At 42.0% G+C, this 72,089-nt stretch overlaps 1 protein-coding gene across 1 annotated transcript; it reads left to right on the top strand.

The window, feature by feature from the left end:
- The first annotated feature begins 14,045 nt into the window (after nucleotides 1-14,045).
- gch2 (GTP cyclohydrolase 2) lies at nucleotides 14,046-66,459 on the top strand. Its single transcript, XM_043695669.2, has 6 exons — nucleotides 14,046-14,635; nucleotides 46,746-46,855; nucleotides 48,803-48,858; nucleotides 55,580-55,611; nucleotides 58,854-58,938; nucleotides 61,728-66,459. Exons 1-6 carry the CDS (start codon nucleotides 14,332-14,334, stop codon nucleotides 61,852-61,854), a joined length of 714 nt encoding a protein of 237 aa, XP_043551604.1. The 5' UTR covers nucleotides 14,046-14,331; the 3' UTR covers nucleotides 61,855-66,459.
- Nucleotides 66,460-72,089: the final 5,630 nt, after the last annotated feature.

Genomic DNA, 72,089 nt, shown 5'->3' with positions numbered 1-72,089 from the left:
TGGTGGCCATGGTTTCAGTGACCTAGGGCCATAAACTCTGACATTTGTTCTTGAACCCTCACCACCTTTCTCCCTCATTTTTTCCTTTTAAATACTCTTTAAAACCGACCTCTGTGACTGATGTCCAGTCACTTGATCTTCGTAGATGGCTAAATGATATATTTTGATTTATAGGATTCTGAGAAGTTCGGTGAGACCATCTGTATGCCAAAATTATGACATATATGCAAGTTGCTGTCAAATGTCAGATGCAGTAATAGTGCTTCTTCCTCAGAGGGGCTGGTGCATTTTTTTCTCTTCCTCCTGGGGCTGCCATGAATATCAAGGAGGCAGCTCTTGGGTATCTGAAAGCACAAAATAAGAAGAAGGTTGGAATGAGGTGGGATGATGGTGAGATGTAAAACTAGAAGCCCATAGCTACATCATCTGCAGCTTGCACGTCATAGCAAGCTGAGGATGTGGTAGGAATTGAGAAGAGGGATAAAATGCAGGAACATACCATTACCTTGAGTGTTGTTGGTAACACTGGCCACTAAGGGCTCAGTCACAGTTTGTATCATGATATAGAGCACCAACTCCCGTGTTAGGCTTTTCCCATGTTCCTGAAAATCTTAGGAAATATCTGTTTAATTGAGCTTACTGATTTCTGTTCGTTGACACTTTATTTCCACTTTAAGAATGAGCTTGATGCATACACAGCCAGTCAATGTGCCTGATGGTCAATAGCAGATAATGTACCTGAGGTTTCCCTGCCTATGTGGCCTGAATGTTGTTTGCAGCTGACTATTGACTTTGAGGCTGGTTCCTCTTGGCTCTTGAAGATAAAGACTACAGAGTAACTTGTTTTTAACCAATTGAGTCCATCAGAAAAAAAAAACAATGCCTATTTAAGTTCACGTGATGTCCTTTGCCTTTAACATTAGCACTCCACTATTGAGTTTCACTCCCTGTGACTACCCTAGGAAAAGTGACTACTTGTATAAGGTTGCCTTAAAGGCAGTTTTCTAGTTCTTCTATAAATAAAGGTTTTGTTTAGTGCTTGTTCACACTATTGTGGGAAACCTGTATAATAGTGTTTGACACCTTTGCACACCCATTGCTGCCATGGCAAGTTTTAGGTTCTTCACACTTTTCAAGAATCATCTGCTTCGGAAATTTCTTGAGCAGGGTGGGTAGGCAGAATTCATTGCTCACCACTCTGTGCCTCTCCTATGATGCTGTCTGTGTTTAGTTTTTGGACTGTTTTGGCAGTATTCCCCACTTTGGCATGATTGATGAGCTAACCACTAAGTCCTTCACCCACTGCCCTGTGATGTTTATATTAGATGCTGATTGTTCCAAATCTTCAAACCTTCAGTGCAGCAGGTATCAGAAATGGGACACCGCAGAACTGAGGGGAAAAATTTGCATGAAATTTGAGAACCAGAGGAGCAACAGTTTCAGATTTCAGTTAAATGTGTGTGGAGTAATTCTTACGTGAAACCAAATGTTACAATGGCATTTAACCTCTGCTGAGGAACTGAGTACACAGTTTGACTCCAAAAACTGAGGCAGCTGCAGTAAAAGATGTGTTGGTGATGATGGAGTAAGGTGGGGATGATGCATCCATCTTTGATAGCCTACCTATGAAGTTCAGGAGAGTAAGATTAATTTAGGAGCAGCCCAAACAAACTGGCCTACACTGTCTTTTTGTGTCACTTACATCTGCATAAAAAACACAAAGAGGCAAGTGAATGAGATATAAGATGGAAAGTAAACGTGGCGCTCACTTACAATGAGGACAGGAGATATGATGAGACACATTATAAAAAGAAGCAGATAGAATAAGTATGGAATAAAACAATGAAAATGCCACACTGTTGAGAGAACAAGAGGATGAAAGGGGTGAGTGAAAGAGGTAATTCACCTACAAAGTGATCTCTCCCCTGAAGCAGGTAGAGAGCAAATGCTGACCCCTCCTATCCTGAGAGCTTGACCAACGCATCTCATCCACGTCCCGCACCTCTGCCCTCAAAACTCACCCGTCCAACTACAACAAGGACAGAACCCCCTGGTCTTCACCTTCCACCCCACCAACCTCCACATAAATCGCATCATCCGCCGACATTTCCGACACCTACAAATGGACCCCACTACTGGGGATATATTTCCCTCCCCACCCCTATCTGCATTCTGCAAAGACTGTTCCCTCTGTGACTACTGGGTCAGGTACATGCCCCCTAACAATCCACCCTCCCCTCCTTGCACCTTCCCCTGTCATCACAGGAATTGCAAAACCTGCGCCCACACCTCCCCTCTCACCTCCACCCAAGACCCCAAAGGAGCCTTCCACATCCATCAAAGTTTCACCTGCACATGTCATTTATTGTATCCGTTGCTCCCGATGCGGTCTCTTCTACACTGAGGAGACTGGACGCTTTCTCGTAGAGTGCTTTAGAGAACATCTCCGGGACACCCACACCAATCAACCCCACTGCCCCATGGCTGAACATTTCAACTCCCCCTCCCACTCCGCCGAGGACATGCAGGTCCTGAGCCTCCTCCATCACCACTCCCTCACATCCGACGCCTGGAGGAAGAACGGCTCCTCTTCTGCCTCGGGCCCCTCCAACCCTAGAGCATCAATATGGATTTCACCAGTTTCCTCATTTCCCCTCCCCTCACCTTACCCCAGTTCCAACCTTCCAGCTCAGCACTACCCTCATGACCTTCCCATCTGTCAATCTTCCTTCCCACCTGTCCACTCCACCCTCCTCTCCAACCTATCACCTTTATACCCACCTCCATCCACTTATTGCACTCTCAGCTACCTTCTCCCCAGCCCCACCCACCTCCCATCTATCTCTCCAACGAGGGGCTCCCAGCCACATTCCTGATGAAGGGCTCCTGCCCGAAACATAGATTTTCCTGCTCCTTGGATGCTGCCTGACCTGCTGTGCTTTTCCAGCACCACACTCTCAACATTGGACTCATGCCAGCCTCACGACAAACTCATGGCACTTTCTCAGCTCACTTAGAATACTGTCCTCCACTTCAATACTGTACTTTGGAGCACACACACAATTTTGATTACAATGCTGCTGCCAGGCCATTTTGTGTAAAAGAAACCCATGGATTGGATCTCAGTGCATCTCAGGGCTAGTCACTTGGTTCTTACCACCTGCTCACTTACAGCCCACCCAGATGTTCACAGCATTTCAGCCTTGCAACCTCCCACACTGCTACTTTGTTTAGAACTTACAGGCTCACTGCACTTCTGTCTTACTTTTCAGCATGTGCCAGCAATGTATACGGTATAGAGAACACAATGAATGTGTTTCAGACAAAGACACTATGTCTGAATGCATAAATAAATTAGTCCTTATCCAAGGTGCCAGGAACTATCTTCAGTCAGGGTCCCAAGGTCATCACTCGATCTCAGTCCAGGGATTTGGCATGATCAGTCATCCACTTGGGATAATCAGAGTCAGGGAGTCCATATCAATACAGTTAGGAGAGTGGGCCATACTCAGTCCTGCAGCTCCAGTTTAATCAGTCCAGGGACTGGCAGTAAGTCAGATGGAAACCCACACAGAGATCAGCCAGGTCTCGCACCAGATACAGCGTGGGAGAGCATGGGATATTGTGTGGAGGGAGCAGTGTTCATTGATGGTCACCAATACTCTGGCTTCATTGTGGGGCAAGACACTGTGTCCTCTTGGGGGAAGGAGGGGAGAAGTAAGAAGACATGCAATTAAAGAAACAGTTTGGGTGGGGTAGATCTGAGGTTGACAGGAAGGACAAGGTAGAAAGGAACATGAAGGTCTGGGGCTCACCTAGACTGAGCGGCTGAGTTGATGACTCACTTTATGAAGAGTGGTCTACTGCTGCCCTTCCCCCCACACAAATTGAAATTGGGCAATGGAAGTGAAAATGGCTGCCACCATGTGGAGGACATTTTTTTTTATTTCTGAGGGAAGGGGTTCCACTTTTGTATAATGAGAGAATGCTCTAAGGACAATAGAGTTAAACATATACCTGCAAAGTACAGGCAAAAGACTACTGTTACCACTTCATGTTATGTGTGGACCTCATTCATTAGCTATCAGTGTTGACTAAAAATCCTGGCCACAAGCAATCAGGACCACTTCACTTACCATTACAAATCAATCCTACTAATGGCTGTGATGCACAAGTAATGTCATGCAGACTGGAAAGACTCATCTTAGTCACCAAAGTATATCATAATTTGGCCCTGTCCATCCCTCTTTCACACATACACTTAGAATACAATGATCAGTTTTGGCTCATACATCTAAGGAGAAATATATTGGTATTGGAGGCAGTCCAAAGACAGTCTGGTTCTGTACTTGTTGGGGGGTTTAGAAGAATGAGAAGTGACCTTATTCACACATACAAGATTCTTTGGAGGCTTCACAGGGTAGGTGTGGAGAGACTGTCTCCTTTTTTGGACAGTCCAAAAGCAGAGGGCATAATCTCACAGTAAAGAGTCACCCATTTAAGACAGAGATAGTGGGATTCTATTCTTTCAGAGGGTAATCAATCCATGGAATTATTTAGTACAGAAGGTTGTGTTGTTAAATATGTTCAAGATTGAAACAAACAGCTTCATAATCAATAAGAGAATCAAAGATAATGAGGAAAAAGCAAGAAAAAGCGAGAAAACTAAGCAGCTCATCACCACCTCCTTCAGGGTGAGAAATGCTGGCCGAGCATGAAGTGCACACATCTTGTGAACAAAACTTTTTAAAAATGTTTGTGTGTACACTTGAAGTGCCATAATCGACAAGGTTATGGATCAACAGCTAGAATGTGAGGCTAGACTAGAACCAAATAGCTAAAGGGCTTTCACTGTGCTGTCATGATAGGACCATCCTATCTCTGATGAGCTTGTCCTTCAGTTCCTCAAAGTCATTGTGTGAAGGTGCCATTGTTGGACTGGGGTGAACAAAGTCAGAGGTCACACAACACCAGGTTATAGTCCAATAGGTATATTTGAAACCACCAGCTTTTGGAGCACTGCTCGTTCGTCAGGTGTCATGTGACTTCTGACTTTGTCAAGATCATAGGATTCAACACATAGGCACCAACACATGCTAATCAATAGTCTCCCTCTCCCCCTGCTTTCTGATGTTGAACACATACCATTCAGAAGTAACATTGATCTGGGGTTCAAAATATAAAGTCAATGTTTCAAATGTGTTCCTGTATGGGTTCTATGTTCCTCACTCAGCCTACATGCCAGTACAATTCAGCTTCTAGTATTCTTTCCTCAGCCCTGATCACTGCTTGATCCTGTCCCTGATTGTGTATTGTTTCCTTGGGATACCTGGGTATGCCATCTTCTTCCTCAATTGAAATTAGGATGCAAAAATAATTATTTAACAAGTCTACTACTTCCTTATTTGCATTTATAATATTGCTACTCTCTGTAAGGAGCTCCTGGCCACCTTCATTCATTTAATATAATTAGATGAAAAAAAATGTTTGTAGATTTTGATGTCGCTTGTCAGTTTTTTTTTCTCATAATTCCCTTTAATTAGCTCTTACTATTTGTTTTTGCATCCTCTATATTTTTCCCATTCATCAAGATCTTTGCAATTTGCTCTCACCCATGTATGGTTTTCTAGTAGGTTTGAGGGAAGTGATGCCAATGCTAGACTATTAATGTAGGGAGAACGTGAGGACTGCAGATGCTGGGAATTAGAATCGAGAGTGTGGGGCTGGAAAAGCACCCGAGGAGCAGGAAAATCGGCGTTTCAGGCAAAAGCCGTGCCCGAAACATCAATTTTCCTGCTCTTCGGATGCTGTCTGACCTGCTGTGCTTTTCCAGCACCACATTATCGATTATTAATGTATGTACCCAGGTAATGCTCTGAGTTCAAATCCCACCTTGGCAAATAGTGAAACTTGTATTCAGTAGAAGAATGGAATTAAAAGTCTACTGATATCAATTGTCCAGGACAAAATAATGTCTTTGAGGGAAGGAAATTGCTGCCCTTACCTGGCCTGGCTGACATGTGTCTCCAGACTTGAAGCATTATAATTGGCTCTGAACTATCTTCCAAGCAATTAGGAATAACCCACAGATGTCGGTCTGGCCAGTGATGTCCCTTGCCTGTGAATAGACGTTTTAAAAATGTTGCCTCTTACAAAGACCATTTATGTTGGCAAACAGAAACTTGCCTTTCAGGATATAAATAATCTTTTAAAATCACATTTAATATTTATTTTAAAATCCTTGTGTCATTTCCTCCACTGTTGTTTTATTATGTGTCATTTCCTCCACTGTCTTTTTATTATGTGTCCTGAAGTCATCCTTAAGTAAATCTAGAAACCTGGCAGCTGTTTTGTATTTCATGCTTTCAAACCTTGCCAGTGAAATTCTCCCCAAGTGGCTTGGGCCACAGGGGAAATTTGGGAGAATGGGGGAAATGGAAAAATAAGATTCTAAACTAGAAAAAAAGTCTGATTTTGCCATTAAGGTTTCAACTGTTAGACAATTAATAAGTGATGAGAAACCTATTTGAATGTATTAGCATATCATATTTAGCTGATCTTCGTTTATTTCTATGCAGTTTGTGATTTCTCAGATTTCAGTGAGAAAATTAGATGGTCCAATTTCCAACTTGAAAGTCTGAATAGTTACCTGGCAGGTGCAGTTTTCCAATGTTTTCTCCAAGTCTCCATGTCTCTATTTCCCAATTTCTCAGGACATGTTCCATGGGTGGTGACTGCCAACGCCCTCCACAGATTTTGCATTGGCAAAATACCAGCCTCTCCACATCACCATGATACATCTTAGATTACTTCAGAAGACATTAGCACTTCACTGTTGCAATTTGGAACTGACACATTACATTGCAATCGTTCTGCCAAGTTACTCTGCATGCAGGGATATACACTCATCTCATACATCTGCATGTCAGTGCTGTTAGCTTGCTTTCTTGAGCTCACTCACTTTGCATTTGCTCGGATGCTCACAGCATCTCTGTGTAGTCTTGCCTTTTAATGCATTGCTGCTTCATTCGTAACTGACAGGTTCAATGCATCTCTGTCTTGCCTTTCATTTTAGCATACAAAGAAAACCAGGCAACTTCTAATGCTTGCACTGAAGGAGATGCACATGTTGAAGGCGCCATGCTACAAATGAAATAGAGGCAGAATAGACTATTCGGTCTCTGACACTTTGTAAGATCATGGCTAATAGGTTTCAGTTTGGTATTCCATATTCCAGTATACCCTCAATAACCCTTGATTACTCTGATTAACGTGAATCTATCCACCTCTATCGTAAACATGCTCTGTGATTCCACTTGAGCGCTGTCTTCTGAGCCTGAGAATTCCAAGACACACAACTTTCTGAGAGAAAAAACTTCTATCTCTATCTTGAAAAGGTAGCCCCTAATTTTAAAAGTTCTGGACTGACCCACAAATGGAATCATCCTTTTATATGCCCACCTCATCGCTACCATTCAGAACCTAATACAGTTCAATCAAGTCAGCCATCACTCTTCTAATGCCCAGCTTTTCAATCTATCAATTTACCGCAGGTATTAATTTGGTAAATCTCTCCTGTACTGCTTCCAATGCATTTACAGCCTTCGTTAAATTAGGAGACTAAAACTGCACAAAGTGGAGTTCAAGGTGTAATGCCACCAAAGCACTTAATTGAAGAATAATGTTCTTACTTTAATATTCAGTTACTCACAGGATCAAGGATAGCACTCCATTGCCCCTTTCATTGTGTGCTGCAACTGCATATCAACTTTTTGTGACTTATGCATCTGCAATCCCTCTGCACTTCAGAGTTTTACTGTCATTCTCTCTTTAAGCAATACCCTGCTTTTAATATCCCTTTTGCCAAAGTGAGAACTTTACATTCTTCCACATTAAACTCCAATGCCAGATTTTTTGCCCACACTCTCAACCATCCATATCTATCTGCAATTTCCAAATATCTCCTATACAACTACTTTTAAACCTATCTTGGTGTCATTTGCAAATTGAGCTGCCATGCATTTGCTCCCCTCAGTTAGGTCATTAATGTAAATTATGCTGACATGAGGACCCAGCACAGACCCTGTGTAAGTGCACCTTTTACAACTTGCCAATCACCCAAAGTCCAATGTGTGCAATATGTTTGGTTTCTGCCAGTCAGCTAATTTTCTATCCTTTGTTACCATATGTCATACGTTACCCCTTACATTATGAGCGTTTATTTTCGCCAATAATCTTTGATGTTACACCTTATCACATGCATTCTGGAAATTCAAGGACCTCTAAAACCCTAACTTTATTCATAATGCAAATTACACCTTCAAAGAACTTTAAATATATTGCTTAAACATAATTTCTCTTTTGCAAAGCCATGTTGACTCTTCCTGATTACCTTATATTTTTCTAAGTTTGCAGTTAAAAATTTTTGAACAATTGATAACACTTTCCCACACAACCATCAAGCTAACAGACCCATGGTTTCCTGTCTTCCCCCTCCATTTCTTGAATAGAGGGGTCTCGAAAGGGCCAATCTGATGGAACCTTTCCTCATTACAGTGCATTCAGAGAAATTAACACCAACGCTTCTACCCCCTCATTAACACCTTCTTTAAAACCCTGGGATCAAACTCACCAGGACCCAAAGATTTGTCAGCCCATAACACTTTCCTCATGCAAATTCTTGTGATTTGCTGCCAAGAATGGTTTCAATCCCCCTCAGTATACAATCACCTCCTACAATTCTTGTTACTTCTCCCACTTTAATGGTTAGTTTGCATGCCACCCTGCTGCCCCACTCTCATTTAGACAGGCTGAGAAAACTTCAAATCTATTGGACAATTGCAGACACTGAAAATCCTGCCCTTCATATCCCCCTACCTGTCTCATCAACAGTCACTTCTTAAATTTCAAGATTGATGGTAAAGTTAATAAAATATATAAAAGGATACATGAGCAAGCAAATATAATTAAATTATTAAAACTCAGTCAAGACAGCAATTCCAGTAATGTTTCAAGCATGTTGCAAATGGGAGCTCCTGGATGCCATTGTGTTCCAGGGCAAGCATGTCTGTTATAAATGTTTGATGTTTGAGCAACTTCCGCTCAGAGTCTTTGAGTGGGAGGCTGAAGTACAGACACATTAATACGTCAGACAGGAGGTGAGCTAGCTGAATCGGTTATTCAAGGAGTCAGTCTCACAACTTAGAATGGTCAGGGACAGGTGGGCGTGACTGTTGATGAGCTGAAAATGTGTTGCTGGAAAAGCGCAGCAGGTCGGGCAGCATCCAGGGAACAGGAGAATCGACCTTTTGGGCATAAGCCCTTCTTCAGGAAACTGTCTTAATAGTATTTGCTGCTTGATCGCATTTGTAATGTGGCATGTTCATAGTCACCCATATTTGTTACATGTGAATTTTGTGTATTAGAAATAAGCCATTTGTGTATTGTAGATTAGATTAGATTAGATCACCTACAGTGCAGAAACAGGCCCTTCGGCCCAACAAGTCCACACTGACCCTCCAAAGAGTAACCCACCCACCTGCCTACTACCACTATGGGCAATTTAGCATGGCCAATTCACCTAACCTGCACATCTTTGGACTGCGGGAGGAAACCGGAGCACCCGGAGGAAACCCACACAGACATGTGGAGAATGTGCAAACTCCACATTGACAGTCGCCCAAGGCTGGAATCGGACCTGGGTCCCTGGCACTGCGAGGCAGCAGTGCTACCCACTGAGCCACTGTGCCACCCTAACTGTTCTAACATAGTGTAATGGCATTTATTTGATTAATGCAAAACTGTAAGATCTCAAGTCCTTATTTTCTTAATCGTCTGGATCACAAATTTTGCCTAATTTAAAAATAACTTACTGGCATTGAGAGTGTGGAACTGGAAAAGCACAGCCGATCAGGTAGCATCTGAGGAGCCAGAGAATTGACATTTCGAGCATAAGCTCTACATCAGGAACGAGGCATCACTTTCTCCCAATAAAGTACTGATGGCCAGGGATCTGGGATCTTAACACTGCAAACAAGTGATGTGTGACATTACAATGGAGATGAATGAAATTTAGTGAAATTCTCTGTTTTGACCTTATCTCTGTAGATTTAGTTAGGAATAGCCAGCAGGTAAAGCTGATATTTAGAAAAGCAGCTAAGAGACTGTGTCAGCTTTGAGTCTTATGCAGCATGCAGCTCTTTGGAAATCAAGAGATAAAACTGACCTACTCCTGAATTAAAGTAAATGCTAAATCCGTCATCAATGACGCAGCCTGAGGTTGGAAGTGGGTATTCAGCATATGACAAGATTGGTAAGGAGAGAAATAACTTAAAGTATTTTTTTAACTGGAAGCTAATGGAAGGTATCTACAGTAAACCTATCAGTGAAAATAAGTTAACAGTGTAGCTGTTGTTGTTCTGGAAGTAATCAGCTTGGGTGCAGTTTGAAAGTGTAGCAATTGGCTATTGGAAACCAAAGTTACTTTCTGATGCTTTAAGGCACTTTCTGGTGTTCACAAGGAGGCGTGGATTCCAGAGTGGTGAGCTCTTAAAGGAAAGTTGGAAGGCCACTTAAATAAAAGCAAATGAAAGGTCCCTCATGAAAAGTGAAAAATCCTTCAAGATTCTGTCATGTAACAGAACCTTGGAGGGAAGTAAATAAAATTGTGTTTGCAGCCGAAATCTTATAGAGTCATATAGAGTCATACAGCACGGATACAAACCCTTCAGTCCAACCAGTCTATGCCAAACATAATCCCAAACTAGACTAGTCCCACCTGCCTGCTCCTGGCCCATATCCCTCCAAACCATTCTTCTTCTTGTACTTACCCAAGTTTCAAATGGTGTAATTGTACCCACGTCCACCACTTCCTCAGGAAGTTCATTCCACATGCAAACCACCCTCTGTTAAAAATTAGCCTCTCATATCTTCATTAAATCTCTCTCCTCTCACAATAAAATTGTGCCCCCTAGTCTTGAACTTCCCCATCCTAGGGAAAAGGCACCTACCGTTAACCCTATGATTTTATAAACTTCACCTCTCAACTTCCTATTCTCCAGTGTAAAAACCCCCAGTGTGTCCGTCCTTTCTTTATAACTCAAATCTTCCATACCCAGCAACATTCTGGTAAATTTCCTTTGAAACTCTCCAGTTTAATAATATCCTTTTGATGACCAGAACTGGACACAGTACTCCAGAAGAGGCCTCACTAATATTCTGGACAACCCCAACATGACATTCCAAATGCTACACTCAAAGGACTAAGCAATGAGTACAGAGGGATCTGGGTCTCTTCATTCTTGAGTCACAAAAAACTAGCATGCAGGTATAGCAGATAATAAAGAAAGCGAATGGAATGATGGCTTTTATAGCTAAAGCAATAGAATATAAAAGTAAGGAATTATTGTTGCAACTATACAAGGCATTGGTGAGATGGCACTTGGAGTATTGTGTACAGTTTTGGTCCCCTTATTTGAGGAATGATATAGTGGCATTGGAGGTAGTTCAGAGGAGATTCACTAGATTGATCCCAGAGCTGAGGATCTTGTCGTATGAAGAGAAATTGAACCGTTTAGGCCTATACTCTCTGGAATTTAAAAGAATGAGGGGAGATCAAGTTGAGGTATTCAAGATGATAAAAGGTATGGGTAAAATAGATGAGAGATTGTAGTCATAGGATAAGGGGTAGCAAATTTAAAACAGAGTTGAGGAGAAACGACTTCTCCCAAAGGGTTGTAAATTTTATGGAATTTGCTACTCCAAAGTGCGGTGGATGCTGGAACAGTGAATAAATTTAAGGAGGAGTTAGACAGATATTTAACTGGTAATGGGTTGAAGGGTTATGGGGAGAAGGCAGGAAAAGGGGGGTGCAGAGCATATCGGCCATGATTGAATGGCAGAGCAGACCCAATGGGCCAAATGGCCTAATTCTGCTCCTCTTTCTTACAAACTTGTGAACTATGCAAAATGCCGTTTTAACCACCCTGTCTATATTCTTAAGCAATAGCGTTAAGTTAGTAGTGCTTCCTTTGTTTAATTTATTTTTACAAATGCAATAAAGATTGTTTTGTTGTGACATCTTGTGGGTCAGTGCTCACAATTAATTCCTGAATGTCCAGAATGTTCCTTTTCATGCCAGTAGTCCCTAAGAGGATTGTAACTCCATGGATGACCAACTATCTCCACATATCCATCCCGGAAGGCTGTTTGTCTATGAATGGGACTCTCTTTGGCAATCAGTTTATTGTTTTGAGGATGTTTGTTTTAAAGTCATGGCAATGACAGAAACTTGCCCAAGAGGTGATAACACCTTTGATCTAACTGAAGTCTTGTATCTGGCGACACTGTTCTACGACCTCCTGGAATAGATATAACGATGAGCTTCAGATTCTTTCCCTTACTGCATGCTAATTTCTTTAAGTCCTTCTCCCTTGTTTCTTCTGCTATCACTTCTGACAATAAAATATGGGTTTATCACCAGGATCGAAGCTGCCTCTACCACCTCTGTCCCTACCTCTATTCTTCCAGCCAAACTTCCTTGAAACTTACCCTACTCCTGAACTTGCATCTTTCTCCAGTAATTCATTTTTCTAATATTCCAAAGGCCTTCCTGAGTAGCCGCTTGAAAGCCACAATCTACCCTCTGTAAACTTGAGGTCAGCTAGAGTTTGTGTCTTACCTAACACTGTCTTTTTCTGCAATCACTCCTTTTCTTGTTAATCTATGTTGGAACTCCGTTAAGCAACCTTGATTTTAAAAATCTTGTCCTTGTTTTCAAATACTTCAATGGTGTCACCACTCCCTACCTTTGTCATCTGGTCCAACAACCTAGAATCATAGACCTTTTAGCACTGAAGGAGGCCGTGTGAGCCATCGTATCTGTACTGGCTCCTGAAAGAGCTACCCAGCTAGTCCCACTCTTCAGCCCAACTTTTAATGGTCTATTTTGGAGGATTCTAAATGCAAGGAAATTGCCCATTGGAAGTTTCAAATTGTTGAACAATTCTCTTTGATTCTGCTGCATTAGGGACTTCTCGTGGCGCAGAGGCACAATTCCAGTTGCAATTATAGAGTCATAGAGATGTATAGCACGGAAACAGACCCTTCAGTCCAACTCATCCATGTGGGCCAGATATCCTAAATAAATCTAGTCCCATTTACCAGCATGTGGCCCATATAGCGCTAAACCTTTCCTATTCATATACCCATCCAGATGCCTTTTAAATGTTGATCTTGTAGTAGCCTCCACCATTTCCTCTGGCAGCTCATTCCATACATCACCCTCTGTGTGAAAAAGGTCCATTTTCAATCTTTCCCCTCTCACCTTAAACTTATGCCCTTTAGTTTTGGACTCCCTCATCCCAGGGAAAAGACTTTGTCTATTACCCTCTCCATGGCAAAAGTGAGGACTGCAGATTCTGGAAACCAGAGTTCAGATCAGAGTGGTGCTGGAAAAGCACAGCAGGTCAGGCAGAATCCAAGGTGCAGGGAAATCGAAGTTTTGGGCAAAAGATACCCTCTCCATGTTCCGCATGATTTTATAAACCTCCATAAGGTCAACCCTCAGCCACCAGTTGCTCCAGGGAAAACAGTCACAGCCTATTCAGCCTCTCCCTGCAGCTCAAACCCTCTATCCCTGACAACATCCTTGTAAATCTTTTCTGAATCCTTCCAAGTTTCACAATATCTTTCTTATAGAAGGGAGACCTGAACTTGTCAGTATTGCTGACAACTGTCTAGCCATGGGGTATCTCATATTTCCACGTGGTTCAGTGTCACAAGTTGGTTTGTCGCAGCCCCGTTAAGCACAGCGATTGTTTTATAACATCAAAGACGCACACGTTATTCCTGTTGCATTCATTAAGATCCATGTTTCTGACATTTCTACACCCTCATCCCACAATGTGCTATCATGAAATCTACTTCGAACATTGCCAGATCATATATTTGGCTTTGACGTGTGTCATCGTATTTATAGTTAGTTGGCTGGATACTTTATGGCCGGTTGCGATAAGGTCCACTTGCTGCTTTCCACAGAGTTCCAACAATTGTTGTCAATTTTAAAATTAGTCACGGACTTTAATAGCAGTGCTGCACTGAGCACTGGGAGTGTGAACCGTGGAAACATCCTTATCTGTCTGAAGACAATTGCCTTTCGCTCCAGCCTTCCCCTGCCTCCGGGGCCAAGCGTTTTAATATAGGGCTCTGACGTGTGAGCAACGCAGAGAAGGCTCCTGTAATCTCTTGAGGTATAAATAGAAGCGCAAGTTGGGAGTGGGCAGTGTCAGCACGGCGCCACTGGACACATCCGTGTACTGCAGCCTGGGCAGCATGGAATACGCCAAACAGATAGTCACTCCGGAAACCAACAGGCTCTGCTGCACCAAGAAGTTTGTGGCCAGTTGGTTTGAGGGCTACAGCGACTTGCCTGCAGATTCCAAGAAAGCCACGGTGCAGTGGAAGGACGAGAAGAAGCGAGGAGGGGAAGATGCCCTGGCTGTTCTGGAGGAAGCCTACACCAGCATCCTGAGGGGGTTAGGGGAGGACCCAGAGAGGCAGGGTCTGCGAAAGACTCCCAGAAGAGCCGCTAGAGCAATGCAGTTCTTCACCAAAGGTTACCAAGAAAACATTCCCGGTAAAGTTTGCAATTCCAATCGACCGCTCATTTTGTTTGTTGCCTTTCACGTGCTGCCTTTGCCAAGTTGAGCCGGCAACTGCAGGGCATGGTTAAAGTTTATTTCACATCTAGCATTTATAGCAGACCGTTAGCTGTGACCGTCTTCAAGATTGGCGCGCAAGAGAAAAATCATCATTCACTCCACTGTCGATGAAAAGTTTAAGTCAGAACCGGGTAGAAACAGCTTGTGTGGAGATTAATAGTATGATGATCCATTGGTTTTGATTGACCGCCCAACATTTGTGAGCAGCAGGAGACCCCCCTGCGGGGCTGATGCCATTCAATCACTGAGTTAGAAGTTGTCACACGTTCTCATGACCCAAATACTGACTGGGTCAACACTGCCTGGTCAGAGGGCGTTTTGTTAAACACTGATAGCCAGGGGTTGGGGAAGGATTAAATGCTCCTTCTATAGTGCCAGCTACCAGTGTCTGCTGTGACTCAAAACGTTGTGGATTTGAATCCCACTCCAGAGACTGGAGCACAGAGACTTGAGGGCACTCATCACAGCTCCAGGATATCTCTGCAGGAGTTCGACAGGGCAGTACCCTGTCCAAAACATCATCTTCCATCTTCAATGAATTTCCCTTCATGGTGAGGTGGGAAGTTGGATGTTCACTGGTGATTGCACAACATTCAGCATCACTTACACTTCTCAGATGCTGAAACAGCTGATACCCAAATGCAGCAAAACCTGGACAACATGCAGGGGTTGGTTCATTAAGTAACGAGTAAAATACACTAAACATGTGGCAGGCAATGACCCATCTCCACTTACATAAGTTCTTAGTGAGATCACAACTTGAATATTGTTTGCAGTTTTGGTTTCCTGATTTAGCAGGAATGTAAATGCATTGGAAATAGTTTGGAGGAGATTTACTAGATTGGTACAGGAATGTGTGGGTTATCTTATGAGGATAGGTTGGACAAAATGGGTTGTTTCTATTGGTGTTTAGAAGTATATTGAATTACTTGATTGGAATGTCTGAATGATCCTGAAAGGATGTTTCCTCTCCTGAGTCAGTCCATAAATAGAGGGAACTGTTTTAACATTTGCCGGTTTCCTGACACCATCAATTGCAGACAACCATGCAGGTGTGCTAATGCAGCAACATGGATTTGCGTGGTATCAGACATTACAGACATTATTAGATTGTATGTGTTGTCATACATAAGTACTGCACTATGCATGTACAATGAAGTGTACATGCTCTCAAAACAGGGTTCAGTGGTGGGAGGTGGGAATGGAAGGGAGAGAATCGGAACGGGACAAAGTAAGGAAGTGCTCTACCCCTTGAGGCATAACAATAATCAATTACCTTAAAATATCTAATCTCCTCACCATCAAGCTTCTTACATTATCTTTATTCATGGTTCCCAATAGTTCAAGAAGATTACTAAACATTATTGTATTGTACTTTTATTGCCTTCACCTGAGTTGGCACTTTTGTTAGAAACTATTACCTATGGGTTTGAAGGGATTAATACTTAATTTAACTGCAGTAAGCACCACCACCAGTGATAAGATCATGACGACCAATGAAAGAGTAAAGTAGGACCTTAGGTGACAGATTTAAGGTGAGGTGTTTCAAACAATCTTTGTAGTAGTATAGAGCTTATTCTTGGGTTGAGTTTTAAAACTGGAATAAATTATATCTCATTTACCTGATAAAATTCTTTCTTCTATACTGTGAATTCTCCTTGTGCACTACCAATACAGTACCGAGGGATCATTCCATTGTTGGAGGTGCTATCTTTCAATTTAACAGCTCTGTAATTCATCATTATTAACCTTGTTTACTTTTTATATGTACTTATCTCTACATTGCAATGTCCTCCATTCTGAAATTTATCCTGCTGCAATATTATCAGCAGCAATGAGGATGAAGACAGGCTTTGAGAGCACAACTTAAATCAGTTCTGTCCATATTACTGCTCTATTTTTGATAAAAACAGAAGTAATGTTAAAAATATATGTTCTTCTGCTTTTACTGAGGGTTTACTCCATCTAGCCTACTAATATCTGAAAACCACAATGGTCAATACATTTGACAATGTCCATAGGGCTACAATGGCAAAGTCTCTGCACTTGTTATGTGCTTCATAATGGATTGTAACACTATATACTTTCCCCATCTCTATACAATTGTGGCTGATTAATTCCTCTGTGATGCCTTTCATTTGTTACTTCTTTGACAAAGCTTTAGTTCAGCTATCCATATCTACCATTATTTAGTTGATGTCAAATTCTGTTTAATAATGTTCCTGTAAAGTCCATTGGAATGTTTTGCTACCTAATGGCACTCAATAAATGCTATTTGACATTGTTATAGGTTCATGGGAACAGTGACAACCATGTGTTCCTCACCCTTTTTTTGTAAGTTAAAGCATATTTTATGCAAGTAGTAAAATGTTAATCAAATGGCAGGGAAATTTTAAGATATAAATCATCTTGTGGAGGCAGAGGTTGAGGCTGTCATATTAAGTAAGTGCTATGCATCATAGAGTCATAGAGGTGTACAGCATGGAAACAGACCCTTAGGTCCAACCTGTCCATGCCGACCAGATATCACAACTCACTCTAGTCCCACCTGCCAGCACCTGGCCCACATCCCTCCAAACCCTTCCTATTCATACACCCATCCAAATGCCTCTTAAATGTTGCAATTGTACCAACCTCCACCAGTTCCTCTGGCAGCTCATTCCATACATGTACCACCCCCTGCATGAAAAAGTTGCCTCTTTCTTATGTCTCTCTGGTGGGCGGCACGGTAGCACAGTGGTTAGCACTCCTGCTTCACAGCGCCAGAGACCCGGGTTCAATTCCCGCCTCAGGCGACTCTCTGTGTGGAGTTTGCACATTCTCCCCGTGTCTGCGTGGGTTTCCTCCGGGTGCTCCGGTTTCCTCCCACAATCCAAAAATGTGCAGGTCAGGTGAATTGGCCATGCTAAATTGCCCGTAGTGTTAGGTGAAGGGGTAAATGTAGGAGAATGGGTCTGGGTGAGTTACGCTTCGGCGGGTCGGTGTGGACTTGTTGGGCCGAAGGGCCTGTTTCCACACTGTAAGTAATCTAATCTAATCTCTTATATCTTTCCCCTCTCCCCCTAAACCTATGCCCTCTCGTTCTGGACTCCCACACCCCAAGGAAAAGACTTTGCCTATTTACCCTATCCATGCCCCTCATAATTTTGTAAACCTCTACAAGGTCATCCCTCAGCCTCTGACACTCCAGGGAAAACAGTCCCAGCATGTTCAGCCTCACCCGATAGCTTGGCAACATCCTTGTAAATCTTTTCTGAACCTTTTCAAGATTCACAACATCGTTCCGATAGGAAGGAGACGAGAATTGCACACAATATTCCAACAGTGGCCTAACCAATGTCCTGTACAGCCACAACATGACCTCCCAACTCCTGTGCGCAATACTTTGACCAATAAAGGAAAGCATACCAAATGCCTTCTTCACTATTCTATCTACCTGCGACTCCACTTTCAAGGAGCTATGAACCTACACTCCAAGGTCGCTTTGTTCAGCAACACTCCCTAGGACCTTACCATTAAGTGTATAAGTCCTACTAAGGTTTGCTTTCCCAAAATGCAGCACCTCGAATTTATCTGAATTAAACTCCATCTGCCACTTCTCAGCCCATTGGCCCATCTGGTCCAGATCCTGTTGGATTCTGAGGTAACTCTCTTCGCTGTCCAATACACCTCCAATTTTGGTGTCATCTGCAAACTTACTAACTGTACCTCTTATGCTCGCATCCAAATCATTTATGTAAATGACAAAACGTAGGGGACCCAGCACTAATCATTGTGGCACTCCACTGGTCACAGGCCCCAGTCTGAAAAACAACCCTCCACCACCACCCTCTGTCTTCTATCTTTGAGCCAGTTCTATATGGCTAGTTCTCCCTGTATTCCATGCGATCTAACCTTGCTAATCAGTTTCCCATGGGGAACCTTGTTGAATGCCTTATTGAAGTCCATATGAATCACATTTACTACTCTGCCCTCATCAATCCTCTTTGTTACTTGCTCAAAAAACTAAATCAAGTTTGTGAGACATGATTTCCCACGCACAAAACCATGTTGACTATCCCTAATCAGTCCTTGCCGTTCCAAATACATGGATATCCTGTCCCTCAGGATTCCCTCCAACAACTTGCCCACCACTGATGTCAGGCTCACTGCTGTTTAGCTCCCTGGCTTGTCCTTACCACCCTTCTTAAACAGTGGCACCACGTTAGCCAACCTCCAGTCTTCCGGCACCTCACCTGTGACTATCAATGATACAAATATCTCAGCAAGAGGCCCAGAAATCACTTCTCTAGCTTTCCACAGAGTTCTCGGGTACACCTGATCAGGTCCTGGGGATTTATCCACCTTTACCCGTTTCAAGACTTCCAGCACAGCCTCCTCTGTAATCTGGACATTTTGCAAGATATCACCATTTATTTCTCTACAGTCTGTATCTTCCATATCCTTTTCCACAGTAAATACTGATGCAAAATACTCATTTAGTATCTCCCCCATTTTCTGCGGCTCCACACAAAGGTCGCTTTGCTGATCTTTGAGGGGCCTTATTCTCTCCCTCGTTACCTTTTTGTCCTTAATGTATTTGTGAAAACTTTTTGGACTCTTCTTAATTTTATTTGCCAAAGCTATCTCATGTCCCCTTTTTGCCCTCCTGATTTCCCTCTTAAGTATACTCCTACTTCCTTTATACTCTTCTAAGGATTCACTCGATCTATCTTGTCTATACCTGACATATGCTTCCTTCTTTTTAACCAAACCCTCAATTTCTTGAATCATCCAGCATTCCCTATACCTACCAGCCTTTCCTTTCACCCTGACAGGAATATACTTTCTCTGGTTTCTCGTTATCTCATTTCTGAAGGCATCCCATTTTCTAACCGTCCCTTTACCTGTGAACATCTGCCCCCAATCAGCTTTTGAAAGTTCTTGCCTAATACGGTCAAAATTGGCCTTTCTCAAATTTAGAACTTCAACTTTAAGATCTGGTCTATCCTTTTCCATCATTATTTTAAATCTAATAGAATTATGGTCGCTGGCCCTAAAGTGCTCCCCCACTGACACCTCAGTCGCCTGTCCTGCCTTATTTCCCAAGTTTTGCACCTTCTCCAGTAGGTACTGAATCAGAAAATTGTCTTGCATACACTTTACAAATCCCTCTCCATCTCAACCCTTAACACTATGGCAGTCCCAGTCGATGTTTGGAAAGTTAAAATCCCCAACCATAACCACCCTATTCTTACAGATAGCTGAAATCTCCTTACAAGTTTGTTTTTCAATTTCCCTCTGACTATTAGGGGGTCTATAATACAATCCCAATAAGGTTATCATCCCTTTCTTATTTCTCAGTTCCACCCAAATAACTTCCCTGGATGTATTTCCAAGAATGTCCTCCTTCAGCACAGCTGTAATGCTATCCCTTATCAAAAAGGCCACCCTCCCTTCCTCTCTTGCCTCCCTTTCTATCCTTCCTGTCGCATTTGTATCCTGGAACATTAAGCTACCAGTCCTACCCATCCCTGAGCCATGTTTCTGTAATTGCTATGATATCCCAGTCCCATGTTTTTAACCATGCCCTGAGTTCATCTGCCTTTCCTGTTAGGCCCCTTGCATTGAAATAAATGTGGTTTAATTTATTAGTCCTACCTTGTCCCCTGATTCCTGATGAAGGGCTTTTGCCCGAAACGTTGATTTCGCTTCTCCTTGGATGCTGCCTGAACTGCTGTGCTCTTCCAGCACCACTAATCCAGAAACTGCCTTGTCCCTGCCTGCCCTGATTGTTTGACTCGCTTCTGTTCTCAACTGTACCAGTCTCAGATTGATCTCTTTCCTCACTATCTTCCTGAGTCCCACCCCCCACCTTACTAGTTTAAATCCTCCCGAGCAACTCGAGCAAATTTCCCTGCCAGTATATTAGTCCCCTTCCAATTTAGGTGCAATTCATCCTTCTTGTACAGGTCACTTCTACCCCAAAAGAGATTCCAATGATCCAAAAATGTGAATCCTTCCTCCATACACCAGCTCCTCAGCCATGCATTCATCTGCTCTATCCTCCTATTCCTGCCCTCACGAGCTCGTACCACCGGGAGTAATCCAGATATTACTACACTCAAGGACCTCCTTTTTAAATTCCTGCCTAACTCTCTGTAATCTCCCTTCAGAATCTCAACCTTTTCCCTTCCTATGTCATTGGTTCCAATGTGGACAATGACCTCTTGCTGGCCCCTCTCCCCTTGAGAACATTCTGCACCCTCTCTGAGACATCCTTGATCCTGGCACCAGGGAAACAACACACCATTCTGCTTTTTCTCTGCTGGCCACAGAAACGTCTGTCTGTACCTCGCACTAGAGAATCCCCTAACACAATTGATCTCTTGGAACCTGACATACCCCTTGTTTCATTAGAGCCAGTCTCAATACCAGAAATTTGGCTGTTTGTGCTACATTCCCCTGAGAATCCATCACCCCCTACATTTTCTGAAACAGCATACCTGTTTGAAATGGGTATATCCACAAAAGATTCCTGCACTAGCTGCCTACCTCTCTTACCCTTCCTGGAGTTAACCCATCTATGTGACTGTATCTGAGACTTCTTCCCCCCCCTTCCTATAATTGCCATCCATCACATACTGTTGCTGTTGCAAATTCCTCATTGCTTCCAACTGTCTGTCCAACTGATCCATTCAATCTGATAAGATTCATAGCCAGCAGCATTTATGGCAGATATAATCTGCAGTAACCCTTAAACTCTCTTTAAACTCCCACATCTGACAAGAAGCGCATATCACTCTATTAAAGGCCATTTTTGCTCCTTCACAATGTCCAGACCCAGAAAATAACACCGTCTTATTCCTATGCACACACTGCCCCAGGTTAAATTAATAGTTATGGCTTATATTTTAAGTTTAATCGAGAGACCTATCTCCAAAAAACATATAATCAAGAAAGAACCTACTCTACTCACTACCGCAGATTCTCTGTCGGCCACATTTAAAACAACAATTAACTTATCTAATTCTGTACTGTAAACTTCGCCCAACAGTTCCTCCAAGATCAATAGTGAATTTCACTGTTTGATAATTTTCCCAGATGCAGTCGATGTCCAGGGATACACTAATTCAAACAGCAAAGGCAGTAACTGTGCAGATTTTCTCTCTCTCTCTCTCCTGCACTGACCTCACCATGTGCTTCCTTTGTCTGTTCTTCTCCCTTTTAAAACTGCTGTTGTTTTGACCTTTTTTTTTCCAAAGTTCAAAACAATGCAACAGCATATTGTTGCTCCTGGAATTTGAGGAAATCACCTCCAGCACCTAAAATACCTCAAAAAAGGAGCAGCTCATGAAATGTCACCAATTTCATTATCAGTAACTTGAGGAATTGAAATGGATAAAAGTAAAGAGGAGGGAAAATGAATGTTAGCAGTGTTCAAACTAGAACTAAATCGCCCAGACTGGATGCTAAGGGAAGTAACAGCAGATACTGGAAGATTCAGTTAAAAAGTTTCAGCCCTTCTTAGACATCAGTGGTGTTGGAGGTCTAGTGTCATCTCCAGTTTTCAGTGCTCCACAATTGATGACCGTGCATTCCGTTGACTATGGCATAAGCTTAGGAATTCGTTCCTTATACCTCTGCAGCTCCCTCCCTCATTTTCCTCCTTTTAAGACAATCCTCAAAACCTGCCTTTTTGACCAAGCTCAGCTCTCTGAATAGAACTGAAATATCTCGTGTGCTGGCTTGATTAACATTTACCAACCAAAAAATTGTGCTGAAATACTTTTGTTGGTTATTTATGATGTTCCTGTTTCTGTGTTTCTCTATGTTGCATTAAGGTTGGCACTATTATTGTAATACTATTTCTTTGGCTTTGAAGTACTTTGGATTCTTCGGAGATTATGAAAGGCCCTATATAAACCCATTCTTGTTTTTTGTGTGGGGGGTGGGGAATTCAAACTTGTAAAATTGAGCCTACTATGGAGGGTTTGGCCTATCCCAGACTCTCCAGTGGGCAGGGGCTCGGCAGAAGACCATTGCAAAAGGTTTTTTGAGCACACGGCTGCTGAGTCTACCAGCAGACATTGAAAATGAGGTGAAAAATCCCCTCATTTCATTACCATGGCTTTTACAGGCCTGTATTTACTGTAGATAACCCTCACTCTGGGGTGTCTGACCTGCAATAAAACCACACAAATCCCAGAGATATTTATAAAGACTGTGCAAACTGGTAACTGCTTTCTTTTTGACTATAGTGCTGAGTCAATGGGTAGTTCTAGAAATGTTTTCAGTTCTCATGCTATTAATGTTTCTTGTGAAATTTTATTACTTTTTTCACTTGTTTCTGTATGCATTTATCAAACAAGTGCACAGAACAGGAACAGGCCCTTCAGCCCATCAAGACTGTGCAGACACATGATGCCTTTCTAAACTGTAAACCTTTTTGCCTCTATATGGTCCATAATCCCTCTATTCCCTGCCCATTCAGGATGCCTCTTAAACATCACTACTGTATCCGCCTCCACCAACTCCCATAGCAGCACATTCCAGGCACTTAGCATCATCTGTGTAAAAAAAAACTTGCTTCTCACATCTCTTAAACTTAGCCCCTTTTACCTTTAACCTCCCATAGTCATGGATATTTCTACTCTGGGAAAAAGACTCCAAATATCCATTCTATCTATGTCACTCATAATTTTGTGAACTTCTATCAGGTCATCCCTCATATTTTGACATTCAAGTGAAAATAAACCAAGTTTGTTCAGTCTCTCCTCATAGCTAGTAACCAGGCAACATCTGGTAAACCATTTTCTGTACTGTCTCCAAAGCTTCCACATCCTTCTGGTAGTATGGCAACTAGAACTGTACATAAGGGATGGCACAGTGGCTCAGTGGTTAGTACTGCTGTCTCACGGCACGGATCCAAGTTTGACTCCACCCTCAGGCAGCTGTCTGTGTCTGCATGGGTTTCCTTTGGGTACTCCAGTTTTCTGCCATAGTCCAATGATGTGCAGGCGAGGTGGATTAACCATTGGAAATGGAGGATTGCCAAGGTAGAGTCATAGAGGTGTACAGCATGGAAACGGACCCTTCGGTCCAACCCGTCCATGCCGACCAGATATCCCAACCCAATCTAGTCCCACCTGCCAGCACCCAGCCCATATCCTTCCAAACCCTTCCTATTCATATACCCATCCAAATGCCTTTTAAGTGTTGCAATTGTACCAGCCTCCACCACTTCCTCTGGCAGCCCATTCCATACACGTACCACCCTCTGTGTGAAACAGTTGCCCTTTAGTCTCTTTTATATCTTTCCCCTCTCACCCTAAACCTATACCCTCTAGTTCTGGACTCCCCGACCCCAGGGAAAAGACTTTTCCTATTTACCCTATCCATGCCCCTCATAATTTTGTAAACCTCTGTAAGGTTGCTCCTAAGACTCCGACCCTTCAGGGAAAACAGCCCCAACCTGTTCAGCCTCTCTCTACAGCTCAAATCCTCCAACCGTGGCAACATCCTTGTAAATCTTTTCTGAACCCTTTCAAGTTTCACAACATCTGGGGGTGGGTCTGGGTGGGATGCTCTTCAGAGAGTTGGTATGAACTCGATGGGCCAAAGAGACTGCTTCCACACTTTGGCAATTCTATGAATATTAAACAGAGCCTAGCAAAAGTCCTGTATGGCTTCAACATGACTTGCCAATGTTTATACTGTATGCATCAACTGATGAAGGAAAGATGCTGTATGCCTTCTTGACCATCTCATCCATTTGTGTTGCCACTTTCAGGGAACCATGGACCTGTACATCTAGATCCCACTGTAGGATTCTGCTATTTATTATATACATCCCTCTGATGTTAGGTATTCCAAAATGCACCACTTCACGTGTATGGATGAAACTCCAACCCCCATTTCTGTGACCAAGTCTTCACCCTGTCTATACCTTGCTGTTGGCAATCCTCCTCCCTCTCCACAGCTCCCCTAATCTGTGTGTCATTGCTGTGGTTCTGTTCGCCGAGCTGGAAGTTTTTGTTGCAAATCTGCGTGTCATCCATACAATTATCAATTAGGCCATCTACATTCACCTCCAAATAATTAATACATATATTACTAACAACAGGGTCGAGCATTGATCCCTGTGGAATACCACTGGACACCGATCTCCAGTTAGAAATACACCCTTCCACTGCTATTATGTCTTCTATGACTAAACCTTTTCTGTATCCATCTTACCTAGCTCAACGCAGATGCAATGTGACTTCTCCCTTTGTATCAGTCTGCCATGAGGGACTTTGTCAAAGGTGCTGCTAAAGTCCATCTAGACAATATCTACCGTCCTGCCCTCATCAATCATCTTTATCATCACCTAAACAAAGCAATAGCTAAAACATCTATATTAATCCAAGCTCTAAGTTCATCTGCCTTACCTGTCACACTCCTCTCATTAAAATAAAAATACCTCAAACCATCAGACTTGTTGGCTATTCTCCAGTCCTCTGAGACCTCCCCTATGACAAAGAGGATATAAAGATTTCATTCAAGACCCGGCAATTTTCTCACCTGCCTCACTCAGCATTCTGGGATAGATGCAGATGCCATCAGGTCCTGGGAACTTGTTGACCTTAATATTTTTTAAACACCCAACACCTTTTTAAAATGCCTTGGAATTTTCCTTAAGCTTGTTTTACCAAAGACATTTAATGGCCTGTCTTAGCTCTCTAAATTCATTAAGTTATTTCCTGCTATCATTGTGTTCTTCAAGTCTGTCTGTCTTCAGGTTACTAAACCTTACATATGCCTCCTTTTTCTTTCTGATTAAGCACTAAATTTCTCAAATCTTGCCACCCTTATACTTCTTTTTCACAGGAACATGCTGGTCCTGAACTCTAATCAACTGGCCTTTAAAAAATTCCCACAAGCCAGAAGTAGATTTGCCCTCAAATAACTTCCCCAATCTTCAATTCCCAGTTCCTGCCTAATATTTTGGTAGTTAGCCTTCTCCCAGTTTAGTACTTTCAACCAAGAACTACTCTTATCCTTATCCATAAGTACCTTAAAATGCACAGAATTATGGTCACTGTTCCCTAAAAGCTCCCTTACGGAACCTTCAATCACCTGGCAGGGCTCATTTTCCATATTATGGGCTGCTAATAGTTGCACTATTTATATATTGTTTCAAAACAACTGTCCTAGGCACACCTAATAAATTCTCCCCATCCAAGTCCCTGGTACTAAGTGAGTCCCAGTCAATATAGGCGAAGTTAAAATCACCCACCACAACAGCACTATTGTTTTCACATTTTTCCATAATCTGTCCACATACCAGTTCCTCTATGACCTGCTAGCTGTTGGGAGGTTGGAGGATAATCCCATCAGAGTGATTGCATATTTCCTATTCATGACCTCTACCCATTTGGCCTCACTGGATGAGCCCTCCAAGGTATCCTCCCTCAGTAGAGCTGTGATATTCTCTCTCATTAGTAACCCGGTTCCCCAAGCTCTTTCACATCCCTCTCAAGCTCCCCTGGAACATCTAAATCCTGGAACGTTCAGCTGCCAGACTTGACCCTGTCCCAACCAAGTCTCTGTAACAGCTAAAATATATGTATTAATCTAAGTTCATCTGCCTTAACTGTCACACTCCTCACATTAAAATAAAATACCTCAGACCACCAGTACCCTCTCTCTATTGTTCTTCTTCTTAGACCTGCTGCTCTGCTTCCTGCACCCCTACCACACTAGTTTAAATCCTGCTGAGTGACACGAGCAAAACTCCCTGCCAGGATATTGGTGCCCCTCCAGTTTAGGTGCAATTTGTACAGGTCTCACGTGCCACAGAAGAGCTTCCAACGATCCACAAATCTGAAGCCCTTCCAGAGACACCATGTATTTAACTGTGTTGTCTTCCTATTCCTAACCTCACTAGCACACAGCACAAGAAATAATCCTAAGAATACAATCCTAGAGGTTCAACTTTTCTACTTCCTGTTCTCCCTTTGCAGGAGCTGTCTCTCTTCCTGCCAATGCTGTTGGTACTGATATAGACCACAACTTCTGGCTGCTCCCCCTCTCCTTTCAGAATATCCTGTGCCCTGTCAGAGACATCCTTGATCCTGGCACTAGGGAGGCACCATCCTGGAGTCTCATTTACAGTCACAAAAAGATCAATCTGTGCCTCTGATTGTAAAGTCCCTTATCATTACTGCTTGCCTGCACTTTGACCCTTCCTGCTGTACAACAGTACCAGTCCTGGTGGCACTAACTTGGTGGCTGCTGCTATCTCCTGAGAGGCCATGTCACCATCTCCCGCAGCAGTGTTCCTGTTTGAGTGTGGAATGGCCACAGCGGACTCCTGCATTGCCGGCCCCCACTTACTCATCTTCCTGGTGGTCCCCCATTCTTCTGTATCTTTGTGACCAGTTTGCTAAACATGCTACCCACAACATTCTCTGCCTCATGGATATTCCATAGCAAGTCCATCCACAGCTCCAGCTGCTCCATGTAGCAACTCTGAAGCTGAACACACTTACTGCACACATGGTCAGCATGGAGACTGGAAGTGTCCCTGATTCCACACATATTACAGGAGGACCATTCCATGGGGCCGTTCCTCTGCCGTTGTGAATGTTACAGATCTAACTCAACCTTATCGAATACAGACAATAACCCAGGAACTAATTATAAAACATAACCCACTAGTCACCAAACTCTGGTGTCTCACTCGTGCTGCTTCTTTCTAGCAGGCTGCAATTACAAAAAGGAAGCACTTTATCTCTCTCCAGACGTTACTCACAGTCTGCTTCAAGCAGACAAAGCTAGGTCACTTCTTGAGTCATGATATCACCGCTGCAGCTCTGCCCCTAGATTCAGCTCCAGCTTGGTTCTGACTGACCCTATTCCTTGTTCACCCCCAGCATCACTTTGACTGACCCTGCTCCTCAGGTATTTATTCTGCGGTTCACTCTGAGAGACCCCCACTCCTCAGGTATTTATCCTGCTGTTCACCCCCAGGTTGATTCTGACAGACCCCCACTCCTCAGGTATTTATCCTGCTGTTCACCCCTAGGTTCACTCTGACAGACCCCCCCCCTCAGGTATTTATCCTGCTGTTCACCCCCCAGGTACATGCTGACTGACACCCCTCCTCAGCTATTTATGCTGCTGTTCACCCCCATGTTCACTCTGACAGAACCCCCCCCCCAGGTATTTATCCTGCTGTTCACCCCCATGTTCACTCTGACAGAACCCCCCCCCCAGGTATTTATCCTGCTGTTCACCCCCATGTTCACTCTGACAGAACCCCCCCCCAGGTATTTATCCTGCTGTTCACCCCCATGTTCACTCTGGCTGACCCTGCTCCTTAGGTATTTATCTTGCTTCAATTGTTCATCCCCGGTTTGCTCTCCTTTGCTCTGTTGCTGTTCGGTCTGACCTCCAATTATAATGCACTTTATACCACTAGATACCGCACAAGTTTTAAACATCAAACTTTTTAATCACCTGTTCCATTCTTTACATTTCTGCTGAATTACATTGGCCTCTGCTGCTTTATTCTGGTTCAATTAACACCAAAGATTGAATTTTGTACCATGACCTGGATTTCCTTGAACACTTCTCTGCTGCATATTTCTTGAAATGTTGCATTCCAGTTCACCCTTTTATCTTGTAATCTCTTTTAGTTTGTTTTCTGTTAATTTTTTTCCAGTGAGTAAACTGCCTTCAATTCGAATATGAAGTTTGCTTATTCGAGGTGTAACACAAGTTTTAATTCATGTATTACACCTTCACAAAAAAGCACTGACTATTTGATAAATATGCAACCCTCTTCAACCTTTTCCATACCTGTTTTGTTCAGTGCATGCACAGCAGTTCTATCTCTCGGCTGGAAACTCTGGGTTGGAGTCCCACTCCTGGATTTGTTGGCACTGGCTGGTGTGTTCGTAATGTGGCCAAACAAGTTGGTTTTCAGCCTGTAAATCCTTCTAATATCCCTGATGGTAGGCAGTATGAGCAGACAGTCTCCTAGACAGCCATCCTGCACAAGGCATTGGCAAACCACTGCAGCACTTCGCCAATTAGCATGGTCCAATCTCAGAAGTAAGGATGGTAAAAAGACAGAGATCACAGTAATTGACTGAATTTTTGACACATGTACAGACTGCCCTCACCTTTTATTTCTAAAAAGCAAAGATAACATGTCCCAGTTATGACATAATGATACGATCTGAATGCATGTACATGGTGCTATCTAGGAATATCACCTGATTCTATAGATCTTGCAATATAACAAACGGTTTTTTTAGGGTCTATGAATTGCTGCTCTGTAAGATAATTGTTTATAAAGGGCTAATAATATTCACTGTATTAAAGGCCATCCAATCTGTTGACGTGATACAGTCTCAGGAAGACATTTCAGGAGAATAGCTGTGGATCTTGAAGTGACAGATGCATCATCCATGTCTCCCATTAATCTAAGTAGCAATATCCGACTAGTTAATATAATTTGAACATAATTACTATTACATAATGAACTGTATTTTATTAAGACAAGAGCTTTTTTTGTTGACTCACTAGTAGTTGTTCCTCTGCCGTTCCTTAGAATATACCCAGTCTACAAGTAAGGAATAGTGGCATCCTTCTATCTTTCATCCCTCTACATTATGTATTGACTAGACATTTTCGCTGTTGAGCCTTTTGTTATTTCCAGATCTCATTTGGGGGAGGAGAAATGAGGAAATTGGTGATATCCAGTTACAGTCTCTACCCCCAGTCCCAGCTCCAGCCCTATACCAGGTCCTAGCTCCCAGCCTTGCTGTGTTTTCACCATCCCCCCCCCCAGACCACCTCCTCGCTGAGGATGAACGATCAGTCCTCGGCAACGATCAGACCTTCATCCCCCTCCACTCCCAGATCAAAGAATTCACCACTCGTTGTGATATTGAACACTACTTCTGCTGCCTACGCCTCTGGGCTTACTTTTTCCACCAAAGATCCTGCCCACCTTCTGAGGACCCCTTCTTCTGCCTCCAACACACCCCATCCACCTGGACACCCTGTGCCGGTCTGTTACCTGCCCTCGACCTCTTTATTTCCAACTGCCACATTGACCATCTCAACCTGTCCACCCCCGTCACCCACTCTAACCGTTCACCGTCACAACGTGCAGCCCTCCACTCCCTCTGCTCCAACCCCAACTTTACCAGCAAACCAGTGGACAAGGGGAGGGGTGGGCAGTGGTAGTTTGATGCACTGACACTGACCTTTATACTACTGTAGCCAGGTGCTAACTTGAAGACACCTCCTCCTACTGTCCACTTGACCATGACCTCAACCCCCATCACCAAACCATCATCTGCCAGACTGTACACAACCTCATCTCAGGGGACTCCCACCCACCGCTTCCAACCTCATAGTTTGGAAATCCTGCACCGCCCAATTCTACCTCCTACCCAAGATCCACAAGCCTGACTGCCCCGGCTGATCCATCGTCTCGGCCTGCTCCTGCCCCACCCAACTCGTCTCCACATACCTTGATACTGTCCTATCCCCACTGGTCCAGGAACTCTCAATACATTTGGGACCCACCCACACCCTCCACCTTCTCCAAGACTTTTGTTTCCCTGGCCCCAATGCCTCATCTTCACCATGGACATCCATTCCCTATACACCTCTGTCCGCCATGACTAGGGTCTCTAAGCCCTCCGTTTCTTCCTGTCTCATCATCCCCACCAGTACCCTTCCACTGACACACTCATTCGTTTGGCTGAACATCTCACCCTCAATATTTTCTCCTTTGAATCCTCCCACTTCCTCCAGATGAAAGGGGTAGCCCTGGGTGCCTGCATGGGCCCCAGCTATGCCTGTCTCTTTGTCGGTTACATGAAACAGTCTATCTTCTGCAGTTACACTGGCACCATTCCCCACCTTTTCCTCCGCTACATTGATAACTATATTGGTGCCACCTCATGCTCCCATGAGGAGGTTGAGCAGTTCATCAACTTCAGCAACACATTCCACCCCACCTTAAATTCACCTGGACCATCTCAGACAGCTCCCTCCCTTTCCTGGACCTCTCCATCTCCATCAATGGTGACCAACTCAACATGGACATCTTCTATAAACCCACCGACTCCCACAGCTAGCTGGTCTACATCTCGTCCCACCTTGCCCTGGAAAAACGCTATCCCTTATTCCTAATTCCTCTGCCTCCGCTGCATCTGCTCCCAGGAGGACCAATTCCATCACAGAACACACCAGATGGCCTCCTTCTTCAAAGACTGCAATTTTCCCTCCCAAGTGGTCAATATTGCCCTCTCGCTCATCTTATCCACTTCCTGCACATCTGCCCTCGAACCCCACCCCTCCAACCGCAACAAGGACAGAGCACTTCTGCGAGCATTCTCCCCGTGTCTGCGTGGATTTCCTCCAGGTGCTCTAGTTTCCTCCCATAATCCAAAAATGTGCAGGTTAGGTGAATTGGCCATGCTAAATTGTCCGTAGTATTAGGTGAAGGGGTAAATATAGGAGTATGGGTCTGGGTGGTATACGCTTCGGCGGGTCGGTGTGGACTTGTTGGGCCGAAGGGCCTGTTTCCAGAATGTAAGTAATCTAATCTAATCTAAGCACCGCCCACACACCCCCAGTCCTCACCTTCCACTCCATCATCCTCTGCCATTTCCACCCACCTACAAACGGACCCCACCACCAGAAATATATTTCCCTCCCCTCCCCTCCACTATCTGCTTTCTGTAAATACCATAACTGTCTTATCAGGTCCATGTCCCCCACCAACTCGCCCTTCCCTCCTCGCACCTTCCCCTGCAAACCCTGCGCCCACACCTCCCCCCTCACCTCCGTCCAAGGCCCCAAAGGAGCCTTCCACATCCATCAGAATTTTATCTGCACTTCAACATGAGTTATTTACTGTATCCTTTGCTCCCGATGCGGTCTCCTCTACACTGGGGAGATAGGACGCCTACTTGCAGAGCACTTCAGAGAACATCTCTGGGACTCCTCACCAACCAACCCCACTGCCCCGTGGCCAAACACTTCAACTTCCTGTCCCACTCCTCCAAGGACATGCAGGTACTGGGCCTCCTCCATCACCACACCCTCACCACCTGATGCCTGGAGAAAGAACACCTCATCTTCTGCCTTGGGACCCTCTAACCACACAGCATCAATGTGGATTTCACCAGTTTCCTCATTTCCCCTCCCCCACCTTATTCCAGTTCCAGTGGTCCAACTCGGCACTGCCCTCATGACCCCTCCTACCTGTCCATCTTCCTTCCCACCTGTCCGCTCCACCCTCCTCTCTGACATATCACCATTACCCTACCTCCATCTACCTACCGCACTCCCAGCTACCTCCCCCCAGCCTCACCCCCTCCCATTTATCTCCCCACCCCCTCGGCTCACAGCCTCATTCCTGATGAAGGCCCTTGCCTGAATTGTCGATTCTCCTGCTCCTCAGATGCTGCCTGGCTTGCTGTGCTTTTCCAGCATCCCACTCTCGACCCTAGAAACAATATAGGCCTATCGGCGTATCAAAATAAAACACTGCTGATGCTGGAGATCTGAAATAAGAACAGAAATTATTGGAGAAAGTAGGTCTGGCAGCATCTGTAGAAAGAAAAAGAATTACATTTTGAGTCCAATTTGACTCTTCTTTGGCCAATTAGCACACCTCTGGAGCAGGTAGTTGAACCTGTGCTTTCTGGATCTGTGGTAGGGGCTCCATCACTGTACCATTAGAGGCCTCTGAATCTGTTTATTGTGTAAAACAAAAACCCTTGATTTTACTTAATTGAAGGTCTTGTCTACTTCTGCTCACAAGCAGAAGTGCACAGTGTTGCTATATATTGAGCAGGGCTACTTTCCACTGTCAGTTTCATTGAAAGGCTGAGTTAGAAGTCAGGTAAAAACAATGACTGCAGATGCTGGAAACCAGATTCTGGATTACTGGTGCTGGAAGAGCACAGCAATTCAGGCAGCATCCGAGGACAGGCAAAATCGACGTTTCGGGCAAAAGGCCTTCATCAGGAATAAAGGCAGAGAGCCTGAAGCATGGAGAGATAAGCTAGAGGAGGGTGGGGGTGGGGAGAGAGTAGCATAGAGTACAATAGGTAGCTGGGGAAGGAGATGAAGGTGATAGGTCAGGGAAGAGAGGGTGGAGTGGATAGGTGGAAAAGGAGCTGGGCAGGTCGGACAAGTCCGGACAGGTCGAGTTACTGGAGGTTAGAAACTAGGATGAGGTGGGGGAAGGGGAAATGAGGAAACTGTTGAAATCCACATTGATGCCCTGGGGTTGAAGTGTTCCGAGGCGGAAGATGAGGCGTTCTTCCTCCAGGCGTCTGGTGGTGAGGGAGCGGCGGTGGAGGAGGCCCAGTACCTCCATATCCTCGGCAGAGTGGGAGGGGGAGTTGAAATGTTGAGCCACTGGGCGATTTGGTTGATTGATGTGGGTGTCTCTGAGATGTTCCCTAAAGCGCTCTGCTAGGAGGCGTCCAGTCTCCCCAATGTAGAGGAGACCGCATCGGGAGCAACGGATACAATAGATGATATTAGTGGATGTGCAGGTAAAACTTTGATGGATGTGGAAGGGTCCTTTAGGGCCTTGGATGGAGGTGAGGGAGGAGGTGTGGGCACAGGTTTTACAGTTCCTGCGGTGGCAGGGGAAAGTGCCAGGATGGGAGGGTGGGTCGTAGGGGGGCGTGGACCTGACCAGGTAGTCACGGAGGGAACGGTCTTTGCAGAAGGCGGAGAGGGGTGGGGAGGGAAATATATCCCTGGTGGTGGGGTCTGTTTGGAGGTGGCGGAAATGTCGGCGGATGCCCTCCACCTCCTCCAAGACTTCCGTTTCCCCGGCCCCCAACGCCTCATCTTCACCATGGATATCCAATCCCTCTACACCTCCATCCGCCATGACCAGGGCCTCCAAGCCCTCCGTTTTTTCCTCTCCAGACGTTCCCAACAGTACCCCTCCACCGACACTCTCATTCGTTTGGCCGAACTGGTCCTCACCCTTAACAATTTCTCCTTTGAATCCTCCCACTTCCTCCAGACCAAAGGGGTAGCCATGGGCACACGTATGGGCCCCAGCTATGCCTGTCTCTTTGTTGGCTATGTAGAGCAGTTGATCTTCCGTAATTACACCGGCACCACTCCCCACCTCTTCCTCCGCTACATTGATGACTGCATTGGCGCCACCTCATGCTCCCGCGAGGAGGTTGAGCAATTCATCAACTTCACCAACACATTCCACCCTGACCTTAAATTTACCTGGACCATCTCTGACACCTCCCTCCCCTTCCTGGACCTCTCCATCTCCATCAGTGACGACCGACTTGACACTGACATTTTCTACAAACCCACCGATTCCCACAGCTACCTGGATTACACCTCTTCCCACCCTATCTCTTGCAAAAATGCCATCCCGTATTCCCAATTCCTCCGCCTCCGCCGTATCTGCTCCCAGGAGGAGCGGTTCCACCATAGAACACACCAAATGGCCTCCTTCTTTAGAGACCGCAATTTCCCTTCCCACGTGGTTAAAGATGCCTTCCAACGCATCTCATCCACATCCCGCACCTCCGCCCTCAGACCCAACCCCTCCAACCGCAACAAGGACAGAACGCCCCTGGTGCTCACCTTCCACCCTACCAACCTTCGCATAAACCAAATCATCCGCCGACATTTCCACCACCTCCAAACAGACCCCACCACCAGGGATATATTTCCCTCCCCACCCCTCTCCGCCTTCCGCAAAGACCGTTCCCTCCGTGACTACCTGGTCAGGTCCACGCCCCCCTACGACCCACCCTCCCATCCTGGCACTTTCCCCTGCCACCGCAGGAACTGTAAAACCTGTGCCCACACCTCCTCCCTCACCTCCATCCAAGGCCCTAAAGGAGCCTTCCACACCCATCAAAGTTTTACCTGCACATCCACTAATATCATCTATTGTATCCGTTGCTCCCGATGCGGTCTCCTCTACATTGGGGAGACTGGACGCCTCCTAGCAGAGCGCTTTAGGGAACATCTCAGAGACACCCGCATCAATCAACCAAATCGCCCAGTGGCTCAACATTTCAACTCCCCCTCCCACTCTGCCGAGGATATGGAGGTGCTGGGCCTCCTCCACCGCCGCTCCCTCACCACCAGACGCCTGGAGGAAGAACGCCTCATCTTCCGCCTCGGAACACTTCAACCCCAGGGCATCAATGTGGATTTCAACAGTTTCCTCATTTCCCCTTCCCCCACCTCATCCTAGTTTCTAACCTCCAGTAACTCGACCTGTCCGGACTTGTCCGACCTGCCCAGCTCCTTTTCCACCTATCCACTCCACCCTCTCTTCCCTGACCTATCACCTTCATCTCCTTCCCCAGCTACCTATTGTACTCTATGCTACTCTCTCCCCACCCCCACCCTCCTCTAGCTTATCTCTCCATGCTTCAGGCTCACTGCCTTTATTCCTGATGAAGGGCTTTTGCCCGAAACGTCGATTTTGCCTGTCCTGAGTTAGAAGTGAGGCAACACTGAGATTTGAACTCCAGATTACCTGTTCACAGGGCAGGTATTTTCACCCACCAAAACAGTGCCACATCTACATTTGCTTTTCAAAAGGCTCATTGATGAAGAATTCCAGTCAGGCAGGCTATTACCTGTTACCAAGGGAACTTGTACTCTGTTGGGAGATTAAGCAATGATTCCCCATGGGCCTTGTCGGGGTTATCACAGGTAGATAAAGTGAATATATGTGCGACAGATGATTTTAACAGCTTATGTTTGACGACAATTCCTTTAAGCTTGAGCAGGTTCCTAACTTGGTGATTATATAAATCTACTTAAAGTGGCACTTAGTTTTTATGTATCAGCTGTTGCAATACAAATAAGCATTTAAATCTACTAAATGAAAGATTTCTTTTCTTACAGCACAATGTGCAATAATCTGTCAAAAATGCAACGGAGGCAAATAATTGACAGTGTAAAGCAGATTTTTGAGGCAGCAGATTTGGTTCCATTATATGAAAATGTGTGAGCGCCAATACAATGAGCTGTGTACACCTTTTTCTTGATCATGCTTGACATGGGCTTGCACGCGCCCACACAATAGCACACAGGGACTTCAAAAAAGCTTCATTTCTTAGGCAAGAGGATTTATCTGATGGACAAAATCTAAAATCATCTTGCTACAGATGGGGAGGTGACTATTTGTCCCATATAAATGCAGCTGAAAATCCAAAACAATTGGACAAAGCTAGAGCTGGCATAGTCAGAGTTTCCAGTTGATACACTCACAGTCCTGAAGGAGTAATGTGGAATCCATAACTGTTCCCAAATTTCATTTTACAGAGGAAGGATGTTTGGCATATGCTGGCTGGGCCACCTCAAAAGTATTACCAATGAATCCCATCACCATATTGTCCTCCTATAAGCTTTTTTTTTGCTGATGGACAATTCCATTGTATCTTGAACAATCAGAAAGAGTCCTATTAAAGTTGGAGAATTCAGAGGTCTGCGATTCAGAGTTAATAGCGACCCTTCAAACATTAGAGGGCTAGAAAAGCTGCTATAATTCCTGGGGAGATATTCAGCTAACATGCTGACTCACCACTGACCAAACCCACCCCACCACACATACCCGTCCCCTCCCCCAACAGCAAACCTATCCAGCAACATACATCCTCCCAAATGTGTGACAGCCACTACAGACTACCCCGTGGCCTGATGCTAATCTCCTCCCCCACCCCACCCCCCAGCCACCAACAGAGCCTACATCCACCCTCGACCTAACACCTGACTCCTAACACCTGACTCCTGCCTGTCTGATCAGATACCCCTGGATGAAAGAGGGAACAGTATTTTCATTTGGCTGGGATACTTATAGCTAGGCTAAACATTCCAAGTATATGAGGTGAGCAATATTTAACTGTGGTGGGAATCTCTGCATTCTTCAGACACAGTAGTCACAGGATTAAAAAAAATTTGCATTTGTATAGCCCACAGGAGTAGAAGGATGCTCAGTCATTATATGGCTATTGAATCCTAATATTCTGCAGGATTGTAGGGATAGTGAATGAAGAATGGACTATTGACATCAGCTAGAACTGGGCAGCATTCTCCAGGCTGAGTGCTCCTTATTCTTCTCTTTGCTTGAGGCATGGCCCATTATCCTGCTACACTCCCCGAGCTGCTGGCTATCGGAGTATCCACTGCGTTGCAGCCACACTTTTGCACAGTGAGTGCAAAGGCTAGGTTTGTGCGCGTTGGTCTGTCTTTAATGTCCTCCTGCTTCACAAAGGGATCATATTGCAAACTGATTAAAAAATAAACATGTGGCCCTTATTGTAAAACAAAGAATTAAATCTTGTACGGTCTATGGGATATTGTTGCATAGCAGTGGTCTCCCAATTAACATGCGTATGAAAAAGAAATCATTAATAGAAACATGTCATGGAGCTCAGTCATCTTGGAAATGGGTGGCTGTGAGGTTTGTCATGGGCATCTGGCTCATGGGACTTTGGTCTTGTCTTCTTCCTGTCTTCTTCCTCATTTTCACCTTGCTCACCAGCATATCCTCTTGATCCCTCAACTCTGTCTCTGAATCTGCCTTTTGTTGAGTCAACCATGTTGCGAACCATGACAATGGGGGACAGTTTGTCTATCATATACTACAATGACTTGTCCAAGCATGTGAGTGCAATTTCAAGAGGCCTATGATCTCCTGACAGTGGGCCTTGTGGAAGGATGTGCAGCGTTGAACCTCTATTCAGTGTGAATCTGTAGAAAGGTGTATTCCGCCAGGTCTCGATGGGGTAACTTTTGTCACCAAACAACCAGCCCTGTATGTGCTGAGAGGGCTGAAAGATGCACGCATCTGAGTGTTCTGGAATGTTAGAATGATAACAGCTTCCTCGACACCATGCTCAGACTTGCTTGTATGGTCACACATCAGCTGCATTCTGGTAAATCTCCATTGATCTCTCTCAAAGATCCTCACACCCTTCCTAAAACACAAATCTTGTGTCACCAATCATTTTCTCAACCATTCAGTGTATAAGGTGTAGAATCACAAGCTGGAACGTTAACATTTACCCTGTTCTATAATAAAAGGTTGAGCCTGTGAATGTCTTAGTTTAATTGGCAGCATTCACCTTTGATTGGGAACGTTGTGGATTTGAGTTCCATATCTGAGACTTGACTATAGAAATCTAGGCTGCAATACAGAGTAGTATGAAAGAGTGTTGCAATGTTAGAGGTGCTGTCTTTGTGATGTGTCCCATCTGGTTTTCAATTGGGCATAAAAGACCCCAAGGCATTATTTCAGAGAAGAGCAGGGACATTATCCCTAGTGTCCGAGATGATATTTAATCCACTACTAAGATCACTGAAAATGGATTATTTGGTGATTATCACAATGCCATTTTGAAGGAACTGCTGCATTTCCTATATTGAAACAGTAACCACACTTCAAAATAACTTTAGTTAGCTATTAAACATTTGAAATATCCTGAGACTGTAAAAGGTACAATATAAATGCAAGTTTCACTGTATTCAATATATGTGGGGATTTTGCAGTATAGTATATATTTGGATTCCCTTAAAAAAAAGAGCAAAAATGTGGCAATATCCTTTTGTTCATATTACTCAATCTGTATACTTTGAGTCCAGTGAAAAGGAATTCACAATGTAAACAATGACACAAATGAGGATTCCTGTGGAAGAGCTGTAAGGATGTCATGCTAATCTGCTTACACTGATCAAGACTGGAGGTCCAATGCAATGAAACCTTTGTATGTTATGTCTTTCATAACATTGTACTAAATTGATAATACTGTGTGAACACCTGCTGATTATGTTTAATGAACACATTACATTAATATTTGGGCATGGGTTAATTCTCTTTAAGTTTGAATGACATACAAACATGTTAAGCAGCAAAAGGAGCCGGCCATTCAGTTCTCTGAGCTCCCTCAGCTATTCAGTAAGATCATAGAGTCATACAGCACAGAAACAGACCCTTCGGTCTAACCCGTCAATGCCAACCACATATTCCAACTCGATTTAGTCCCACCTGCCAACACCTGGCCCATATCCCTCCAAACCCTTCCTGTTCATATACCCATCCAAATGCCTTTTAAATGTTGCAATTGTACTAGCCGCCACCACTTCATCTGACAGCTCATTCCATTCACGTACCACCCTAACACACTAAACCTATGCCCTCTTGTTCTGGACTCCCCCACCCCAGGGGAAAGACTTTGTCTGTTTATCCTATCCATGCCTCTCATGATTTTATAAACGTCTATAAGGTCGCCCCTCAATCTCCGATGATCCAGGGAAAACAATCCCAGCCTGTTCAGCCCATCCCTATAGCTCAAATCCTCCAACCCTTTACAACATCCTTGTAAATCTTTTCTGAACCCTTTCAAGGTTTGCAACATCTTTCTGATAGGAAGGAGAACAGAATTAGATTAGATTACTTTCAGTGTGGAAACAGGCCCTTCGGCAACCCAGACCCATTCCCCTACATTTACCCCTTCACCTAACACTACAGGCAATTCACTTAACCTGCACATTTTTGGACTGTGGGAGGAAACCGGAGCACCCGGAGGAAACCCACGCAGACATATGGAGAATGTGCGAACTTCACACAGACAGTTTCCTGAGGCGGGAATTGAATCCAGGTCTCTGGCGCTGTGAGGCAGCAGTGCTAACCACTGTGCCACCAGGCCGCCCATAATTGCATACAATATTCCAACAATGGCCTAACCAATGTCCTGTACAGCCGCAACATGACCTCCCACCTCCTGTACTCAATACTCTGACCAATAAAGGAAAGCATACCAAACGCCTTCTTCAATATCTTATCTACCTGCGACTCCACTTTCAAGGGGCTATGAACCTGGACTCCAAGGTCTCTTTGTTCACCAACACTCCCGAGGACCTTACCAATAAGTGTATAAGTCCTGCTAAGATTTGCTTTCCCAAAATGCAGCACCTCACATTTATCTAAATTAAACTCCATCTGCCACTTCTCAACCCATAGACCCATCTGATCAAGATCCCGTTATAATCTGAGATAACCTTCACTGTCCACTACACCTCCAATTTTGGTGTCATCAGCAAACTTAATAACTATACCTCTTATGCTCACATCCAAATCATTGATATAAATGACAAAAAGTAGTGGACCCAGCACTGATCCTTGTGGCACTCCACTGGTCACAGGCCTCCAGTCTGAAAAACAACCCGCCACCATCACCCTCTGTCTTCTACCTTTGAGCCAATTCTGTATCCAAATGGCTAGTTCTCCCTGTATTCCATGAGATCTAACCTTGCTCACCAGTCTCCCTCAGGGAACCTTGTTGAATGCCTTACTAAAGTTCATATATTTCACAACTACTGCTCTGCCCTCATCAATTCTCTTTGTTACTTGACAAGCTGTTCCAAAAAGCCATTCTGTAAGCATTCCATGAATTCCCTTTCTTTGGATCCACTGGCAACATTATTTACCCAGTCCACCTGCATATTGAAGTCTCCCATGATCACCGTGACCTTGCCTTTCTGACATGCCTTCTCTATTTCCCGGTACATGTTGCACCCCTGGTCCTGACCACTGTTAGGAGGTCTGTACATAACTCCCACTATGGTTTTTTTGCCTTTGTGGTTCCTCAATTCCACCCACACAGACTCCACATCATCCGACGCTATGTCATTCAATACCATAGATTTAATTTTGTTCTTAAATAACAAGGCAACCCCGCTCCCCCTGCCCACCTCCCTGTCTTTTCGATAAGTTGAAAACCCTTGGATGTTTAACTGCCAGTCCTGACCCCCCTGTAACCACGTCTCTGTGATGCCTACCACATCATAATCATTCACGATGATCTACTTTCTAAATGGTGAGAAAATTCGTAAAGCCAAAGTACAAAGGGATCTGGGAGTGCTAGTTGAGGATTCTCTAAAGGTAAACATGCAGGTTGAGTCCGTGATTAAGAAAGCGAATGCAATGTTGTCAATTATCTCAAGAGGGTTGGAATATCAAAGCACAGTTGTGCTACTGAGACTTTATAAAGCTCTGGTTAGGCCCCATTTGGAGTACTGTGTCCAGTTTTGGTCCCCACACCTCAGGAAGGACATACTGGCACTGGAGCGTGTCCAGCGGAGATTCACACGAATGATCCCTGGAATGGTAGGTCTAACATATTAGGAATGGCTGAGGATCCTGGGATTGTATTCATTGGAGTTTAGAAGATTAAGGGGAGATCTAATAGAAACTTACAAGATAATACATGGCTTGGAGAGGGTGGACACTAGGAAATTGTTTCCGTTAGGCGAGGAGACTAGGACCCGTGGACACAGCCTTAGAATTAGAGGGGGTAAATTCAGAACAGAAATGCGGAGACATTTCTTCAGCCAGAGAGTGGTGGGCCTGTGGGATTCATTGCCACAGAGTGCAGTGGAGGCTGGGACGCTAAATGTCTTCAAGGCAGAAATTGATAAATTCTTGATGTCACAAGGAATTAAGGGCTACGGGGAGAATGCGGGTAAGTGGAGTTGAAATGCCCATCAGCCTTGATTGAATGGTGGAGTGGACTCGATGGGCCGAATGGCCTTACTTCCGCTCCTATGTCTTATGGTCTTATGGTTACTTCTTCAAAAGACTCAATCAGATTTGTGAGACATAACTTCCCATGCATAAAGCCATGTTGACTTTCCCTAATCAGTCCTTGTCTTTCCAAATACACTTGCCTGCATTTGATGCATATCCCTCCGTTCATATACATAAAACTATCCAGATTCTTCTAAATGTTGTAATTGTATCTGCCTCTACCCTCATTCCATACATGCAGCACCCTCTGTGTGAAAAGGTGACTCCTCAAGTCCTTTTTAAATCTTTCCCCCCTCACTTTAAACCTATGCCCTTTAGTTCTGAACTCCCCAATCCTATGAGAAAGCCCTTGGGTATTCACCCTATCCTCTCATAATTCTATAAACGTCTATAAGGTCATCCCTCAACCTCCTACTTTCCAGTGAAAAATATCCCAGCTTATCCAGCCTTTCCTTCTAACTCACACCCTTCAGTTCCAAAAACATCCAGGTAAATCTTGTTTGCACCCTCTTCAATTTAATAATGTTTTTCCTATAGGAGGGCAACCAGAACTGTACACAGTATTTCAAAAGTGGCCTCACCAATGTCCTGTACAACCTCAACATGATGTCCCGTCTCCTATACTTCATGATCTGAGCAATGAAAAGAAGTGTGCTAAACGTCTTCCTAACCACCCTGTCTACCTGTGATGCCACTTTCAAAGAACTATGTGGCTGAACTCCTAGGTCTCTCTGTTTGACAGCATGACCAAGGCCCGACTATTAACTGTGTAATTGCCCCCTTGTTTGTTTTTCCAAAAAGCAATACCTCACATTTGTCCAACTTAAACTCCACCTGCCACTCAACCCATTGGCCAAATTGATCAAGATCCCTTTGTAATCTTAGATTAGCTTCTTCACTGTCGACTGTACCACCAAATTTCATGTCATCTGCAAACTTATGAACCATGCCTCCTATATTCTCATCTGATTTGATTGAAATCAGCATTGCCACCTAGCCCAATAACTTTTCAACCTACTTGCTTAACAAGAATCTATCTATCTCTGCCTTTAAAATGATGTAAGGTCCCTGCTTCTACCATCTTTGCAAAGAGTTGCAAAGACTCATGACCATCTGAGAATTTTTTTTTGACTAATCTTTGTGTTAAATGGCGACCTGATTTTTAACAGTGACTCCTAGCTCTAGGTTCTCCTGCAAGAGGAAACATCCTCTCCATATACACCCCCTCCAAACATTTCAATATTTTGTTTCAATTAAATCACCTCTTATGGTTTGAAACTCCAGCAGATACAAGCCTAGCCTGTACAACTTTTCATCATAAGATAACCTACACATTTCAGGCATCAGCCTAGCAAAGCTCCGAATGCAATTGAATCCTTCTTGAAATATGAAGATTAATAATGTGCACGGCACTCCCAGATGTACCAATGCTCTGCATAACTAAGCATAATTTCCTACTTTTTTTATTCAATTCCTTTTGCAATAAATAACATTCAACTAGCTTTCCTAATTACCTGCCATACCTGCATACTAACCTTTTGCAATTCATGTATGAGGACACCCAGTTCCCTCTGCTTCTCAGAGTTCTGCGATCTCTCACCATCCGGATAATATGTTTCCTTTTTATGCTTCCTGTCAAAATGAACAATATTATATTTGCCCCCATTATACACCATTTGCCTAATCTTTGCTCACTCACTTAACGTATATATGCGTTATTTATCTCCTAGATTGGGTTGGGATATCTGTTCGGCATGGACGGGTTGGACCGAAGGGTCTGTTTCCATGCTGTACATTTCTATGACTCTATAACTTATTTTCCTCCCTTTATTTGTGGCATCAGAAGATTTGGCAAACATACATTCTTTCCTTGCATCAAAATTACTTATGTGCCCAGTGGCACACCATTTGTTACATCTTGCCAATCTGAGAAAAGATCCATTTACAACTACTATCTGCTTCCACTTAGCCAGCCAACTTTCTATCAATGTTACGTTACACCATACTTCATCAGCAATAGCTGCAATAACAATCGATGTGATGGCATTTTATCAAATGCCTTTTGCAAATTTAAATACAGTACATACACTGGTTCTCCTTTATCCACACCATGTGTTACCTCCTCAAAGAACTATGGTCCCTTTCTCAAAACCATGTTGACTCTGCCTAATTACCTTTAATACAAGTACAAAAAAGTTCTTAAGAACTATCGAAAGCTGATTGGAGGCAGATGTTCGCAGATAAAGGGACGGCTAGAAAATGGCAAGCCTTCAGAAATGAGATATCCAGAGAAAGTATATTCCTGTCAGGGTGAAAGGGAAGGCTGGTAGGTATAGCGAATGCTGGATGACTAAAGAAATTGAGGGTTTGGTTAAGAAAAAGAAGGAAGCATATGTCCGGTATAGACAGGATAGATCGAGTGAATCCTTAGAGTATAAAGGAAGTAGGAGTATACTTAACAGGGAAATCAGGAGGGAAAAACGGGAGCATGAGATAGCTTTGGCAAATAGAATTAAGGAGAATCCAAAGGGTTTTTACAAATATATTAAGGACAAAAGGGTAACTAGGGAGAGAATAGGGCCACTCAAAGATCAGCAAGGCAGCCTTTGTGTGGAGCCACAGAAAATGGGGGAGACACTAAATGAATACTTTGCATCAGTATTTACTGTGGAAAAGGATATGGAAGATATAGCCTGTAGGGAAATAGGTGGTGACATCTTGCAAAATGTCCATATTACAGAGGAGGAAGTGCTGGATGTCTTGAAATGGATAAAGGTGGATAAATCTCCAGGACCTGATCAGGTGTACCCCAGAACTCTGGGAAGCTAGAGAAGTGATTGCTGGGCCTGTTGCTGAGAAATTTGTATCATCGATAGTCACAGGTGAGGTGCCAGAAGACTGGAGGTTGGCAAACGTGGTGCCACTGTTTAAGAAGGGTGGTAAAGACAAGTCAGGAAACTATAGACCAGTGAGCCTGACCTCAGTGGTGGGCAAGTTGTTGGAGGGAATCCTGAGGGACAGGTTGTACATTTATTTGGAAAGGCAAGGACTGATTCAGGATAGTCAACATGGCTTTGTGTGTGGGAAATCATATCTCACAAACGTGATTGAGTTTTTCGAAGAGGTAACAAAGAAGATTGATGAGGGCAAAGCAGTAGATGTGATCTATATGGACTTCAATAAGGCGTTCGACAAGGTTCCCATTGGGAGACTGATTAGCAAGAATAGATCTCATGGAATACAGGGAGCACAGGTCTAGGGAGTGTTGCTGAACAAAGAGACCTTGAAAGTGGAGTCATAGGTAGATAGGATAGTGAAGAAATTGTTTGGTATGTTTTCCTTTATTGGTCATAGTATTGACTATAGGAATTGGGAGGTCATGTTGTGGCTGTACAGGACATTGGTTAGGAATATTGCATGCAATTCTGGTCTCCTTCCTATCTGAACGATGTTGTGAAACTTGAAAGGGTTCAGAAAAGATTGGCAAGGATGTTGCTAGGGTTGGAGGATTTGAGCTGAACAGGCTGGGGCTGTTTTCCCTGGAGCATCGGAGGCTGAGGGGTGACCTTATAGAGGTTTACAAAATTATGAGGGGCATGGATAAGATAAATAGGCAAAGTCTTTTCCCTGGGGTCGGGGAGTCCAGAACTAGAGGGCATAGGTTTAGGGTGAGAGGGGTGAAAGGGGCAGCTTTTTCACACAGAGGATGGTATGTGTATGGAATGAGCTGCCAGAGGTTGTGGTGGAGGCTGGTACAATTGCAGCATTTAAGAAGCATTTGGATGGGTATATGAATAGGAAGGGTTTGGAGGGATATGGGCCGGGTGCTGGCAGGTGGGACTAGATTGGGTTGGGATATCTGGTCGGCATGGACAGGTTGGACCGAAGGGTCTGTTTCCATGTTGTACTTCTCTATGACTCTAAGTACACAATCCTTTATCCGAAATGCTTGGGACCAGCTGGTTTTTGGAATTCGGAATTTTTTGAACTTTGGAATAAGTGACAGCTCAACAGTGAAATTTTTAAAAAATCTTACCAAACAGCAGACTCAGTGTGAGTAAGAGTCCCTAAGACAAAATTGAGAACTGCCAGTGATGGGCCATGTTTTCCCCCACACCCCAGCGTCACATCAGAGTGACGTGCATTGAGTGGTTGTGGTGTTGGGTTAACCGTTTGCATGCCAAACAACCTTGTTAATGAGATAAAAACTTCACAAAAAAACCTTCGGATTCTGGAGCTTTTTGGTTTTCGGGATTTTGGATAAAGGGTTGTCTACCTGTACCCTGTTATAGCATATAACAATTTTCTTTTGATAGATGTTAAGTTAATAGTTTCCTACTTTCTCTCTCCTTTTATTCATAAACAAGTTATATTCTCTATCTTCAAAGCAAATGGGACTGCTCTTGAATAAATGAAGTTTTGGAATATTAAAATCAATGCATTAACTATCTCACTAGCTACACCTTTTTAAGACCATGGAATCAAGGGTTATAGGGAGAAGGCAGGAGAACCATAATGGTCATGATCAAATGGTGAGGCAGACCTGGTAGGCCAAATGTCCTAATTAAGCTCCTATGTCCTTATGGTATTTTGGAATGAAGTCCATTAGGACAAGGGAATTAGCCAGCATGAAGCTCCAATCTCTTACTCAATTCCACTTCTCCAGTGATTGTCATTTTGCCGAGTTCCCCCTTCCTTCTATTTCTTGATTTATCACTGTGTCTGGGATGTTACTTGTATCCTCTATCATTGGACTAACATTGGTATAATCGTTGAGAAAAACATAGTGTCATAATAGTCATGCTTTCAAAAAATGTGTTTGCCAGTATTTTATTTCTTAATGATTTGACTTGGTGCCTAGAACATAGACTGTGTTTGCAGATTATTGGTCTGTCAATGTTTGTTCACAATTTCTAACCTTGTCCTGAGTATGACCTCGTGGAGTCCACTGCTGAGAAATATTTAACAAAATTATTAGACTCTAAAAGGTGGAATTTCAGTAAAGAGAAAATATTGGAGAAACTCAGCAGGTCTGATAGTATCTGTGGAGAAAGAAACAGTGTTAACACTTCAGATTCTGATACGGTCTCCCTTCTGTTTTTACGGTTCTGAAGAAGAGTCACATTAGATTTGAATCATTATTTTTCTCTCTCCATAGATGCTGCCAGACCTGCAGAATTTTTCCTGCATATGCTTTTTATTTCATATTTTCAGTATCTGCAGTATTTTGTTTTCATTTAAACTGAAACACATTGTTTTATGTTTGTTTTACATTTAATATGTAATGTTATCAGTTTGATGCTGATTTAACTTTTAGTAGAAAGCATTGATATGTTCATTAAGTGTAAAACAAACTAGAAATAAATGATTAATTTTATCTTAGCTTTAACACCTATTCTGGACTTTCTTTCTGTCGTTTTCAGACATTCTGAATGATGCTATATTTGATGAGGACCACGATGAAGTAGTAATTGTGAAAGATATCGATATGTTCTCACTTTGCGAACATCATTTAGTTCCATTTTTTGGAAAGGTTAGTATATGATGTAAGAAAGGTTAGTATATGATGCAAAGTAATTCACAAAGTAATATTCTTCAGCAGCTTGAAAAGAGAGATTTTGACTCTCTGCTCCAGACTGCCCCTCAGTAAACAATATCTACTTTGTCCACTTATGTGCCTCTCCCAGTGTTCTTTTCTTTTTCAAATATTTATGCACTTTCCCCACAGAAACTGTTATGCTTTCTGACTCCACTGCTGTTTTTGATGGCGTAATCATTCAATGTCCTTGCAAGGTTTGTGAAGGTTTGTAGCTCAGGTTGAGGTTTAGGGTGTAGGTTTGCTCGCTGAGCTGTAGGTTTGATATCAGATGTTTCATTACCTGGCTAGGTAACATCATCAGTGGCGACCTCCAAGTGAAGTGATGCTGTTGTCTCCTGCTTTCTATTTATATCCTTCTCCTGGATGGGGTTCCTGGGGTTTGTGGTGATGTCATTTCCTGTTCGTTTTCTGAGGGGTTGATAGATGGTATCTAGATCTATGTGTTTGTTTATGGTGTTGTGGTTGGAGTGCCAGGCCCCTAGGAATTCTCTGGCATGTCTTTGATTAGCCTGTCCCAGGATAGATGTGTTGTCCCAGTCGAAATGGTGTTTTTTTTCATCCGTGTGTAGGGCTACGAGGGAGAGACGGTCGTGTCTTTTTGTGGCTAGCTGGTGTTCGTGTATCCTGGTGGCTAACTTTCTTCCTGTTTGTCCTACTTAGTGTTTGTGGCAGTCCTTGCATGGAATTTTGTAGATGATGTTGGTTTTGTTCGTGGGCTGTGCTGGGTCTTTTAAGTTTGTTAGTTTTTGTTTGAGAGTATTGGTGGGTTTGTGTGCTGCTAGGATTCCAAGGGGTCTTAGTAGTCTGGCTGTCATTTCTGAAATCTCTTTGATGTATGGTAAGGTGGTTAGGGTTTCTGACTGTGTTTGGTCTGCTTGTCGTGGTTTGTTCTTGAGGAATCTGTGCACTGTATTTTTTGAGTTTCTGTTCTTCTTGAATACATTGTATAGGTGGTTCTCCTCTGTTTTCCGAAGTTCGTCTGTGGTGCAGTGTGTGGTGGCTCGTTGGAATCGTGTTCTGATACAGTTTCGTTTGTGTGTGTTGGGATGGCTGCTGGTGTAGTTAAGTATTTGGTCAGTTTTCTGTATTTGGTCAGTTTTCTGTCCTTTCTTTCGACTGTGACGTCCAGGAATGCGAGTTTGTTGTCGGTTTCTTCCTCCTTGGTGAACTTTATGCCTGTGAGGGTGTTGTTGATGATGTTAAAATGTCTCTTCTATCTTGTTTCATTTTATGATGACAAAGGTGTCATCTACGTAGCAGATCCAGATTTTTGGTTTGATGGTTGGTAGGGCTGTCAATTCTCATCAATTCTCCTGCTCCTCAGATGCTGCCTGACCTGCTGTGCTTTTCCAGCACCACACCATCTACTTTGATCTCCAGCATCTGCAGTCCTCCCATCCTCCTAGCTCTCTCTGTAGATGCTGCCTGACCTGCTATGCATTTCCATCATCTTCTGTTTTTATCTCAGCATCTGCAGTGGTCTGCCTTCTGTATATTAGGTATGTTATGCCCTGAACAATTTTCATTATGTGTGGATCTCAAGACACCTGGAGGTGCAAAATGTGAAGGGCAGGAAATGGCAGGCATTATTAGGACATCTGACAATCTGTCCAGTAAAATAATAATTTCTGAACTGCAGCATGGGCATGGGGTTGCTATAACAACACCAGTGCATTTACTTTGAATATCTGGCCATCAAAAGCCAGTATTGATCAACTGTTCTAGCATTTTTTGCATTCAGTCAGAGTTTCTTCATTTCATCTCATCTTGTTCACAAATCCAACATTTCACAGGACTAAAGCCTTCATCAGAAATGTGTTTTACGTCAGTTGAGGGCACATGGGCATTTCTTAATTCTTACCATTTTATTTCTCACCTTAGGTACACATAGGTTACCTACCGAATAAGAGAGTGGTCGGACTAAGCAAACTGGCAAGGTTAGTAAGGTGTCAAACAATTTTTTTTACATTTGTTGACATGTGTCATAACAGGTATAAAGTTAGTTAAGGAAAAGCTTATGGCTTTCAGCGTGCTATCAGGCTATAAAAAAGTAAGTATTGTGATGCACATTTTACCTTGAAAAGCAAAATATGTATGTTACAAAGGATGCCATTTTAATGTACAACGGAAGGCCAGATCGCATACTGAAGAGCTAATGGGCTAAAATTTGCAGATTAATGTAGAAATTATAGTTTTTTATAACCATGATCATTCTGCTTTTTTGTTTTAAATTACTTGTTACGTGTTGCTGTCACTTTCACAGAGTAATGACAGCAAACGCCGATAACTTGGTCTTCTTTAAAACTGTAAAACCTGCTCTGACTTGTTATAATTTTACAGCAGGAACTGAGTCACACAATCTGAGTGTATTTCATTCATCCACAACTGCACAGTAGAATGAGATGTAAAGCATACAATGTAATAGCTGTCAAAAAGAAATATTGGTTATAGTTTCTGAGCCAATGAAAACTAATTCAACAGAATTAATGAAGTGCTTGAAATTTGATCTTTGATAAGTGGGTAAGAAATTTACCTACAGCAATACAAACATGTGGTCTATTTTAACGTCTGGGCCAATTAACTTCCAATTTCAGTCCACTTCCTGTTATTGTTGTTGTGAGTGAAAACAGCCACTGGCTTCAGGAAAGCAAATAACGATTGACCCCCCATTTATATGAGGCAGGGTGGGAGAAGGGAAGGTCTGGGAGGGAACTAGTGTATCAGGATTGTGTGGTGGGGATACCAAATCCTGTGATGTGTGAGATTGGTTTGACGGTCAGGTTCAAACTCAAAGCCATACTTCAGATGTATTTTCCACATAACATGTTTAATATACATTTTTGAGAGATGCAGCAAATTTGCACGCACATATAATCCTTATTTAATATATCAAATCTTCTTTAGGTTGCTAATTTTAGAGAAAGTGCTTTCACACAACTGAGTGGGCATGAATATGCAAGTGATCTTTCCACCTGTTTTTGTGAAAAATAAATGGGAACAGTCTTTAATTATATTAAATGTACATGGTCTGTAAAATGAATGGGCTTGAAGGGTCATTTGGTTTTATCATTACGGCTTTTTTTTCCTCATTATTTAAAGACAGAAAATAGAAATTCAGAGATGCAGTGGAATAGAATATCTGCAAACTCTGATTCCAACACCATCTATTACTTTAGTGGAGGCAGTTGCTTGACTGAGAAAGGGGCAGTAATATGCAAACTCACCATTTTCACACCACTATACATTCTTAAGGTAGACGCAGTTGCAATAGGTCACTTTGCTACAGGATGGAACTGTCTGCCCCATACTGCAAGTTGACATTATGGGATATCTTGACAGTTTCTGTCTGATCGGTAGTTTGTCGAAAGTACATGACAGAGATTCAGTCATGGAACAACGCAGCAGTGTTGGGTTGTCATTGACAGTGAGAAAGAATTCTGCTCTGTGGATAATTTGCCGGGGGTGAAGGGGACACAGATAGCTAAAGAAGAAATTAAGTCTTTGATTTAGATGGGTTAGCATTATTGCGTTAGCCAGATAGGCTGAACCCAGATCTTCAATTATGCCAGGTCCAATGTCAGGACCTATTACTCCATCTGATGTTTCTTTGATCATTTAGGATGTCTTGATTTCTGATATGTCTGCTCACAGTGAAATTGAACAGAGGGATCTTACCTCCCTCCTATCATCCTGATGTTATTAACTGATGGACTTACAAGCTGGATCATCATGACATAGAACAATATGAATTGTATTGTAATAGTCCTATTTTCCAAATGGTTGCGAACCATTTACTGATCTAGTCAGTGCATGTTACACAATGTAACACAAATCACAAGCCAAATATATTTTTGCAAAGTTAGCAAGCTTATTAAGGTCAACAAATTTTAGAAATGTAGAACCAAAGCAGAAAATCAATGCCAACAGTTCAGAGAGATGACGGACACCTGATAATAAAAGTCAGTATCAGCACTGTGGACCAAGTAAGGCAGTGCCCAGCCATTTTAAAAAAATACCTTGACTGTAAAACACTGGGTTAGCTTTAGGAAATATGCTGAAGAAGGACAGTCACCAAGCACTAAGAAATCAAATAGCTACTCATAAATAGAACTTCATGAGATAGTACAGCTTACAATAAAAATGAAAGGTATTTTTAGAGAAAATAGGTGACATAGATATTTATGGGGATGTTCACCTCACTGATTTTATGCTCAGTACAAGGGCTAGGTTCATTTTATTGTTTTATATTGCATCTTCAAGCTATAGCAGTACAACTACGTAATCCAGGAGATATGCCACTTCAGTAAAGGTAGGCTGAAACCAACTTTGCAACACAGGGGGTGTCAGATGGTACAACATGTTTATGTACTTCACAATCAAGAGTCTTCACTTTTAAGCACTCTTGTATTGCCCTGAATCATCTTTAAAAGTCAAAAAGGACAACCAGCAAACCTTTAAGAGCTTCTTTACACAAGGTTTCCTCAAATTGTTTATGGTTTAGTGAAATTAAATACTGAATAAAACATCACACTTGAGACAGATGTTAAGCCATTATGTTGATACTTACCTCGGAAGATTCCATACCTTTTAATGAAGGAAGTTATGATACAACTTGAGAGGTCCAAAATGGCATCAGTTCCCTGGTAATGAAACCAAACGAGTAGTGCTCAGTTATGGTTACTGCACCCAAACTAAATAGTATATCTGAATTTATGCTTAGTTAAAAATCACACAACACCAGGTTATAGTCCAACAGGTTTAATTGGAAGCACACTAGCTTTCGGTGCGCCGCTCCTTCATCAGGTGGTAGATTAGATTAGATTACATTAGATTACTTACAGTGTGGAAACAGGCCCTTCGGCCCAACAAGTCCACACCGCCCCGCCGAAGCGCAACCCACCCATACCCATACATTTACCCCTTACCTAACACTATGGGCAATTTAGCACGGCCAATTCACCTGAACTGCACATCTTTGGACTGTGGGAGGAAACCCACGCAGATACTGGGAGAACGTGCAAACTCCACACAGTCAGTCGCCTGAGGCGGGAAATAAACCCGGGTCTCTGGCGCTAGTGAAGCAGCAGTGCTAACCACTGTGCCACCGTGCCGCCCACCAGTGGTAGTGGAGGGCTCAATCCTAACGCACAGAATTTATAGCAAAAATTTACAGTGTGATGTAACTGAAATTATACATTGAAAAATTGATTGTCTGTTAAGCCTTTCATCTGTTAGAATACAGTGATAGTTTCACTTCTTTTATGTGTAAATCACAAAACCTTTTTTTTAAAAAAGTTGTATTCTTGGGTTAGCTGTTAACAATGGTGATAGCTAGACAATATGTTGAAGGTGCTGGCCCCCTGTGTTCTCTGTCTATGACCTGATGTTTAGATTGATTCTAATCTCAAAAGTGAGATAATAGAGTTCTACATGAATGCATGCAGTTTTTGAGCAATGTACAATGTGACCCTGCAAGTACAAATTCATCCCACAAAATATGTGTGCATGTGGGTCTTTGTCTGTCTGTGTGTATCTATCTGTCTGGGTTGGGGGTTGTGAGTGTGAGAAAGTGTATGTGTGTGTGTGTAGTGAGTGCAGAGTGTCTTAAGTCTGTGAGGGGGTGCATGTGTGGGAGTGTGTGTGTGTGTGTGTGTGTGTGTGTGTGTGTGTGTGTGTGTGTGTGTGTGTGTGTGTGTGTGTGTGTGTGTGTGTGTGTGTGGTGCAATGGTGGTCACCTGTAATGTGACATGAACCCAAGGTCTCGGTTGAGGCCCTCCCTATGGGTACCGAACTTAGCTATCAGCCTCTGCTCGGCCTGTCCCAAAGTACACCTTGGAGGATGGTCACCCGAAGGTCCGAGACTGAATGTCCTGAACCACAGAAGTGTTCCCCAACTGGGAGGGAACACTCCTGTCTGTTGATTTGTTGTGCGGTGCCCATTCATCCGTTGTTAGGATTGAGCCCTCCACTACCACCTATGAAGGAGCAATGCTCCGAAAGCTAGTGTGCTTCCAATTAAACCTGTTGGACTATAACCTGGTGTTGTGATTTTTAATTTTGTACACCCCAGTCCAACACCGGCATCTCCAAATCATGAATTTATGTTGGCCTGATGAAGCTAAACAGAACAATGCCATCCTATGTCTATAGTAAATGAAACCTGAGCCAAAATATTCAAAAATAGAGTCTTTATGAGGCTTAATGGAAACAGTGCATACTAACAATTGCTATTGGATAGGCAATCAAGTTTGCTTACCACACTTAGAACTCCGTTTAAAAGCTTTGGCTGCAACAGACTACCATTTGGGCTCTAGAGATTTTCCAACATCTACATCCAAAATCTTAGAGGCGTTATAAGCCTTCATATTCCATATGCCATATATTGATGAACACTCTATAAACTGGTTGAGAAACATGAGCAGTTTTTGAATGCATCCAGCTGAAGGGCTCCTCCTAAATGGGAGGTGTAAATTCACAAAGGAATATGTTTGGTTCTTGTAACAGTATTATTGTAACAGTAATGATATAATGACATACCCACAGAAAACAAAGGCTATTGAAGGAGCTTCCCATTCGGAAATCAGTTCATGATACGTACATAGTGATAGTAAACCAGCAGGTAGAAGTTTTTCTTTATTTGGCAACTGCAAAAGAGCCCTTGAGGCAATTCTTCAAGAAGACACAAGGAAACATGAATGCTTTTTAAATTGTTTGCAACACTGATTTGGAGACAGTCTTTACTGTAACATTGGGTAACTAATATATAGAGGGGATGTCAGAGGTGGGTTCTTTACACAGAGTTGTGAGAGCATGGAATACATTGCCAGCAGCAGTTGTGGAAGCAAGGTCATTGGGGACATTTAAGAGACTACTGGACATGCATATGGTCACAGAAATTTGAGGGTGCATACATGAGGATCAGTGGTCAGCACAACATCGTGGGCTGAAGGGCCTGTTCTGTGCTGTACTGTTCTATGTTCTATGTTCTAATGGATGGTTCTTTGTGTAACCTTCACAGCATGTTAACACTTGAACCCAACTGGTACATGAGAGTCTTCAGTCCTACCAATCCACTCCAGTAGAGTTAAAACTTGTTTTTCAACCCCTTCCCTGTCTATCCTGGAGGGTAAAACAAGAGGTGCTTTTCTGTCATGAGGGCAGAGCTAGTCAACCCCCTCGTTATATCTTCTTGTTACGTCACTCCTTGTTTGAGGTTTTCCTAACAATTGTCATGTGTCATTAACCTTCTTTCGGAACTGTTTTAACCTGGACACTGCACTGACCCAGACAGTATGTCTGTCCAGGCTGGCTTTGTCTGGTGGCTTCACTTCCTTTGGTGATCTGGAGGGGACAAAGCACTGCATCCATTTTGATCACCTTATGCACTGACACTTCCAGGTCCCTGTCACAAAGCAAGGAGCTAGATTGCCTTTCTGAGCTAGTTCGTTCAGGTTAACTGCACAGGACCACAGTGAAGGGCAATTCCTGGCTTGCTGAGACTGAAGTGATCTGCAGCTGGGGTTTAAACATGGTACCAGTGATGTGAACATCACAAAGCCCCAGCAGTGGCGAGCCCCTCTGCCCTTCCTGCTACATGATTCCATCAGCCAGGCAAGACGATTACCTTTGAAAACCTTGTATCACCATGGTGGACTGTCCACCATAAATCTCAGCAAAATACAGCATTTTACTGAATAAAAAGAGAAAAAAACAATTGATTCTGCTTTTCCCTAGCCACAGATGGAGCTAAGCTCAACATTGCACCATGTACTATCTTGATTTTAGGAATTTGTATAGGCCTAGCATTCTTATATTCAAGGTAAAGATATATTTATGAATTTCTTAAGTAGACTTCTGCATAAGTTCTATTAACTGGTCATTGAATGATTAATGGGTAGGTACTATATACAACAGGATAACAATTTTTAAAAAAACTTAAATTATTAAGAGAATCGATGTTTTTAGTAATAATAAAGAAATGCTTTTTGTGGATGTTTGCTTTGTGCTTGAATATTTTTGTACTCTACCAACTAAGAGTTGATCCTCTTCTTGAGTACAATGAAGGGCAAGTCCATTCACATTCAGAAGAATGAAAGGAGATCTTAGTGAAACATGTAAGATCTGAGGAAATTTGATGTGATGGATTGTGAAAAGTAATAATTTCCCCCTATCGAAGAGACTAGAACCAAAGGCCACAGTTTAAAAATAATTGGCCTCTCATTTAAGATGGAGATGAGCAGGAATCTTTTCTCTGAGGGAAGTAAATCTTTGGAAATCCCTTCCCCAGAGAGCAGTGAAGGCTGGGTTGTTGAAGTTTTTTAAGGCAAGGATAGATTGATTCTTGAGTAACAAGGAAGTCAATGGTTATTGGGGATGAGTGTGGAGCTGAGGTCACAATCCATTCAGCCTTGATCCTATTGAATGGTGGATCAGGCTCGTTCAGGTTAACTGCACAGGACCACAGTGAAGGGCAATTCCTGGCTGTGTTTCTATTTTATGAAACTATTTATGACAGCTGTAATTTTCAAACATTTGAAGTTCAGACATAGTCCTTTTTCTCATTTTCATATTAGAATTATGAATATTTTCCTGGAAGTTAAATCTGCAATACAGAACTGCAAAAAGAAGATGGTTGTAATCCAGTCTGTTTATTTACAGGATTGTTGAAATCTACAGTAGAAGACTTCAAGGTACAATTAATTCAAATATAATTTGCATTTTTATTTCCTCACTAAATGTGCTAGAAGGTCTTCTGTGTTTTTTTCCCCTTTGATACAATGTTTTTTTGTTTCAAACACATGATTTAATTTATCAATGTGCATGCCTAGCTTTAAACATATAATCCAAACCTTACAAACAGATAGGGATCATTTTCGTACAGACTGGGACCCCTTGTTGTATCCATCCAGTTTTCCTGTCCATTGGTGTCATAGTTCACACAATGCTTTTGATAAGACAGATGTAATAATGAACTAAGCAGTAGAATTTGGGTGCATTTTAGTGATGTAGACCATTATTCGATTCATAAATTAATCTATATTTTAAAATATGTTTTCCATGTGCTCCCCAAGGCAGCATAATCCTGTTCCTAATTCTGAGGTTTGAATTGGTGAGGTAAGGGGTGACAGATGAGAAGGAAACCCAGCACTATCCTCAGCCAGTCCACTCTCTATTAGACCTTCTGGTTTAGATGCAACAGTAGGTAGCTTAGATGCAGCTTTAATTGCTTTGGTTCCTGCCAATGCCATTCAAGTAAATGAGTCCTCTCGCAAAATCTAGTTGAGCTTTAATAGATGGAATCTAAACTGTCACATTCCAGCACATACAGAAACGTGGATTGTGCCCATAGCTTCAAGAATCCATTCTTCTTACAGCTTCTGAATTCTGGCTTTTTGTATCTCTCCTCATTGATGAGCTAATTTGCAGAAACCTAACAGTGTGGAAATGGACCATTCAGCCCTTCAAGTCCACAATGACCTTCCACAGAGCATCCTGCCTACCACCCATTCCCCTCCACCTCCTTCCTCCACTCTAATCCTTTAACCATGCATTTCCTATGGCTAATCCACATAACTGATACATCCCTGTACACAATGAGCAATTTAGCATGGTCAATCCACCTAACCAGCACATCTTTGGACAGTGGGAGGAAATCCATGTGGACATGGGAGAATGTGCAAACTCCACACAGACAGTCACCTGAGGGTGAAATTGAACCCAGGTCCTTGATGCTGTGAGACAACAGTACTAATCACTGAGCCACTGTGCTACCCTTGAGCCTTAAAATCCAATCTAGATCTTTACAGTAGTTCACCTAATTTCTGTACTAATAGTTTTCTCTATACAACATCCTTTAGTGGTCATGGTTTCTGTGTTAAGAGATGACAAACTCCCAGTAACAGGAAACAGGTTAAATCAAATGAGACTGTGTGTAGGATAGTTAGCAGGAATAAGTATTATTTTACTTTGAGTGGTATGATGGTTTCAGCTCAAGCAAAGAAGTCTATTTTGTAAGGTCAACATCAAAATCGTGAACATATCTTTCAAAAATTGAATATTTAAGAGGATTTCTGCAGTGGCCATTCATCATATATTCATCAATGAGGTTTGAAAAGTCCAGTTTTCATTTTTAGAGTTTTTGCTGGCCCAAAATCATTCGCACTTTCTGCTCTTTCTAAGCCCCATTGCAATTTTCTTCCCCACTATAAGGGATGCTGACAAACCATTTGTCCACTTTGTAAAGCCATTTGATTATTCAAGTAACAGAACTTCACTGTCTGCAAGATGCACTGCAGAAAGTTACAAAGGCTTCCTCAGGAGTATTTTCCAAATCCATAACCTCTATGATCAAGAAAGACAAGGACAGCCAACATTAGAAACACCTATACATGCAGGGTTCTCCTCCAAATCATACAGTATCCTGACTTGGAACTATATCACTGTCCTTTGCTGTCAGTCAGTTAAAAACCTGGACCACCCTCACAAACAGAACTATGAGTATACTTAGACCATCACAAAGGCTACAGCACTTCAAGAAGGCAGTTCACTACCATCTTCTCAAGGGTAATTAGGTAAGGCCAATACAGGCTGGTCCTGTCAGAGTTGCTCACGTACTGTGAATGAATCAATAAAAAAAAATCAATGAATCATATGGTCCATATCTTAGAAAATCTTAACTTCAGACGCATAGAAAATTAAATAAACCAGCTAATCCTTGCTCCTCGTATTGGCCTATAGACTGAATTTTGTAAACACACGTCTCACTATTTAAGTCATTGTCCAAATGGAACAAACTTCATGGTTCTATCAACACAAGTTTTTGCAAACTCTGAATCTTCACTATGGGAAGCTGTGAAGCTATTGCCTACACTCCTCATCAATTTGTTTTATACCCAGCTCTACTTGCTTACGTATGTATCAAACCTCCTTTTAAAGAAAGCTTAAATAATATAAAATATAAATTTGATGTTTTAATTTACTTTTCTAACATCTTCCATTTTTGTACTTTTTGATGGAATTGTCAATTGTCTTTTATATCCAATTTTAATGCCTTCTTTGTATTCATGCTCTCAAATGTCACAAAATCCTTAGCTTAGCCCTTATCTACAAGATATATATTGATGTACTTGTAATAGCAATATAGAGGAACCTCGATTACCCGAATGAGGTGGGCGGGCACTATTTCGTTCGGATAATTGATCATTCGGTTAATTGATTTCCTCTGGGGCTCAGAGTTTTCTGTGAAGTCTGTTCCCATTTCAGGAGACTAGGCAGCAGCACACTGTGCATGAACACCTGCCCCTGCCCACCCCCAACACTGCCTCCATGCCCTGCCCACCCCCAATACCCGCTCCCAACCCCATCTGCCCCCTTACGCTGTCCGCTCCAACCCCATCTGCCCCCACCCCACACACACCACTTTTTACTGCAATCTTTTGACAGGTTCCACCTCTGCCCTGTACAGGACAATGTTGGAGAGATTATCTGTAGAACTCCAGGGAAATTGTAGGGGAGGGGAAAACAGAGGGCGGGAGGTCAGTCATTTAGAGATGGTGCCTGGACTGTTCTTGGCAGCATTTCAATGAGCCGAGTTCATTTTTAATCATTGTACCTGTAAACAAAAGATGCGATCAGGGTTGAAACAGCTCTTTGACGTAATGTTTCTATTGGGACCTTGAGATCCCCTTCGGATAATCCGAAATTCGGCTAATTGATATTCAGATAATCAAGGTCCCTCTGTATCTAGCTCAAGAACTAATCATTGCAAATGCTGGAAATCTGCATCAGAAACTGTTGGAAACACTCAGAGGTCTGACAGTATCCATGAAGAAAGAAACAGAGTTAATATTTCATGTTGATGATCTTTTATCAGAACTATATTTATTAAATGGACATAAACACTGAAAGTATTCCCTGTGCTTGTCCACTATAGTTCAAGAACGACTTACCAAGCAAATTGCAGTTGCAGTTACAGAGGCTTTGAAACCAGCTGGAGTAGCTGTTATCATAGAAGCAACGTGAGCATACTTTTATTTTACTTAAGCCTAATTTTGTTTGTTATGTTTCTCAGTACTGGCTATCTTGTCATTTTGGCTCAAGAGGATTAACTTAACTATTTTTTACAATATTAAAATAAACTAAATAAATTTAATATTGGTATATTTAAGAATAGAGTGGGTGAAGAATAATTGCATGCATTTATCCATCATGAAGGGAAGTGTATTCTAAAGAATGATTACGTGATTGAAGATATTACGAACATTTATTTGGGTTTTTCAGTTTCAGCGTTATACTTGAGCATTAATATTCCTAGTCAAAGACCTCATTTGCAAGGGAAAAGTACAATAGGCAGCACTTTTGTCAGTACAATACATTAAACTCAGTGTGACATAGAGTCATACAACCAGGAAACAGACACTTCGATCCAACGAGTCTGTACCGAACATAATTCCGACATAAACTAGTCCCACCTGCCTGCTCGCAGTCAGTACGCCTTCAAACCTTTCTTATTCATGTCCTTATCTTTTAAATGTAACTATGCCCACATCCACTACTTTCCTATCATTTAACTTTAAGCTACTAAATTTCTTTATTACTACTCGTCACCAGAACATTTAAGCTGCTCTTTAAGATGGCAAATGGTTTTGCAGGGATTGTGAAAGCTTCCCCATTTCTGATCTGTTTCCTACATTGTGGTATAAGTTCAATGTGCACATGAATTGACGTCAGATGAAGACATGTCATTCCAGCAGTGTGACTTCTCTTCCATTTGTTACATCAACCATGCTGTGGCTTCTCAAAGTGAGGTTAGCAATTAGGAAGCATGCCATTGTTTGAGACTGCTCTAGGCCCGCCTCTAAAAATCATGAGACCAATTCTCTTGACTCTTCTTCAAATTTTGGCGTTTTCTGCTCGTCTAGTGAAGAGTAAATTCTGTAATGTTGCATGTTGAAGTGTAACCTGCTGTCTGATAAATTATCATGGCAGACTTTAGTTATTTGATAGGACAGAACCTTAGTTTTGCTGAAAAAGCTATATTATGTCAAAGCTTTTCTTCTTGCACTTAGCCAGACAATTGAAAGAATACCAGTTGAAAGGGAAAACCAACATTTATGCTATATGAGAGGTCAGTTCTGATTGGTTGCCAAGTGCAAGCTGAATTGATCGAGATGTTGCCATGGAGAATGTTAATGAAGATTGACAGTTAACTACCAAGCTTTATTTACATTTTAAACCTGACAGGTGTACTCTGATTGGTCAAATGCTGTTTTTTTGACTTAAATTGTTGGTGTTCTTAGAAATTGTCCTGTTGAGTCAAAGATTTGTTTTAAAAGACAATGTTGAAGGAGTGGCTACAGTTTTGAAAGCTATGTTACCTGGCACCACGCCAGGAATCATGTAAATTATCGTTAGACAAGCAGTAATTGTACAACTGCAGGTAATCTGTAGCCAAGGAGCTATACTGAGCAGCTTTTGGTGTCAACAAGAAGTTGATTGGTCTCGAGACGAGTGACCAGTTGTCAATGACATAATTTTGCCAGACATTCATTGTTTGACTGATTCTCTGGGAGCTGAACAGATGGGAGCTGAGAACATGTTACAGAAACAGGGAAGTGTTCAGTTCTTCCCCTGCTCAGAGACCAGTCTTTATGTTTTCTACAGTCAAAACTCACTGTAAACCTGAAGAAAACCAGCTTATCTTTTCCCCAACAGTTGTAATATGCTATGACTTTTAACGGATATGTCAGAGGCATTTTACAAATGTGTCAGCCATCTTATGTCTCTCATCAACCAATAGAAGAAAGATGATTAAAGCAACACACTGACCAGCAGAAGAGTCACAAAGATCATCTCAACAATCTATTTTGGGAAAGGCTATTGAACTGTCTTCCCAGTTTCCCCTTAGTCCATAACCTGTTTTACCATATTTGTCTCACTTTGTCTATCTGGGGACATTTATTAGGGAATCAGAGTTTTGACTTTATGCCAACAGTTTAAAACTCTTTAGTTGCAGCTAACGTTTATGCACTTGAAATAAATAGTTATTCTTGTCCAGTGCTTCCTATCAATCTGGGTCTGAAAGTCTGGTAAATTAAGTAACTTTGCATACTTTAGGAAATCTTTAACTTGTGCACCAGCCAGTGTGTCATAACAATTCTGACATCTTACCTCATTGATGTGCATTGTTTAGTGCCTATAAAATGTTTTGTGTCATTATAGGCATTATTATGATTCACGTGTTAATCCAGTATTGGTAGGCTGCTTGACTATGGGTGGCATCACAACCAATTTCAATCCTGTCCTCATTGACTTTCCAGCTGGGATCTAAAGGTGCAGAAAACCTAGGTGACAGTTCTTCTTCCTAGTTTAAAATTATTGAGGACAATGTCTAACTGCAACAAGAATAATACAAATCAGACAACACGGCACAGACAAAATCATTCTCGGACATTGGAGTCTGATGGTTTGGTATCTCAACACAGTTGCCAGCTAAGTAATAAAGATATGAAATGGAAAAGTCACTACCCAATTGTGAAATGAAACAGAAAAAGGTGTACATTTTTCAAATTTGGTTAGAAATAATATTTCAACAGTTACACGTATTTTGCACTCTAAATTAGATGAGCCTTTAACTTCTAGGTGAACTTAAATACTATTGGGTAATAACTACCAGAGGCAGCATGCAAACTAGATCAATGTTAAAAGGAATGGGCAATTGCTGTCCCAGTCACCTTAATTGTGTCAGTTTGAAGAGACAACTGTATATTTAAATTGATTAGTAACTAACTTAAAATGTTATTTGCAGGCACATGTGCATGGTGATGCGAGGTGTGCAGAAAATTAATAGCAAGACGATGACCAGCACGATGCTTGGAGTTTTCCGGGAGGACCAAAAGACACGGGAAGAATTTCTCACACTGACAAAGGAGTAGAAGAACCATTCCAGTTCTATCTCTTGCTACAAATTTAAGAAAGTCTGCTGACCTGCCATGAGAAGTGGATTATAATGAAGCAATAACTTCTGTTTGGCTGAAGGTTTAAAAAAAATGTTGAATTGTGTACATTACTAATGCAGAATATTCCAAACAGCACACTTATTTCAAGCAGGGACCAAGATACTCCCAGGATACTGTGGGAAAACAATGTTTTGGTGTTGTTATGCAATATTTAAGTAGGATAAAATGCATAATTTTTAGTGTAAAACTGTGGGTTTCTATTAACTATTAATCTATTTGTTATGTAGTTCCACTGCATCATTTAATACTACGAAATGTTTCTGACTTTCTCGGGACCAATATTTAATAATGCAAAAACGCTTAAACCAAGAGTGATGTGTTTATTGGCGGAATGTTCTGATTAATTTACCAGGCAGCAAGTTCACATGATTATAAAGTAGGAAATGTTCAATCAACTGAGTAAGTCTGAACACAACCATTTATTTAATATGTTCAAATTTCAAAACTAAACAAGGCAATAGCCTACATGTTTGAGAACTTGGGTAAAAATCAGCCTAGTCTGATTTAACTGACTAGTTAGTTGCTGAAATAACTCCCTAGGGACCATTGCCAAGTCACCCTTTATTTACACATGAAGAGTCTTTGACACTGATCCAGTTCTCTCTGAGCCAGCTCTCAGAGTGAACAGGGTGTCGGACACTCGTGTTCTTATCTGCTGGCTAGGGCTCCCTGATTAGACCAGATTAACAACCCCAGAGATATTTTCGTATTCTGTGAAGTCCATCTGGTTGACCTCATTACAATCACTACAAATGCTTTTCTCTCTGCTGACTTCATGACTCTCACCATTTCGGTTTCTACTACTAGCAACCTCTGACCACAAGACAGCATATGTGGTAAATAGAAAACTTGCAAAAAGAAGTGCACTTCTGAAGTTTTAGCTGAGGTATTTTGTTGCGACCAAGTAGAGGAAGATTCACTTCACAGTCAGCCATTAGTGTTTTCCTCTGGGAACATAAAATGAAAGGTTTCAAAACCCCATTGACATCGCTCATTTGAATGAACGTAAAACAAGGAGCAAATTTTCTTTTTAGAATAAAGTCAAATTTAGTCAGCTTTAAAAAAAAATTACATTTGAAATGCTGTAACGACCCTCTTTTCCTGCTGTATTCTCAGTCTGAATTGGCTTTTACAAACAAAAAGATTTGTGCTGAGTTAGCCAAAATCTGCCTGTATTGCCCATTCCTATTTACCAATTAGCAGAAGGTGGTGAGCTGCTTCCCTAAACCGCTGCAGTCCACGTGTTATGGTGCCCCTCCCCCATCATTCTGCTAAGAAAGTAGTTCCAGGATTTTGACTGAGTAACAGTCAGGATGGAGCATGCCTTGATGGGGAATGTACATTTGGTGATGTTCACATGCACTTGTTAGCTTTGTTCTTCTAGTTGCAGCTTTGGAAGGTTCTGTGTGTGGAGCTTTGAGTTGCTGCAATGCATCTTGGAAACAGAAGGTAGTTTTTATTGCACTGTTACTCTTGGGGGAAGTGAATGTTTAGGTGATGGTTGGGTTGCCAATCAAGTGGGTTCCGTTGTTAAGATTTTTTATAAGCTTCATTAGTGTTATTGGAGCTGCTCTCTTCCAGGCAGGTGAAGAATATTCAATCATATTCCTGAATTGTGCCTTGCAGATGGTGGATGGGATTTGGAATCTGTAAATTTAAAATATTCAGCACAGAATTCCCAGTTCTTAATACAAAAAAAAAAGATTTCCGTTCAGTGTTAATCCCAGGATGTTGTTGGTGGTAAATTCAGTAATGGTAATGATGTTTTCATTTGGGGAGGTGCTTAGCTGCTCTCTTGCTTGAAATAGTCATTATGTCACACAAGTGCCAAGCAAAGATTATTTGCCAATTATTGGCCCAGCCTAAACTTTGTTGAGGACTTGGGTGTAGGCATGAACTGCTTTGTTGCAACTGTTACCAAACACTAAGCAATCATCATTGACATTCTGCTTCTAACTTTATAATGCAAGGAATCTCATTGATCTTGGGACACCACAGTTGTCCTATGTAACCCCAAGCTAGTGAAAGGATAGGTTAGCTGGGCTTTTTACTCCTGGTCAATGTCCATTTATCACAGCTGAAGCACTAAGAGCAGAATTAGCCTTGATTGGGTCACCTCCATAGTTGACTAGCCTACTAATAATCACAATTTAGATCATCTCATAAACACAGGCTTCTTAAATGAATTTTTGGAAGATAGGTGTTGCCCTTAGGAATGTAACTCAATAAAATGTAGTGCCTTCAAGGGAGGAACGGAGAGAAAACTGGAAAGGGAAATGTTCTGCTTTTACTGTACATCCAGCTTCAATAGTAATTTATGTGGAATATATTTTAAAGAATCCATTTGATGGAGAAATTGCAGCTGGTGATGTTGACATAAAAGCGAGAGAGAAATTTGCCTCAGGTGATAGTTCAAGATGGATGCTGGTTCATCATCAGCCTATTGTACAACTGAACCATGCTTTCATTGTAAAGTCAATGGAAAAGCAAAGTGGGGAGATTGTCACTTGGCCTGCCATGTTTATCATCTGCTAGATCCTATCACCTATATTTTGTGTTATCACCGGTTTTGTGCTCCCATCCAATGTGAATTTTACCTCCTATCTGCTTTTATCAATTCTTCTAATTCTGCGATTTAGTGAACCTATTTAATGTGTTTAACTAAAATAGGTTAATGCCTCCAATAAAATCGCAGTTAGAAGAATTTCACGTAAGCAAGCTAAATATTTGTAAGAAGACATCAGCAACAACAATTTTCACTGTTGCCTTCTTTGTCCCATGGGTTTAACATTATAAATTACAGAGAACAACACAGATCAACCTATTTTACTGTATAAATACTTTCAGAAAATGTAAAAGTCTTTATCCTATTTAGTTTAACACAGTATTTATCATTCTGATGTAATCTATACCCTTCTGAACAAATGGGATTATCATGATTAACAATAACCTGTATTGAGAACAACAATCCATAGTCTCACCAACAAAATTAACTAAAACAGCTAACATTTATAATAGCACCTTTCATGACCTCAAGAATGCAGAGCATGATCTGCAGTTCATGAAGTATATGTGAATGTAATCACTATTGTATGTAAGAAACAGAATAGTAACTTTGTGCACAGTCAGCTCCCACAAGCAGCAGTATAATAAATGGCCAGTTATTTGTTTTAGACATTAGTTGATTGAAGGATAAATATTGGCTTGAATAACAAAGTTCTTTTGTGGGAGGGACCCAATAGATGGCAAATCTGATTTCCTCAGTAGCAGCCTAGATTATGTGCTCAATTACCTGGTGTGGTATTGGAAACCATAATTTTCCTGATTCAAAGGCAAAAATGCCACCACTAAGCTAAGACACCTGTTGATAAAGTAAACCATTTCAAAAGATATTGCCAAATGGTGCTTTGTAATTAATTCTTTCTTCAAAATAACACTATAATTTACAACATGACCTTAATGACAAGTTATACATAAAATTTCTTATGAAATAAAATAAAGATTTAGAAGTTCAGTCATGCACTATAAACTAAATGCTCTGCTTGTTGCTGAACTATTTTTAAAAGATCATAACCTTTCTGCTGCAGTTATTCAATTATCCTGCAGTGCTTCATCATATACATTGTAGTCATGTCACTGTAAAATGAAAAAGGTTTTTATTTTAATAGCATGGGGTTTGTATATTTCTATACATCTGTTGTGCCTTTTTAATGTGGATATTGAATGTGTGCAATATGAAAGAATTAGAAATTGGGGATGGTGTGATGTAAAAAAATTTGTGAAAACATTTATCATTCTGTTTAACTAAATATAATATTAACATATGTATACCAATTTATAAATGTACCAATATACATATTGCACCTATTAACAAAAGTGTTTTTCATGATTAATACGATTAGGATGGCATTATGTCCTTTTTGGTTATATAGGGCATTATAATTCACTTATAAATTATACTTATTATTTCATAATGGAAAAATCCTTGCGATTATAACATGAGACATCATCATAAGGACACAGAACACATTTGATTAAATTATTTTTCTAACTTGACAGAAGCATTCACCCATTTAAACATTACTGTAAAAAAGGTGATATTTTTTAGAAAAAGTAAACATAGTAAATACAATAATTTTGTGCAGTATATTTTCTGGCATTGGTGATTATAATTGAGAGGGGAACTACAAAATTCCTATGCAGCATATGGAGGCAGCGTAATATCTACATAGAGTTGTACAGCATGGAAACTCCTCTGTGCTGATCAGTCATCCCAATCTGACCTAGTGCCAGCATTTATCCCATATCTCTCTAAATCCTTCCTATTCATATACCCAACCAGGTGTCTTTTAAATGTTGTAATTGTACCTATCTCTACCACCTCGTCTAGCAACTCATTCCATACACGCACCACCCTCTGTGTGAAGATGTTACCCCTCAGGTCCTTTTTAAATCTTTCCCCTTTCACTTTAAACCTATGCCCTTTAGTTTCGGACTCCTCTATCCTGGGAAAAGTACCTTGGCTATTCATCCTATCCATGTCGCCTCATGATTTTATAAACCGCTATAAGGTCACCCCTCAGCCTCTTTTCCTCTATCCAGAGAAGAAAATGCACCAGCCTATTCAGCCTCTCCCATAACTGAAACCCTCCAGACCCAGAAACATCCTTTTCTGCACCTTTCAAGTTTAACAACATCATTCCTAAAGAAAGGCAATCAGAATTGTATGCTATTTCTACAAGTAGCCTAACCGATGCCCTGACCAGCCAAGGCATGACATCCCAACTCTTGTACTCAATGCACTGACCAATGAAGGCAAGCATACCAAATGCCTTCTTCACCACCCTGTCGAACTGCAATTCTAATTAGAATAATAATTTTCCATTTTTATTGAGCCATGGTGGCAGAAGGAGCAAATAAGAGCATAAAAAAATAGGAGCAGGAGTAGGCTATCCAGCTCTTTGATCCTGCTCTGCTATCCAGTACATACATGCCTGATCTTCTACTTCAGTACTATTTTCCTGTACTACCTCCATACTCCTTAATGTTTTTAATATTTACCTCAGTCCTGAACATTTCAATAACTGAACCTTCACTCCCCTCTGGGTTAGAAAATTCTAAAAATTCACCACGCAAGAAATTCCTCTCCAGCTCCTTCCTTAGAGGCAGTACCAGCTAGTTGAAGAACTCCCTCCTACCTTCCTAGCCAGGGGAAATCCCCCTGCCAGGAGACAATTGGAATTGGTGAAAATTCAGAAACAATGGAAAGTATGATTTCTGGACAAGATGCGTTAACTTTCCAAAACTCTCTTCATTCAGAGGTGGCCCCATTTGAATGGAAGATAGCAAATGTAACTCCTTCATTCAAAAAGGGAAGAGTACATAAAAACAGGAGACTACATACCAGTTAGCTTAATATTTGTCATAAGAAACATTTTAAAAGCTTTGTTTAAGTCAATTATAGCAGGGCAGTTGGGGAAGTTCAAGGTAATCAGGCAGAGTTGAGATTAATAGTCCAGTGAAATTATCAATACACTACTGCCTCCCTGCGACCATGTCAGAAGTAATTGCAAATATTAAAAGCTCATGATGTTGTGTGTACTATGTTGGTATGGATACTGTATTGGTTGACAGGAAGCAGACAGTTGGTGTAAATGGATCTTTTTCAGATTGGCAGATTGTAAACAGTGGTATGCCTCAGGGATTATGCTGGAACCCCTTATAATTCACATAAATAACTCAAATGAAGATACAGATTGGGTTGTCAAATTTGTGGCAACACAGAATGAGGTACAAAAATAAGTTGTGAAGAGGATTGAGCAGGTCACAAAAAGATATTGGTAGATTAAGTGATTGGGCAAAGTTATGGCAAAAATAGTATGATGTGGGAAACTGTCCATTTTTGCAGGAAGAAATTAAAACAGAGTATATTTAAATACAGTAATGGGAGATTGCTGAGCTCTGAGACACAGAGGGATCTGGGTACTTTGGCACATGAATTGCAAAAGTTAGTATGCATGTACAGCAAGTAATTATGAAAGCAAGTAGAATATTATAATTTATCATGAGGGGAACTGATTTCAAAAACGGAGGTAACGATTTAGTTATTTATGCATTGGCAAGACTGCACCTGGAGTACTGTTCACAATGCTGGGCACATTTTTTGAGGACATAAAGGCATTGGAGGCTGTTCAGAGAAGGTTTACTGGACTAATAACTGAAATGGGTGGATTAAATTAGAAAAGATGAGATAAGCTTGTAGCTGCTGCAGTTTAGAAGAGGAAGAGGCAACTTAAGTGAAACATGTAAAATCCTGAGGGATTTTGACAGGGTAGGTGTGGAGAGGATGTTTCCATTTATGGAAAAATCCAGAGTTGGGGGGTCACTGTTAAAAATCATTAAATTTAAAATTGATTTAAAAAAAAGCTTGGGCATTTTTTTGTCTCTGATGGTCGTGAATCTTTGGAACTCTCTTTCTGAAATGGTCCTTGGATATTTTTAAGGCAGGAATAGATAGACTCTTGTTAAGCAAAGAGGTGAAAGCTTATCAGAGGTAGGCGGGACTGTGGATATAAGCTTACAGTTAGATCAATCATGATCTTATTGAATGGCCAAGCAGGTTTGAGGGCCTGAAGGGCCTACTCATGGTCTTCATTCATATGTTCACATGTGTAAGAAGAAGTTTGGACAGTATCTGTCTATGGATCAGGATTCCACTTAGTTTTTTCTATCCCTTCAAATTCCGGAAGGAATTGCTGGGACTCAAGAAATTTGGCCAAGGGTGTTTTAGGTTCAGATAGTTGTACATAGAATAAATAGGTCGGTTCTCATTCTAATCACATTTTAGGACATACACAACACAGCCATCCTTTTAGATGTGATATATGTTCTTCAGCTATATCAATAATACTATCTTTGGGATTTAGAAAACAGCCAACAGTTTTGGACAGGGATTCTATTCTTCTGCAATTACAACTTTAAGAGTGGCACACTAGGGATTCAAGGGCTATCGTTGCCTGGCTGGGGAGAGGGATATTTCGGCTGGTGTTCCATCTTCTGATTAGTTTTGTCCAGAGTTGATGTGTGGACTTTGCAGAGAACTTGGTTACCTTTGTTCTAATTTGTCTGAAAACAAATAGCTTGCTGACATTCACATTTCAGACTTAAACCTGAGTAAGGTGCCAGAGATTGAATAACACCAGTGCAACAATTGAGCAGGAAAATCATTAAGAGAATGGAATAAGACAGAAACCACCAATAATGATTCTCCTTTGCCAATAAGTTAACTTTTGTAGATCAAAACATGTGATAAAAAGAGCGTATATTTTAGCTTGAGAATATATTCAAGAAACATGACATGCATTGACAATAAGCTTAAAAATGTATTGCTGGAAAAGCGAAGCAGGTCAGGCAGCATCAAAGGAGCAGGAGAATCAACGTTTCAGGCATAAGCCCTTCTTCCAGCAACACATTTTTAAGCTCTGATCTCCAGCATCTGCAGTCCTCACTTTCTCATGCATTGACAATAATCCAAATTGTGCAAGTTTTCAATTAACTGCGGTTTATTTTATGTATTATGACAAGTACCTTTCTATTTAATTGTTATAAAGTCCTACCATTTATAACTGTCCATGTCATCTAATAATTCACATGGAGGTTGTTACCTGTCTAACTTTGGGCCATGGATGACCTAATTCTTGATTACATTCTATAAAATCTTGAAAATACATAAATCAGATAAGAATCTTTTTAAAAATAACGTCAATTTTCCACAGCCTGATGTGTTGCAAGCGTACTTTCTTATGAGGTTTTTAAACAATTTTCAATACAAGCAAGCCAAATGCCATCTTACAGTTTATGGTGTCTTTATTATTGTAAAATATTTCAAGGTACTTTACTGGAACAAAATTCAATGTCACACTTTACCAGGATATAAGAAGACTGATGCTTCTTCGATGAAGTAAGTTTTAAGTATCATCTTAAAAGAGGAAGGAGGTGAAAGGTTGAGGGAAGCCATTCAAAACCTAGGCAATACTCAGTATCACACAAGCCGTGTGATCAAGCCATCAAAAGAAATAATGATGAGATCCATTGGGTAATCAAGCCTTGACTGTATCTGCCCTTTATTGTCTCTCCTATCCACTTTTAAAAATATCTTTCTAATTCCACGTTTTAAACATGTGTAGGCTATAGCTACAGTTGTCAAGACTCATCCAGTGATGTGATACTTAAGAACTAATAGCAGGAAGAGGCAATTCAGCCCTTTGAGCCTGCCCCGCCATTCAGTATGACCATGGCCAATCTTATCTTGACCTGAACTGCTAAGCCTAAACTTTCCTACCCACTCCCCATAAAAATTTAGCCCATTACTAATTAAAAGTCTGTCTACTTTTTCCTTAAATTTATTCAATGTTCCAGTAATCACTGAACTCTGTGGAAGTGAATTCCATAGATTCTCCAACCTTTTAGAGAAGTAATTCTTTGTCTCTGTTTTAAATCTGCTACCATTTAGCCTAAAACTATGTAGTTTTCCCCACAAGGTCCGCCCTTTGTCTACCTTGTCAACCTCCCATAGCATCTTATATACCTCAATTAGTTCTTCTCTCATTCTCCTGAACTCCAGCAAACCCAGGACTAAACTGTTCAATCTCCCTCATAAGACAAACCTTTCATCTCTGGAGTTATTCTAGTGAATCTTCTCTGAACTGCTTCCAGGAGACATTGAGGTATTTTAAGAACTTGAATGACATATTCAATCTCCTGTACCCTGCAGGGAAGTGCTGTTTTGCTGAAATCGCTTCTGGGACAGGAAATGGAGGGCAAGAAATTGAAGGCTCAAAGCCTGTTCTACCAAAGTACGAAAAGCAGTTAACATGCCGTTGTCAGTAATAATATGTGTAGGTGAGGGGAAATACTTGAAATAGCACATTGATTTCCACATCTAGATTGGAATTTGTTCAGTCTGAAGGTTTGTGTTGTTGGATTAGAATGGTGAAGTCCACAAGTAAAACTACTAAGCTTCTTATATATTCTTAATTTTACCAAATTTTTGTCTGATTGTCAAAGCAAGCATTTTATAACTTCTGGAACACACCAGTGTAAAATCAACTCACATTTATAAATATCTGAATTTTGAAGGAGAGAAAACACATCCCATCATAATTCACTGGAGGAGCCATGGAAATCTCTGATTAATAATAGTTGCTTCCTTTGTTCTGAGATCTCTGTGGCTCTTTCACTGAAGTTATGAAGTATGAGCTTAAGAACCCTTATTATGTTCATAAGTAGAACACAGCAAGTAATTTATGTAATTATCTGAAGAATAATGTTTTAATATGTGTTATTAAACTGTCAGCTTTATTATACTAACTGTAAACCTCCCCAGGTTTCTCTTTCAGAAAATGTTCCAGCTCGCCCACCCTTCGAATTAAAAAAAAATCATCTGCATTTCATACTCTTAGAATATAGATAGAACATAGAACGATACAGCGCAGAACAGGCCCTTGGGCCCTCGATGTTGCGCCGACCTGTGAACTGATCTAAGCCCATCCCCCTACACTATCCCATCATCATCCATGTGCTTATCCAAGGATTGTTTAAATCTCCCTAATGTGGCTGAGTTAACTACATTGGCAGGCAGGGCATTCCACGCCCTTACCACGCTCTAAGTAAAGAACCTGCCTCTGACATCTGTCTTGAATCTATCACCCCTCAAATTGTAGCTATGCACTCTCGTACAAGCTGATGTCATCATCCTCGGAAAAAGACTTTCACCGTCTACCCTATCTAATGTCTCTATCAAATCCCTTAGTCTCGTTCTTTGCAATGAGAACAGACCCAAATCTGTTCTCATAAGAGCTTCCCTTCAGACCAGGCAATATCCTGGTAAATTTCCTTTGCACCTTTTCCAATTCTTCCACATCCTTCCTATAATGGGGCGACCAGAACTAAACACAATATTCCAAGTACGGCCGCACTCGCATTTTGTATAGTTACAGCATGACATTACATCTCTGGAACTCAATAAAATCTAACACACACAGACCCATGGGAGACTGATTAGCAAGGATAGATCTCATGGAATACAGGGAGAACTAGCCATTTGGATACAGAACTGGCTCAAAGGTAGAAGACAGAAGGTGATGGTGGAG

This window comes from Chiloscyllium plagiosum, unplaced genomic scaffold, assembly GCF_037043375.1.
Source record: "Chiloscyllium plagiosum isolate Xiang-an unplaced genomic scaffold, Cpla_swu_hap1 HiC_scaffold_10, whole genome shotgun sequence".
Taxonomy (NCBI): Eukaryota; Metazoa; Chordata; class Chondrichthyes; order Orectolobiformes; family Hemiscylliidae; genus Chiloscyllium; species Chiloscyllium plagiosum.
The sequence above is the reverse complement of the archived record's forward strand: the minus strand, read 5'-3'. Positions and strand labels throughout refer to the sequence as shown.

Bases quoted from the DNA above. Each gene is read 5' to 3' on its own strand.
- gch2 (XM_043695669.2), top strand. From the start codon at position 14,332: ATGGAATACGCCAAACAGATAGTCACTCCGGAAACCAACAGGCTCTGC. The intron at 14,636-46,745 runs GTAAAGTTTGCA...TGTCGTTTTCAG, and splicing joins TTACCAAGAAAACATTCCCG to ACATTCTGAATGATGCTATA. The intron at 58,939-61,727 runs GTGAGCATACTT...TGTTATTTGCAG, and splicing joins GCTGTTATCATAGAAGCAAC to GCACATGTGCATGGTGATGC.